General features: G+C 45.4%; 1 protein-coding gene and 8 non-coding genes across 9 annotated transcripts; 8 read left to right on the top strand and 1 right to left on the bottom strand.

Moving 5' to 3' along the window:
- The first annotated feature begins 4,765 nt into the window (after positions 1 to 4,765).
- trnaf-gaa (transfer RNA phenylalanine (anticodon GAA)) lies at positions 4,766 to 4,838 on the top strand. Its single transcript has one exon. It is a non-coding gene; the product is annotated as a tRNA-Phe (tRNA).
- A 7,511-nt stretch (positions 4,839 to 12,349) lies between these two features.
- trnaf-gaa (transfer RNA phenylalanine (anticodon GAA)) lies at positions 12,350 to 12,422 on the top strand. The gene has a single exon. It is a non-coding gene; the product is annotated as a tRNA-Phe (tRNA).
- A 2,848-nt stretch (positions 12,423 to 15,270) lies between these two features.
- On the top strand, positions 15,271 to 15,343 carry trnak-cuu (transfer RNA lysine (anticodon CUU)). Its single transcript has one exon. It is a non-coding gene; the product is annotated as a tRNA-Lys (tRNA).
- A 1,018-nt stretch (positions 15,344 to 16,361) lies between these two features.
- trnaf-gaa (transfer RNA phenylalanine (anticodon GAA)) lies at positions 16,362 to 16,434 on the top strand. Its single transcript has one exon. It is a non-coding gene; the product is annotated as a tRNA-Phe (tRNA).
- A 2,849-nt stretch (positions 16,435 to 19,283) lies between these two features.
- On the top strand, positions 19,284 to 19,356 carry trnak-cuu (transfer RNA lysine (anticodon CUU)). Its single transcript has one exon. It is a non-coding gene; the product is annotated as a tRNA-Lys (tRNA).
- Positions 19,357 to 20,382: 1,026 nt separating this feature from the next.
- Positions 20,383 to 20,455, top strand: trnaf-gaa (transfer RNA phenylalanine (anticodon GAA)). The gene has a single exon. It is a non-coding gene; the product is annotated as a tRNA-Phe (tRNA).
- Positions 20,456 to 28,585: 8,130 nt separating this feature from the next.
- trnaf-gaa (transfer RNA phenylalanine (anticodon GAA)) lies at positions 28,586 to 28,658 on the top strand. Its single transcript has one exon. It is a non-coding gene; the product is annotated as a tRNA-Phe (tRNA).
- A 3,705-nt stretch (positions 28,659 to 32,363) lies between these two features.
- Positions 32,364 to 35,739, top strand: LOC137335976 (zona pellucida sperm-binding protein 4-like). The gene is made up of 9 exons (XM_068001481.1): positions 32,364 to 32,552; positions 33,154 to 33,332; positions 33,402 to 33,499; positions 33,575 to 33,708; positions 33,803 to 33,992; positions 34,188 to 34,335; positions 34,490 to 34,562; positions 35,366 to 35,479; positions 35,554 to 35,739. Exons 1-9 carry the CDS (start codon positions 32,462 to 32,464, stop codon positions 35,733 to 35,735), a joined length of 1,209 nt encoding a protein of 402 aa, XP_067857582.1. The 5' UTR covers positions 32,364 to 32,461; the 3' UTR covers positions 35,736 to 35,739.
- Positions 35,740 to 51,285: 15,546 nt separating this feature from the next.
- trnal-uag (transfer RNA leucine (anticodon UAG)) lies at positions 51,286 to 51,367 on the bottom strand. The gene has a single exon. It is a non-coding gene; the product is annotated as a tRNA-Leu (tRNA).
- Positions 51,368 to 61,034: the final 9,667 nt, after the last annotated feature.

Here is a 61,034-nt window from a genome sequence, read left to right as displayed (position 1 = left end):
ATGAACATAGTTTGACGGCTAACATAAAAGGTAATCCAAATGTTTTCGACAGGCATTTAAATAATGAAAGGTTCATAAGAGGAGGGGTGTGGCCGATTCGGTACCAAAAAGGAGATCTACGCATGGAGGCAGAAAGCGTGACTGAGGCACTAAAAGAGTACTTTGCATCTGTCTCTACCAAGGAAGAAGATGCTGCCAAAGTCACAGTAAAAAGGGAGGTAGTTGAGACACTGGATGGGGTGAAAATTGATGCAGAGGAGGCACTTGAAAGGCTGGCCATGCTTAAAGTTGATAAGTCACCCGGTCCAGATGGGATGCTTTCAAGGTTGCTGAGGGAGTGGAAGGGTGGAAATTTCAGAGGTCCTGGTCATAATCTTCCAATCCTCCTTAGATGCGGGGGTGATGCCAGAGGACTGGATGATTACAAATGTTAGATCCTTGTTCAGAAAGGGTGTAAGGATAAACCCAACAACTACAGGCCAGTAAAATTAAACTCGGTGGTGGGGAAGCTTTTATAAACGATGATCCGGGCCAAAATGAACAGTCACTTGGGCAAATGTGGATTAATAAAAGAAAGCCAGCATGGATTTATTAAAGGCAAATCGTGTTTAACTAACTTGATTAAGTTTTTTGGTGAGGTAATAGAGAGGGTTTATGAGGGCAATGCGTTTGATGACGACGACGACGACAACAAGAAGAACAACAACAACAACTTTATTTCGGGCCTTTAACGGAGTGAAACGACCCAAGGCGACTCACAGGTGAGATTATCAAACAAAATTTCACACTGAGCCACATAAGGAGGTATGAGGACAGATGAACAAAAGCTTGGTTAAAGAGGTAGGTTTTAAGGAGCATCTTAAACGAGGAGAGAGAGGTAAAGAGGTGGAGAGGTTTCGGGAGGGAATTCCAGAGCTTAGGGCCGAGGGAGCTAAAGGCACGGCCGCCAATGGTGGAGCAATTAAAATCGGGGATGCAAAAGAAGGAAGAATTGGAGGAGCGCTAAGATCTCGGAGGGTTGTAGGGCTGGAGGAGTTTACAGAGACAGGGAGGGGCGAGGCCATAGAGGCATTTGAAAAGAAGGATGAGAATTGTAGGGCTGGAGGAGGTTGCAGAGATAGGGACAGGTGAAGAGATGGAGGGATTTGAAAACATGGATGAGCATTTTAAAATCGAGGCTTTCCCGGACTGGGAGCCAATGTAGGTTAGTGATCACAGAGGAGGTGGGAGAACGGAACTTGTTGAGCGTTAGGATACGGGCAGCAGAGTTTTGGATGAGCTCAGTTTTATGGAGGGTGGAAGATGGGAGACGAGCCAGGAGACCATTGGAATAGTCCAGTAATCAGCTTGTCAGCAAAATTGAAGCCAATGGAACAAACAGGGGCAGTGGCAGCATGGATGCGAATTGGCTAACTGGCGGGAAACAGAGCGTAGTGGTAAACGGTTGGAAGGTATACAGTGGTGTTCCCCAGGGGTCGGTACTAGGATGGCTGCTTTTTTTGATATATATTAATGAATTGGACTTGGGTGTGCAGGGCACAATTTCAAATTGCAGATAACACAAAACTTAGAAGCGCAGTAAACAGTGAGGAGGACAGTAATAGACTCCTAGATGACATAGACAGTCTGGTGGAATGGACGGACACACAGCAGATAACATTTAATGCAGAGAAATGCAAAATGATACATTTTGGAAGGAAGAACGAGGAGATGCAAAATAAACTAAGTGGTACAATTCTAAAGGGGGTGCAGGAAAAGCGACCTGATGGTATCTGTGCACAAATCTTTGAAGGTGGCAGGAGAGATTGAGAAAGCGGTTAAAAAGGATACGGAATCTGGGGCTTTATAGATAGAGGCATGGAGCACAAAAGCAAGGAAGTTATATTAAACCTTTATAAAACACTGGTTCAGCTACAACTTGAGCATTATGTCCAATTCGGGGCACCGCAGTTTCGGAAGGATGTGAAGGCCTTAGAGAGGGTGCAGAAAAGATGCAGAAAAGAAGGTGCAGAAATGGTTCCAGGGATGAGGGACTTCAGTTCCGCGAATAGACTGGAGAAGCTCGGGTTGTTCTCCTGAGAACAGAAAAGTTTGAGAGGAGATTTGATGGAAGTGTTCAAAATCATGACGGGTTTAGATAAAGTAAATAGAAAGAAACTGTTCCCATTGGCGGAAGGATCGGGAACCAGAGAGCACAGATTTAAGGTGATTGGCAAAAAACCAAAGGCGACATCAGGAAAAAAAAAAGCAGCGAGAAGTTCTGATCTGGAAGGCACTGCCTGAAAGGATGGCGGAAACAGATTCGATCGTGGCTTTCAAAAGGGAATTGGATAAATAGTAGAAGGGAAGAAAATGCAGGCCTACGGGGAAAGAGAGAGGGAATGGGACTAACTGGATTGCTCTTACAAAGAGACGGCATAGACTCGATGGGCCGAATGGCATCCTTCCAAACTCCAACGATTCTATGATTTGTCAAGCTCAAAGTGCTTGCTACTTCAGTGAGAGGTCCGTCTGTACAAAGAACGAGCACTTCCGCGTTACAGTTCAGCAGTCCTTTCCTTATTGGCTCCGGAATTAATACAAATACGGCCTGTGTTACTTTGTTGTTTAATTCAGAAATGGGGTAAATATCAGATAGAATAAAAAGGCACTGCTGGGAATGGAACCGAGGACCTCTTGTGAAGAAAATGGCAATTTGCCCAGCTTTTGCAAATTGATGATACAAATTAAGCTGCAACGACCCCACCTCCACTTCCTGATATCTACCTCTCACTGTCTGTTAGCGTTTGAGGCAGTTTGTATTTTTCTATTTCTCTTGTCTATTTCGCTGTGTTTCCCGATACTCTGTATCTCTCGCTGTGTTTACCGATACTCTGTATCTCTCGCTGTGTTTACGATACTCTGTATCTCTCGCTGTGTTGACCGATACTCTGTATCTCTCGCTGTGTTGACCGATACTCTGTATCTCTCGCTGTGTTGACCGATACTCTGTATCTCTCGCTGTGTTTACGATACTCTGTATCTCTCGCTGTGTTGACCGATACTCTGTATCTCTCGCTGTGTTTACCGATACTCTGAATCTCTCGCTGTGTTTACCGATACTCTGTATCTCTCGCTGTGTTTACCGATACTCTGTATCTCTCGCTGTGTTTACCGATACTCTGTATCTCTCGCTGTGTTTACCGATACACTGTATCTCGCTGTGTTTACCGATACTCTGTATCTCTCGCTGTGTTTACCGATACTCTGTATCTCTCGCTGTGTTTACCGATACTCTGCATCTCTCGCTGTGTTTACCGATACTCTGTATCTCTCGCTGTGTTTACCGATACTCTGTATCTTTTGCTGTGTTTACCGATACTCTGTATCTCTCGGTGTGTTTATCTCTCTGTGTCAATCGTGGGCTGATTCTGAATAAACAATGAATTAAATGAGGAGTTTTGGACAATTCTCCCTCTGACACTGAGGAACCAATGAGCGAAACTTTATTATAAGATATTGTTTATTGTGAAACAGCAAAGAAAACATTGCATTTTGAACGATTGAGGTTCAGTTCTGTGCAAAAAGAAACTGAGACCACAAGGTGTTTGCAACAAGCCGCCTTTTAAGTTGATCAGGCTCGCTAACATTGCAGCACGAGGTGTAGACACCGCGCTGATGATCTTCATGTGTATCCGGGCCTTTCAGACACTTCGTGTGCCACAGGAGCTTTCCAATCCCCTGGACACCGACACATCCGTCGAAGTAGCAGGACCGACATCTCGCCCCCTTTGCCAGACTTCAGCAAATTTAACGCTGAAAATACAAAACAGGACGTGTAGTGAGAGTGCGCTGTTGTTTTATAAAGTGTGGGAGTCCATATATGAGTGCGATGTTTATATATGAACTGTGTGTGTATATATGAGTGTGATGTTTAAATATGAACAATGGGTGTGTATATATGAGTGTGATATTTATATATGAACTGTGGGTGTGTATATATGAGTGTGATATTTATATATGAACTGTGGGAGTCTATATATGAGTGCGATGTTTATATATGAACTGTGGGTGTGTATATATGAGGGTGATATTTATACATGAACAGTGGGAGTGTATATTTGAGTGCGATGTTTATATATGAACTGTGTGTGAAAATATGAGTGTGATGTTTAAATATGAACAATGGGTGTGTATATATGAGTGTGATATTTATATATGAACTGTGGGTTTGTATATATGAGGGTGATATTTATACATGAACAGTGGGAGTGTATATATGAGTGTGATATTCATATATGAACTGTGGGTGTATATATATGAGGGTGATATTTACACATGAACAGTGGGAGTGTATATGTGAGTGTGATATTTATATATGAACTGTGTGTGTATATATTAGTGCGATGTTTATATATGAACTGTGGGTGTGTATATATGAGCGTGATGTTTGCAAATGAACTATAGGTGTATATATATATGAGTGTGATGTTTGTATATGAATTGTGGGTGTGGAAACATGAGTGCGATGTTTATATATGAACTGTGGGAGTGTATATATGAGTGCGATGTTTATATATGAACTGTGGGTGTGTATATATGAGTGTGATGTTTATATATGAACTGCGGGTGCGTATATATGAGTGCGATGTTTATATACGAACTGCGGGTGTGCACATATGAGTGCGATGTTTTTATTTGAATTGCGGAATAAACAGGAGCTGCAATTCCTCCTGGGGTTATGTTTTCTCCAAGACAATGATGTAAAGGGGCACTTTAGCAAGCGGCCAAAATAGCTCAGTTGGGAGAGCGTTAGACTGAAGATCTAAAGGTCCTTGGTTCAATCTCGAGTTTCGGCGGTTTTTGGTTGTTGAGTTTCTTCATCCTTGCTTCGATTTTCGCATTTCATTGCAGTGACACTTGATACCCGCCACTGAAGGATTGGGGATGAAATAGAGAGGCATCAAGGATGGGAAATATTTTTTCGTCTTGATTTAGTTTTTATTTCTCTGTTACCTTCTGCCTTTTTCTCTTGTTTTTTCTCTCTCGGTGCCGGGGGACAATTTCATTTGATGCATTTGTCCCAAACCGATACCTTTTCCACATCTCGGGGCGGTCAGACCCGCTCTGTCTGTCTGTTGCTGCTAATGATTATTAATGGGGACAGGCCGCGAGTTAAACGTTTCTCTGCAAACCGGAGATAGAAAAATAAAAAAGAAAGACGTGTTTCTCCGGCCCATGGGCAAAGTTGCAATGGATGTTATTCAATAACACTGTCCCCGTGAATTTGTCTGTGGACCTGTTTGTGAGGCTTGCATTTTAAAAGTTACAAAAACCCGAAATAAATAAAGCAAATTAGAAGAATGGAATTCATGATCATGACATTACGGCATCCTCTTTGCAAATGAGCTAACCGGCGGTCCGAACGGCTGTTTAATTAATTGATGTACCTGTATGCTGGTTGGTAGCGATTTCTGCATTGGACCCCGAAATCTCCCTGCTCCTCCACAGTTCCTTTTTTCTCACCATTTAGAAAATAGCCTGATTTATCTTTATTAGATTTAAAGTGGATCACCTCGCTCTCCCCCACATTGAACTCTATTTGCCGCAGTTTTGCCCACTCACTTAATCGATTTATTCCCACTTTTCAACGTCCTGCTTCCATCGACATGACTTATTGCGCCACCAGAAGGCTGCGTGTTCAAAACACGGGATCACCGTTACTTCTCGAGCTGATCGGATTCTGGATCGTTCCGGATTGAATATTTTATCTGCTTTTTCTCAATAAACAGAATCTTGCTCTAAAGTCTGCTTCCCTGGTTCCCAAATTTCAGGAAGGCGTCTCATTCTGCCCTTGACTTTTGATCTTGACCTGCAGTTGAAACTTTTGCAAAGAGGGAAATAAGTCGCCAAATCGCTCCACGTGAATCGGAAACGCTTTGGGAAGAAGTTCAGTTCAAATAATCAGGAATTTAAAGGCACCTCAATGAGCTGCACTTTCATTGAATGAGTTTTGTTCGCCTCTCGGCTTTCATCTCACTGAAGTGAAGAGTGTGACCGCCTTGTATCTGTCAGCGTGTAAGTGACGAGTTTGGGGTGAGCACGGGTCGTCTTTATTTTTGAAATCTCACCAAGCAACAGGGAAAAGAAACTTCGAATCAAACTGTCCCTGTCAGTGATGAATTGAAGTGAATATCGCTCCAAGCAGATCTGGACAATGAGCAGCGCAGCCGCACAGGAGTCCCAAATCCACCCTCTCGCCACTCGGCAATCACAACTTTACTCCGGCCCAGTATCGCCACGCTGAAATCAAGTATTTCTCGAACACCTTTTTTTTAACATCATAGTTACTGGTGTTATAGTGAAGACTACCGTCCGCTTCACTGTAAGTGCAAGAGACAACTTTGTAGACAGCGTGTCGTGTCACAGAGCTGCTCCTTGGACCTGCTCATTTCATCTCATCTCATTTTCAGCAAACCTGAATATTACTGGAATATAGAATGGCGAATCACAGCTCAAAAGGTCAATCCTCTCTACCACGAGGGGACTGAGTCTTCCAACATACGGTGGTTAATGGCAAGGTTGGCTTCATGTGCAGAAATAATACAGCACAGATTTTCACTCATGCAAGCTGCACACCCTTTATTTTGGAAAAGTAAACTGATAGTCAGACAGCTGATATATTAATCGCGGCAAGCTGAAGCTTTAGCTCGGTGAATTAGTCCTTCAGCAACTACAAAGTTGTGTTTCTGTGGCGCAATGGTTGGTTCAAGCTCCACCCGGTGAACGCTGGGTAGTAACTTTCACTTGAACATTCAATGTCTCGCGTTTCCAGCATTCGAATGTGTGTCCTGTCTGAACGAAAATATACAGGTGAGGTGCCTGAGGATTGGAGGGTAGCAAATGTTGTGCCTTTGTTTAAGAAGGGCGGCAGGGAAAAGCCTGGGAACTACAGAACGGTGAGCCTGACATCTGTAGTGGGTAAGTTGTTAGAGGGTATTCTGATCGACAGGCATTTGGAGAGGCAGGGACTGATTAGGAACAGTCAGCATGGTTTTGTGAGTGGAAAATCATGTCTCACGAATTTGATTGAGTTTTTTGAAGGGGTAACCAAGAAGATAGATGAGGGCTGTGCAGTAGACGTGGTCTGCATGGACTTTAGCAAAGCCTTTGACAAGGTACCGCATGGTAGGTTGTGACATAAGGTTAAATCTCATGGGATCCAAGGTGAGGTAGCCAATTGGATACAAAATTGGCTTGACGACAGAAGACAGAGGGTGGTTGTAGAGGGTTGTTTTTCAAACTGGAGGACTGTGTTCAGCGGTGTGACTCAGGGATCGGTGCTGGGTCCACTGTTATTTGTTATTTATATTAATGATTTGGTTGAGAATTTAGGAGGCATGGTTAGTAAGTTTGCAGATAACACCAAGATTGGTGGCATTGTGGACAGTGAAGAAGGTTATCTAGGATTGCAACGGGACCTTCATAAATTGGGCCAGTGGGCCGATGAATAGCAGATGGAGTTTAATTTAGATAAATGTGACGTGATGCATTTTGGTAGATCGAATCGGGCCAGGACCTACTCCGTTAATGGCAGGGCGTTGGGAAGAGTTATAGAGCAAAGAGATCTAGGAGTACAGGTTCATAGCTCCTTGAAAGTGGAGTCACAGGTGGATAGGGTGGTGAAGAAGGCATTCGGCATGCTTGGTTTCATTGGTCAGAACATTGAATACAGGAGTTGGGATGTCTTGTTGAAGTTGTACAAGACATTCGTAAGGCCACACTTGGAAGACTGTGTACAGTTCTGGTCACCCTATTATAGAAAGGATATTATTAAACTAGAAAGAATGCAGAAAAGATTTACTAGGATGCTACCGGGACTTGATGGTTTGACTTATAGGGAGAGGTTGAATAGACTGACACTTTTTTCCCTGGAGAGTAGGAGGTTTGGGGGTGATCTTATAGAAGTCTAGAAAATGATGAGGGGCATAGATAAGGTAGATAGTCAAAATCTTTTCCCAAAGGTAGGGGAGTCTATAACGAGGGGGCATAGATTTAAGGTGAGAGGGGAGAGATACAAAAGGATCCAGAGGGGCAATATTTTCACTCAAAGGGTGGTGAGTGTCTGGAACGAGCTGCCAGAGGCAGTAGTAGAGGCGGGTACAATTTTGTCTTTTAGAAAGCATTTGGACAGTTACATGGGTAAGATGTGTATAGATGGATATGGGCCAAGTGCAAGCAATTGGGACTAGCTTAGTGGTATAAACTGGGCGACATGGACATGTTGGGCCGAAGGCCTGTTTCCATGTTGTAAACTTCTACGATTCTATGATCCTGTACCGTGAAAATTGCCCGCTGAGTGCGTCTAATTTTCCACCATTTAATCTGCTGTCTGAGAAATATTCAAAGAAAACGAGATTGGCTTGAAAGAATTCGGATTACTTCTTGTTTCCACAATGAATGACACTCCCTTTTTTTTGGAAAAGTAAAATGGCATTCACATTCCGACAGGTTTCAGTTGATTTGTGAGAGATCTTCAAAGGATCAATCTCCGGTTAAGGCGGCCTTTTTATCTCTCTCTCTCTCTGTTGGCAGAATCCAAAGTGAAATTGGAGCTGGACTAATCAGACAAGAAATCAGGAATCACTTTAGCAAACAAAATACGGCCGGAAGCTGGAACTCTCTCATCCCAAAGATGTGGATTGAGGCTCAATTCAAATTTTGAAGTCTGATATTGATGGATCTTTTTTCCGGTTCGGTTACCAAGGGATATGAGTCCAAGGCGGGGAAACAGAGATGAATTACTGATCACCTCATGATCTAATTGAATGGGTCAGCAGGCTCGAGGGGCTGAATGGTCTTCTCCTGTACCGATGTTACACACCTGCTCAGTGTGGGGCTGGACGACTGGTAAGAGGCATCAGACTTGACTCCAGAATGAAAATCGGGTGTTCAGATTCTGCCACCTTGGGATTGTCGAACAAACTGAACCCCGACAGCAAAGTCACCACCTGCCTCTCTGCAATAATAGGATGAGAATGAGCCCTGCCGCTGGCCCGGCTAGCTCAGTCGGTAAAGCACGAAATTCCTAATCTCAGGGTCTTGGGTTTAAAGCAAATATTGGGGGTTTTGAGTTATATTTTTCACAGTGGGTGATGAAAGGTTCAAAGTGCAACCTCTTATCTTCAGTTCATGAAATCCTGTTATATGAACAGACACAACACTGAGCTGTGTGAAAGAAAACCGTGAGCGTTGCCAAATATCCAGTCCGTCCCGGTACTATCTTCTCATTACTTCCACATGGGACACGGCAGATACCGTTTCAATCGGTTTCATTTCTGCTGTTATTAAAAATGTTGATAGTTAGGATGTGTAATATTAAGAAGATGCCAACTCTGGATCCATTCGCCTCTCTGATACCTCCTGATACCCACTTACCCTCCTTGATTCTCCCTGATCTCCTCATAAGAACATAAGAACATAAGAAATTGGAGCAGGAGTAGGCCAATCGGCCCCTCGAGCCTGCTCCGCCATTCAATAAGATCATGGCTGATCTGATCCGAACCACAAATCTAAAGAACACAAGAAGTCGGAGCAGGACCCGGCCACATAGCCCCTGGGCCCTCTCCGCCACCCACAGGGCATTGACCGATCCGAACTCAGCTTCATGTCCAATTTCCTGCACGCTCCCCATAACCCCTAATTCCCTTTACTTCTAGGAAACTGTCTATTTCTGTTTTAAATGTATCTAATGATGTAGCTTCCACAGCTTCCTGGGGCAGCAAATTCCACAGACCTACCACCCTCTGAGTGAAGAAGTTTCTCCTCATCTCAGTTTTGAAAGAGCAGCCCCTTATTCTAAGATTATGCCCCCGAGTTCTAGTTTCACCCATCTTTGTGAACATCCTTACTGCATCCACCCGATCAAGACCCTTCACAATCTTATATGTTTCAATAAGATCGCCTCTCATTCTTCTGAACTCCAATGAGTAGAGTCCCAATCTACTCAACCTCTCCTCATATGTCCGCCCCCTCATCCCCGGGATTAACCGAGTGAACCTTCTTTGTACTGCCTCGAGAGCAAGTATGTCTTTTCTTAAGTATGGAGACCAAAACTGTATGCAGTATTCCAGGTGCGGTCTCACCAATACCTTATATAACTGCAGCAATACCTCCTTGTTTTTATATTCTATCCCCCTAGCAATAAAAGCCAACATTCCGTTGGCTTTCTTGATCACCTGCTGCACCTGCATACCAACTTTTTGATTTTCTTGCACGAGGACCCCCAGATCCCTTTGTACTGCAGTACTTTCCAGTCTCTCGCCATTAAGAAAATAACTTGCTCTGTGATTTTTCCTGCCAAAGTGCATAACCTCACATTTTCCAATATTATATTGCATCTGCCAAATCTCCGCCCACTCACCCAGCCTGTCTATATCCCCTTGCAGGTTTTTTATGTCCTCCTCACTCTCTACTTTCCCTCCCATCTTTGTATCATCTGCAAATTTTGATATGTTGCACTCGGTCCCCTCCTCCAAATCGTTAATATAGATTGTAAAGAGTTGGGGACCCAGCACCGACCCCTGTGGAACACCACTGGTTACTGGTTGCCAGTCCGAAAATGAACCATTTATCCCAACTCTCTGCTTCCTGTTCGATAACCAATCCTCCACCCATGCCAGAATATTACCCCTAATCCCGTGATTTTTTATCTTAAGTAATAATCTTTTATGTTGCACCTTGTCGAATGCCTTCTGGAAGTCTAAATACACTATGTCCACTGGTTCCCCTTTATCCACCCTATACGTTATATCCTCGAAGAACTCAAGCAAATTTGTCAGACATGACTTCCCCTTCATAAAGCCATGCTGACTTTGTCCTATTAAATTATGCTTATCTAAATGTTCCGTTACTGTCTCCTTAATAATAGACTCCAAAATTTTACCCACCACAGATGTTAAGCTAACTGGCCTATAATTTCCAGCCTTCTGCCTACTACCCTTCTTAAATAACGGTGTTACATTAGCAGTTTTCCAATCTGCCGGGACCTCTCCTGAGTCCAGGGAATTTTGGAAAACTATCACCAAAGCATCCACAATCCCTACTGCCACTTCCCTCAAGACCCTAGGATGGAAGCCATCAGGTCCAGGGGATTTATCCGCCTTGAGTCCCATTATTTTACTGAGTACCATCTCCTGAGTGATTTTAATCGTATTTAGCTCCTCCCCCCCGAGAGTCCCCTGTTTGTCCAGTGTTGGGATATTCTTAGTGTCCTCTACTGTAAAGACTGAAACAAAATATTTGTTCAGCATTTTTGCCATCTCCATGTTTCCCACCATTAATTTCCCGGTCTCATCCTCTAAGGGACCTATGTTTGCCTTAGCCACCCTTTTTCTTTTTATATAACTATAGAAACTCTTGCTATCTTCTCTGATACCCTCAGAGAGTCCATTATCCTCTTTCAACCTTGTCAGCGCCCTTTGCACTCTCTGATACCCGCAGTCCTCTCACACTGATACGCCCTGAGAGTCCTTACACTCTCTGATACCCGATGGCAGTCCTTCCCCTCTGTGAGATCTCAATATACTCTCTGATACCCTTTGACTGCCTGCTCCCCTCTTTGAGCCCCGTTACACACTCTGATGCCCTCTGATAGTACCTTCCCCTCTCTGAGATGCCCTTGCCCCAATGGATCGCCACTAAGAAGCGATTAGACGCCCTGAGGCCTTCTCAGAACCCATTACCGTCCCTGCTATCAAAGTGCGGTGTAACTTCACAGGTGAATCGACCGGTCTGTGTTCAGGATGAGATCCAGAGTTTGATCGGTCGCTGCTGCTTCCGCCTCTGAGAGCTCTATGGGCGGTCGGTACCGATCTTCCTCCCATAAACTGGGTGTGGATGTATGAGTGCGCTGTTGATTTATAAACTTTGGTAGTTCACGTATGACAACGATGTTTATATATGAACTGTTGGTGTATCTCTATGAGTGTGATGTTTATATATGAACTGTGGGTGTATCTCTATGAGTGCGATGTTTATATATGAACTGTGGGTGTATCTCTATGAGTGTGATATTTATATATGAACTGTGGGTGTATCTCTCTGAGTGTGATGTTTATATATGAACTGTGGGTGTATCTCTATGAGTGTGATGTTTATATATGAACTGTGGGTGTATCTCTATGAGTGTGATGTTTATATATGAACTGTGGGTGTATCTCTATGAGTACGATGTTTATATATGAACTGTGTGTGTATCTCGATGAGTGCGATGTTTGTATATGAACTGTGGAATGAACAGGAGGGGCAATTCCTCCTGGGGTTATATTTTCTTCCACGACAATAACACAAAGTAAAGATTGGGGGTAGAGCCGAGATAGCTCAGTTGGGAGAGCGTTAGACTGAAGATTTGAAGGTCCTTGGTTCAATCCCGAGTTTCGGCAGTTTTTGGTTGTTTACTTTCTTCTTCCTTGCTTCGATTCTCGGATTTATTTGCAGTGAAATTTAATTCCCGCCACTGAAGGATTGGAGATTGAATCGAGAGACATCAAGGATGGGAAATATTTATATCGTTTGTATTTGGCTGTTATTTCTCTGTTACCTTCTGCCTTTTTCTCTTGGTTTTGTCTCTCTCGGTGCCGGGTGACCATTTGATTTGTCGTAAACTGATGCATTTTCCACATTTCGGGGCGGTCAGACCCGCTCTGTCTGTCTGTTGCTGCTGATGATCATTAATGGGAACAGGCCGCGAGTTAAACGTTTATCTGCAAATTGGAGAAAGACAAATAAAAAGAAAGACGTGTTTATCCTGTCCAGGGGCAAAGTTACAACGGATGTAATTCAAACAACGGTCCCCGTGAATTTTTCTGTGGATTTTCTTTTTAAAGCTTCGATTTGAAAAGTTACAAAAACGCGAAATAAATAAAGTAAATTACAAGAATCGAGTCCGTGATCATTATGTTACAGTATACTCTTTGCAAACGAGTTAACCGTCCGTACCAACGGCACATTCGGCTGTTTAATTAATTTTTGTGCCTGCAGCGATTTCTGCACTTGGACCCCTAAATCTCTCTGCTCCTCCACAGCACCGAGTTTCTCACCATTTAGAAAATACTCTGATTTATCTTTCTTAGACTTAAAGTGTATGACCTCGGTCTCCCCCACATTGAACTCTATTTGCCACAGTTTTGTCCATTAACGTAATCTATCAATTCCCACTTTTCAATTTCCTGCTACCATCAGCATTACTTCCTGCGTCACCAGAAGGCTGCGTGTTCAAAACACGGGGTAACCGTTGCCTTTAAAGCTGATAGGATTCTGTATCGTTCCGGAATGAATGTTTCATCTGCTTTTTCTCAATAAACAGAACCTTGCTCTAAATTCTGGTTCTCTGGTTCTCAAATTTCAGCAAATCGTTTCATTTTGCCTGGACTTTTGATCTTGTGCTGCGGATGAAACTTTTGCAAAGAGGGAGAAGAAGTCCCCAAATCGCCCCACGTGTATCTCAAACGCTTTGGGAAGAAGTTCTGTGGAAACAATCAGGAATTTAAAGGCACCTCAATGACCTGCACTTTCATTGAATGACTTTTTTTCGCCATTGGAATCGACGTGAAATCGCTGTCGGCTTTCATCTCACTGAAGTGGAGAATGTGGCCGCCTTGTATCGGTCAAGGTGTTAGTGACGAGTTTGGGTGAAGCACGGGTCGCGTTTTTTTTCTGAAATCTCACCAAGCACCGGGAAAAAGAAACTTAGAATCAAACTGTCCCTGTAAGTGATGAATTGAAGTGAATATCGCTCCAAACAGATCTGGACAATGTGCAGCGCAGCCGCACAGGAGTTACAAATCCACCCTCTCGCCACTCGGCAATCGCATGAACTGAACTTTACTCTGGCCCGTGTCACCGCGCTGAAATCGAGTCTTTCTCGGCCACATTTTTTCTTAACATAATAATTACTGGTTTAAGAGTGAAGATTGTCGTCCACTTCACTGTAAATGCAAGAGACAACTTTGCAGACATCGTGCAGTGTCACAGACCTGCTGGTTTGTCCTGCTCATTTCATCTTATCTCATTTTCCGCAAACCTGAATATTACTGGAACAGAGAATGGCGAATCACAGCTCAAAAATCAACCCTCTCTTCCACGAGCGGACTGAGTCTTTCAACATACAGGTGTTTTATGGCAAGGTGAGTTTAATTTTCAGAAACAATGCAGCACAGATTTTCGCTCCTGCAAGCTGCACACCCTTTATTTTGGAAAAGTAAACTGATTGGAAGAAAGCTGTTACATTGAGCGCGGCAACCTGAAGCTTCAGCTCGATGAATTAGTCCTTGAACATTTGCAAGTTTTGTTTCTGTGGCGCAATTGGTTTGCGCGTTCACCTGCTAACTGAAAAGTTGGTCGTTAGAGGACACGAAGGCAACCTTTTACCTTAACATTCATTGTCTCGCATTTCGTGGGTTCGAATGTGTGTCTTGTCTGCCAGAAAATGTACCGCAAACATTGCCAGCTGAGTGCGTCTGATTTTCCACCATTTATTCTGCGGCCGGATAACAGGCATATGAAAAATATCCAAAAAAACGAGGTTGGCTTGAACGAAGTCGGAATACTTCTTGACAGAGAAGGTTCGAAGGTTGCAAGCGAGCTCCTTCACACTGACATGGATATTTCTGCAGTGAGCGACATCAGACTGTTTCCACAATGAATGTCACTCCCTTTATTTTGGAAAAGTGAAATGGTATTCACATTCCGACTGGTTCCGTTGATTTGTGAGAGATCGCTAAAGGATCAATCTCCGGTGAAGACGGCCTTTTTCTCTCTCTCTGTTGGCCGAATCCAAAATGAAATTGGAGCTGGACGAATCATGCAAGAAATCAGGAATCACTTTAGCAAACAAAATACGGCCGAAAGCTGGAACTCTCTCATCCCAAAGGATGTGGATTGTGGTTCAATTCATAATTTGAAGTCTGATATTGACAGATCGTTTTTCGATTCGGGTACCAAGGAATATGAGTCCAAGACGGAGAAACAGAGATGAATTGCAGATCAACTCATGATCGAATTGAATGGGGCAGCAGGTTCGAGGGGCTGAATGGCCTTCTCTTGTCCCGATGTTCCGATACTGCTCAGCGCGGAGCTGGACGAATGGTAAAAGACATCAGACTAACTCCAGAATGAAAAAACGGGTGTTCAGAAGTCGATACCCTGAGATTGTGGAACGAACTGAACTCCTGCAGCAAAGCCAACAGCTGTCTCTCTGCAATGATAAGATGGGAAGCATTTCAACAGTCGGCCCGGCTAGCTCAGTCGGTAGAGCATGAGACTCTTAATCTCAGGGTCGTGGGTTCGAGCCCCACGTTGGGCGATTTGTGTTCTACTTTTCACACTCGGTGATAAAATTTTTAAAGTGCAACCTCTTGTCTCCAGATTCGAAACAGGCACAACCCTGAGCTGTGTGAAAGGAAACCGTGAGCGTTGCCAAATATCCACTCCCTCCCGATTCTACCTTCTCGTTCCCTCCACATGGGACACGGACAGGTTATCTCTTCAATTGGATTCACTTTTTGTTGTTATTAAAAATGTTGAAGGTCAGAAAATGTAATATTTAGGAGATGCCAACGCTGGAACAATTCGCCTCTCTGATACCTCCTGATCCCCCCTTACCCCATTTGATTCTCCCTGTGCTCCTTATCATCGCTGATACGCTCTGTCTCTTACCTTCTCCGATACCCTCATAGAGTCCATGATTCACTTTGAACCTTGTCAGCGCCATTCACCTGCTCTGATACCTATTGATTGCCCCTGACACAGATGCGCTTTGAGCCGCCTTACACTCTCCCATACTCGGCAGTCCTTCCCCTCTCTCAGATCTTAATACACTCTCTGATGCCATCTGACTTCCCGCTCTCCTCTTTGAGCCCCCTTACACTCTCTGATGCCCTCTGATAGTACCTTCCCCTCTCTGAGATGCCCTTGCCACAATGGATCGCCACAAAGAAGCGATTAGACGCCCTGAGGCCTTCTCAGAAGCAATTACCGTCCCTGCTATCAAAGTGCGGTGTAACTTCACAGGTGGATCGACCGGTCTGTGTTAAGGATGAGATCAAGAGTTTGATCGGTCGCTGCTGCTTCCGCCTCTGAGAGCTCCATCGGCGGTCGGTACCGATCTTCCTCCCACAAACTGGGTGTGGATGTATGAGTACGCTGTTGATTTATAAACTTTGGTAGTTTACGTATGACAACGATGTTTATATATGAACTGTGGGTGTATCTCTACGAGTACGATGTTTATATATGAATTGTGGAATGAACAGGAGGGGCAATTCCTCTTGGGGTTATATTTTCTTCCACGACAATAACACAAAGTAATCGTTGAGTACAGAGCCGAAATAGTTCAGTTGGGAGAGCGTTAGACTGAAGATCTGAAGGTCCTTGGTTCAATCCCGAGTTTCGGCAGTTTTTGTTTGTTTACTTTCTTCTTCCTTGCTTCGATTCTCGGATTTATTTGCAGTGAAATTTAATTCCCGCCACTGAAGGATTGGGGATTGAATAGAGAGACATCAAGGATGGGAATTATTTATATCGTTTGTATTTGGCGGTTATTTCACTGTTACCTTCTGCCTTTTTCTCTTGGTTTTGTCTCTCTCGGTGCCAAGTGACTATTTGATTTGCCCGAAACAGATCCATTTTCCACATCTCGGGGCGGTCAGACCCGCTCTGTCTGTCTGTTGCTGCTGATGATCATTAATGGGAACAGGCCGCGAGTTAAACGTTTATCTGCAAATTGGAGAAAGACAAATCAAAAGAAAGACGTGTTTATCCTGCCCAGGGGCAAAGTTACAACGGATGTAATTCAAAAACGGTCCCCGTGAATTTTTCTGTTGATTTTCTTTTTAAAGCTTCGATTTCAAAAGTTACAAAAACGCGAAATAAATAAAGTAAATTACAAGAATCGAGTCCGTGATCATTATGTTACAGTATACTCTTTGCAAACGAGTTAACCGGCCGGACCAACGGCACATTAGGCTGTTTAATTATTTTTTGTACCTGCAGCGATTTCTGTACTTGGACCCCTAAATCTCTCTGCTCCGCCACAGCACCGAGTTTCTCACCATTTAGAAAATACTCTGATTTATCTTTATTAGATTTAAAGTGTATGACCTCGGTCTCCCCCACATTGAACACTATTTGCCACAGTTTTGTCCACACACTTAATCTATCAATTCCCACTTTTCAATTTCCTGCTACCATCTGCGTTTCTTCCTGCGTCACCAGAAGGCTGCGTGTTCAAAACACGGGGTAGCCGTTGCCTTTAGAGCTGATAGGGTTCTGTATCGTTCCGGAATGAATGTTTCATCTGCTTTTTCTCAATAAACAGAACCTTGCTCTATATTCTGGTTCTCTGGATCTCAAATTTGAGCAAATCGTTTCATTTTGCCCTCCACTTTTGATCTTGTGCTGCGGATTAAACTTTTGCAAAGAGGGAGAAGAAGTCCCCAAATCGCCCCACGTGTATCTCAAACGCGTTGGGAAGAAGTTCTGTGTAAACAATCAGGAAGTTAAAGGCATCTCAATGACCTGCACTTTCATTGAATGACTTTTTTTCGCCATTGGAATCGACGAGAAATCGCTGTCGGCTTTCATCTCACTGAAGTGCAGAGTGTGGCCGCCTTGTATCGGTCAATGTGTCAGTGACGAGTTTGTGTTAAGCACGGGTCGCGTTTATTTCTGAAATCTCACCAAGCACCGGGAAAAAGAAACTTAGAATCAAACTGTCCCTGTAAGTGATGAATTGAAGGGAATATCGCTCCAAACAGATCTGGACAATGTGCAGCGCAGCCGCACAGGAGTTACAAATCCACCCTCTCGCCACTCGGCAATCGCATGAACTGAACTTTACTCTGGCCCGTGTCACCGCGCTGAAATCGAGTCTTTCACGGCCACATTTTTTCTTAACATAATAATTACTGGTTTAAGAGTGAAAATTGTCGTCCACTTCACTGTCTGTGCAAGACTCAACTTTGTAGACACCGTGTAGTGTCACAGACCTGCTGGTTTGTCCTGCTCATTTCATCTCATCTCATTTTCCGCAAACCTGAATATTACTGGAACAGAGAATGGCGAATCACAGCTCAAAAATCAATCCTCTCTTCCACGAGCGGACTGAGTCTTTCAACATACAGGTGTTTTATGGCAAGGTGAGTTTAATTTTCAGAAATAATACAGCACAGATTTTGACTCGTGCAAGCTGCACACATTTTATTTTGGAAAAGTAAACTGATTGGAAGAAAGCTGTTACATTGAGTGCGGCAACCTGAAGCGTCAGCTCGATGAATTAGTCCTTGAACATTTGCAAGTTCTGTTTCTGTGGCGCAATTGGTTAGCGCGTTTCGCTGCGAACTGAAAAGTTGGTCGTTAGAGGACACGAAGACAACCTTTTACCTCAACATTCCTTGTCTCGCAAATTCTTGGGTTCGAATGTGTGTCTTGTCTGCCAGAAAATGTACCGCAAGCATTGCCAGCTGAGTGCGTCTGATTTTCCACCATTTATTCTGCGGTTGGATAACAGGCATATGAAAAATATCCAAAAAAACGAGGTTGGCTTGAACGAAGTCGGAATACTTCTTGACAGAGAAGATTCGAAGGTTGCAAGCGAGCTCCTTCACACTGACATGGATATTTCTGCAGTGAGCGACATCAGACTGTTTCCACAATGAATGTCACTCCCTTTATTTTGGAAAAGTGAAATGGTATTCACATTCCGACTGGTTTCAGTTGATTTGTGAGAGATCGCTAAAGGATCAATCTCCGGTGAAGACGGCCTTTTTCTCTCTCTCTGTTGGCCGAATCCAAAATGAAATTGGAGCTGGACTAATCATGCAAGAAATCAGGAATCACTTTAGCAAACTAAATACGGCCGAAAGCTGGAACTCTCTCATCCCAAAGGATGTGGATTGTGGTTCAATTCATAATTTGAAGTCTGATATTGACAGATCGTTTTTCGATTTGGGTACCAAGGAATATGAGTCCAAGACGGAGAAACAGAGATGAATTGCAGATCAACTCATGATCCAATTGAATGGGGCAGCAGGTTCGAGGGGCTGAATGGCCTTCTCTTGTCCCGATGTTCCGATACTGCTCAGCGCGGTGCTGGACGAATGGTAAAAGACATCAGACGAACTCCAGAATGAAAAAACGGGTGTTCAGAAGTCGATACCCTGAGATTGTGGAACGAACTGAACTCCTGCAGCAAAGCCAACAGCTGTCTCTCTGCAATAATAAGATGGGAAGAATTTCAGCAGTGGGCCCGGCTAGCTCAGTCGGTAGAGCATGAGACTCTTAATCTCAGGGTCGTGGGTTCGAGCCCCACGTTGGGCGATTTGTGTTCCACTTTTCACACTCGGTGATAACATTTTCAAAGTGCAACCTCTTGTCTCCAGATTCGAAACAGGCACAACCCTGAGCTGTGTGAAAGGAAACCGTGAGCGTTGCCAAATATCCACTCCCTATCGATTCTACCTTCTCGTTCCGTCCACATGGGACACGGACAGGTTATCGGTTCAATTGTATTCACTTTTTGTTGTTATTAAAAATGTTGAAGGTCAGAAAATGTAATATTTAGGAGATGCCAACGCTGGAACAATTCGCCTCTCTGATACCTCCTGATCCCCCCTTACCCCATTTGATTCTCCCTGTGCTCCTTCTCATCGCTGATACGCTCTGTCTCTTACCTTCTCCGATACCCTCAGAGAGTCCATGATTCACTTTGAACCGTGTCAGCGCCATTCACCTGCTCTGATACCTATTGATTGCCCCTTACACAGATGCGCCCTGAGCCGCCTTACACTCTCCCATACTCGGCAGTCCTTCCCCTCTCTCAGATCTTAATACACTCTCTGATGCCATCTGACTTCCCGCTCTCCTCTTTGAGCCCCCTTACACTCTCTGATGCCCTCTGATAGTACCTTCCCCTCTCTGAGATGCCCTTGCCACAATGGATCGCCACTAAGAAGCGATTAGACGCCCTGAGGCCTTCTCAGAAGCAATTACCGTCCTTGCTATCAAAGTGTCAAAGTGCGGTGTAACTTCACAGGTGGATCGACCGGTCTGTGTTAAGGATGAGATCAAGAGTTTGATCGGTCGCTGCTGCTTCCGCCTCTGAGAGCTCTATCGGCGGTCGGTACCGAACTTCCTCCCACAAACTGGGTGTGGATGTATGAGTGCGCTGTTGATTTATAAACTTTGGTAGTTTACGTATGAAAACGATGTTGATATATGAACTGTGGGTGTATCTCTATGAGTACGATGTTTATATATGAATTGTGGAATGAACAGGAGGGGCAATTCCTCCTGGGGTTATATTTTCTTCCACGACAATAACACAAAGTAATCGTGGGGTACAGAGCCGAAATAGCTCAGTTGGGAGAGCGTTAGACTGAAGATCTGAAGGTCCTTGGTTCAATCCCGAGTTTCGGCAGCTTTTGTTTGTTTACTTTCTTCTTCCTTGCTTCGATTCTCGGATTTATTTGCAGTGAAATTTAATTCCCGCCACTGAAGGATTGGGGATTGAATAGAGCGACATCAAGGAGGGGAATTATTTATATCGTTTGTATTTGGCTGTTATTTCACTGTTACCTTCTGCCTTTTTCTCTTGGTTTTGTCTCTCTCGGTGCCAGGTGACTATTTGATTTGTCCGAAACTGTTCCATTTTCCACATCTCGGGGCGGTCAGACCCGCTCTGTCTGTCTGTTGCTGCTGGTGATCATTAATGGGAACAGGCCGCGAGTTAAATGTTTATCTGCAAATTGGAGAAAGACAAATCAAAAGAAAGACGTGTTTATCCTGCCCAGGGGCAAAGTTACAACGGATGTAATTCAAAAACGGTCCCCGTGAATTTTTCTGTGGATTTTCTTTTTAAAGCTTCGATTTCAAAAGTTACAAAAACGCGAAATAAATAAAGTAAATTACAAGAATCGAGTCCGTGATCATTATGTTACAGTATACTCTTTGCAAACGAGTTAACCGGTCGTACCAACGGCACATTAGGCTGTTTAATTAATTTTTGTACCTGCAGCGATTTCTGTACTTTGACCCCTAAATCTCTCTGCTCCTCCACAGCACCGAGTTTCTCACCATTTAGAAAATACTCTGATTTATCTTTCTTAGATTTAAAGTGTATGACCTCGGTCTTCCCCACATTGAACTCTATTTGTCACAGTTTTGTCCACACACTTAATCTATCAATTCCCACTTTTCAATTTCCTGCTACCATCTGCATTACTTCCTGTGTCACCAGAAGGCTGCGTGTTCAAAACACGGGTTATCCGTTGCCTTTAGAGCTGAGAGGATTCTGCATCGTTCCGGAATGAATGTTTCATCTGCTTTTTCTCAATGAACAGAACCTTGCTCTAAATTCTGGTTCTCTGGTTCTCAAATTTCAGCAAATCGTTTCATTTTGCCCTCGACTTTTGATCTTGTGCTGCGGATGAAACTTTTGCAAAGAGGGAGAAGAAGTCCCCAAATCGCCCCACGTGTATCTCAAACGCTTTGGGAAGAAGTTCTGTGTAAACAATCAGGAATTTAAAGGCACATCAATGACCTGCACTTTCATTGAATGAGTTTTTTTCGATATTGGAATCGACGTGAAATCGCTGTCGGCTTTCATCTCACTGAAGTGCAGAGTGTGGCCGCCTTGTATCGGTCAACGTGTTAGTGACGAGTTTGGGTTAAGCACGGGTCGCGTTTATTTCTGAAATCTCACCAAGCACCGGGAAAAAGAAACTTAGAATCAAACTGTCCCTGTAAGTGATGAATTGAAGGGAATATCGCTCCAAACAGATCTGGACAATGCGCAGCGCAGCCGCACAGGAGTTCCAAATCCAATCTCTCGCCACTCGGCAATCGCATTAACTGAACTTTGCTCCGGCCCGTGTCACCGCGCTGAAATCGAGTCTTTCTCGGCCACATTTTTTCTGAAAATAATAATTACTGGTTGAAGAGTGAAAATTGTCGTCCACTTCACTGTAAGTGCAAGGGACAACTTTGTAGACACCGTGTAGTGTCACAGACCTGCTGGTTTGTCCTGCTCATTTCATCTCATCTCATCTTCAGCAAACCTGAATATTACTGGAACAGAGAATGGCGAATCACAGCTCAAAAATCAATCCTCTCTTCCACGAGCGGCTGAGTCTTTCAACATCCAAGTGTTTAATGGCAAGGTGAGTTTAATTTTCAGAAATAATACAGCACAGATTTTGACTCGTGCAAGCTGCACACATTTTATTTTGGAAAAGTGAACTGATTGGAAGAAAGCTGTTACATTGAGCGAGGCAACCTGAAGCGTCAGCTCGATGAATTAGTCCTTGAACATTTGCAAGCTCTGTTTCTGTGGCGCAATTGGTTCGCGCGTTCGGCTGCTAACTGAAAAGTTGGTGGTTTGAACCCACCCGGGGACGCTGAAGCGAAATTTTACGTTAACATTCATTGTTTCGCATTTCTTCGGTTCGAATGTGTGTCTCGTCTGCCAGAAAATGTACCCCAAACATTGCCAGCTGTATTGCGTCTGATTTTCCACCATTTATTTTGCGGTTGGATCACAGGCATCGGAAAAATATCCAACAAAAACGAGATTCGCTTCAACGAAGTCGGAATACTTCTTGACAGAGAATGTTCGAAGGTTGCAGGCGAGCTCCTTCAGACTGAATCACACTGACATGGATATTTCTGCAGTGTGCGACATCAGACTGTTTCCACAATGAATGTCACTCCCTTTATTTTGGAAAAGTGAAATGGTATTCACATTCCGACAGTTTTCAGTTGATTTGTTAGAGATCGTTAAAGGATCAATCGCAGGTTAAGGCGGCCTTTTTCTCTCTCTCTCTGTTGGCCGAATCCAAAATAAAATTGGAGCTGGACTAATCAGGCAAGAAATCAGGAATCACTTTAGCAAACAAAATACGGCCGAAAGCTGGAACTCTCTCATCCCAAAGGATATGGATTGAGGCTCAATTCAAATTTTCAAATCTGATATTGATAGATCTTTTTCCGTTTCGGTTACCAAGGGATATGAGTCCAAGGCGGGGAAACATTGATGAATTAATGGTCACCTCATGATCTAATTGAATGAGACAGCAGGTTCGAGGGGCTGAATGGTCTTCTCCTGTCCCGATTTTCCTCTCCTGCTCAACGCGGATCTGGACGACTGGTAAAAGGCATCAGACTGACTCGAGAATGAAAATCGGGTGTTCAGATTCACCCACCTTGGGATTGTCGGACAAACTGAACCCCTACAGCAACGTCACCACCTGCCTCTCTGCAATAATAGGATGAGAAGGAGCCCTGCCGCTGGCCCGGCTAGCTCAGTCGGTAAAGCACGAAATTCCTAATCTCAGGGTCGTGGGTTTAAACCACACATTGGGCGTTTTGTGTTCTTTTTTTCATAATGGGTGATGAAAGGTTCAAAGTGCAACCTCTTATCTCCAGTTCAAGAAATCCAGTTATATCAACAGACACAACACTGAGCTGTGTGAAAGGAAACCGTGAGCGTTGCCAAATATCCAGCCCCTCCCGATACTATCTTCTCATTCCCTCCACATGGGACAAGGCCGATACCGTTTCAATCGGCTTCATTTATGCTGTTATTAAAAATGTTGATGGTTAGGAAGTGTAATATTTAGAAGATGCCAACTCTGGATCCATTCGCCTCTCTGATACCTCCTGAGCCCACGTTACCCTCTTTGATTCTCCCTGAGCTCCTTATCTTCTCTGATACCCTCAGAGAGTCCATTATCCTCTTTGAACCTTGTCAGCGCCCTTTACACTCTCTGATACACGCTGAGTGCCCCTCACCCCCTGATACGCCCTGAGCGTCCTTACACTCTCTGATACCCTCTGGCAGTCTTTCTTCTCTGCGAGATCTCAATAAACTCTCTGACACCCTCTGACTGCCCGCTCCCCTCTCTGAACCCCGTAACACTCTCTGATGCCCTCTGACTGTCTCTTCCCCTCTCTGAGATGCCCTTGCCCAAATGGATCGCCGCCAAGAAGCCATTAGACCCCCTGATGCCTTGTCAGTTCCCATTACCGTCCCTGCTATCAAAGTACGGTGTAACTTCACAGGTGAAACTCCCGGTCTGTGTAAAGGATGAGATCCAGAGTTTGTTCGGTCGCTGTTGCTGCCGCCGCTCCCACCCTGATTGCTCGATTGGCAGTCGGTCCTGATCGACGTCCGTTAAACTGGGTGTGGATCTATTAGTGCGCTATCGATTTATAAACTTTGGGAGTTTATGTATGACAGCGATGCTTGTATATGAACTGTGGGTGTGTATATTTGAGTTCGACATTTATACCTGCACTTTGGGTCAGTATATATGAGTGCGTTGTTAAAATATGAACTGTGGGTGTGCATATATCAGTTCGATGTTTAAAAATGAATTGTGGAATGAACAGGAGGGGCAATTCCTCCTGGGGTTATATTTTCTTCCACGACAATGACACAAAGCAAAGGTTGGATGTGTCGTCGAAATATTTCAGTTAGGAGAGCGTTAGACGAAAGATCTGAAGTTCCTTGGTTCAATCCCGAGTTTCGGCAGTTTATGGTTCTTTAGTTTCTTCTTCCTTGATTCGATTCTCGCACTTATTTACAGCAAAATTTGACACCCGCCACTGAAGAATTGGGGAGGGAATAGAAAGGCATCAAGGATGGGAAATATTCATATCGTCTGTATTTGGCTTTTATTTCTCTGTGACATTCTGCCTTTTTCTCTTGGTTTTTTCTCTCTCGGTGCTGGGTGACTTTTTGATTTGATGCATTTGTTCGAAATTGATGCCTTTTCCACATCTCGGGGCGGTCAGACCCGCTCAGTCTGTCTGTTGCTGCTGATAATCATTAATGGGAAAAGGCTGCGAGTTAAACGTTTATCTGCAAACCGGAGAAAGGCAAAAAAAAAAAGACGTGTTTCTCCGGCCCCGGGGCAAAGTTACAATGGATGTTATTCAAAAAACTGTCCCCTTGAATTTGTCTGTTGTTTTTTGTGTGAAGCTTCCATTTTAAAAGTTACAAAAATCCGAAATAAATAAATTAAATTACAAGAATCGAATCCGTGATCAAGACATTACGGTATACTATATGCAAATGAGCAAACCGGCACGACTAACGGCACATTGGTCTGTTTAATTAATTTTTTACCTGTACGCTGGCTGGTAGCGGTTTCTGTACATGGGTCCCGAAATCTCTCTGCTCCTCCACAGTTTCTGGATTCTCACCATTTAGAAAATACTCTGATTTATCTTTCTCAGATTTAAAGTGGATGACCTCGCCCTCCCACACATTGAACTCTATTTGCCGCAGTTTTGCCCACTCGCTTAATCTATCAATTCCCACTTTTCAACTTCCTGCTTATTGCTACATTACTTATTGCGTCACGAGAAGGCTGCGTGCACAAATCACGGGTAACCATTGCTTTTAGAGCTGATAGGATTCTCGCTCGTTCCGGAATGAATGTTTTATTTGCTTTTTCACAATAAACAGAACCTTGCTGTAAAGTCTGCTTCCCGAGTTCTCAAAATTTCAGGAAGGCGTCTCATTCTGCCCTCGACTTTTGATCTTGACCTGCGGTTGAAACTTTGCAAAGAGGGAAAAGAAGTCCCGAAATCACTCCCCCTGAATCTCAAACGCTTTGGGAAGAAGTTCAGTGCAAACAATCAGGACTTTAAAGGCCCCTCAATGACCTGCACTTTCATTGAATGTGTTTTGTTCGCCATTGCATTCGACCGTGAAATCGCTCTCCGCTTTCATCTCACTGAAGTGAAGAGTGTGACGGCGTTGTATTTGTCAGCGTGTAAGTGACGAGTTTGGGGTAAGCACGGGTCGCGTTTATTTTTGAAATCTCAGCAACCACCGGGGAAAAGAAACTTAGAATCAAACTGTCCCTGTAAGTGATGAATTGAAGGGAATATCGCTCCAAACAGATCTGGACAATGTGCAGCGCAGCCGCACAAGAGTTCCAAATCCACCCTCTCGCCACTCGGCAATCGCATTAACTGAACTTTACTCTGGCCCGTGTCACCGCACTGAAATCGAGTCTTACTCGGCCACATTTTTTCTTAACATAATAATTACTGGTTTAAGAGTGAAAATTGTCGTCCACTTCACTGTAAGTGCAAGAGACAACTTTGTAGACACCGTGTAGTGTCACAGACCTGCTGGTTTGTCCTGCTCATTTCATCTCATCTCATTTTCAGCAAACCTGAATATTACTGGAACAGAGAATGGCGAATCACAGCTCAAAAATCAATCCTCTCTTCCACGAGCGGACTGAGTCTTTCAACAGACAGGTGTTTAATGGCAAGGTGAGTTTAATTTTCAGAAACAATACAGCACAGATTTTCACTCGTGCAAGCTGCACACCCTTTATTTTGGAAAAGTAAACTGATTGGAAGAAAGCTGTTACATTGAGTGCGGCAACCTGAAGCTTTAGCTCGATGAATTAGTCCTTGAACATTTGCAAGCTCTGTTTCTGTGGCGCAATTGGTTCGCGCGTTCTGCTGCTAACTGAAAAGTTGGTGGTTTGAACCCACTGGAGGACGCAAAAGCAACCTTTTACCTTCACATTCATTGTCTCGCATTTCTTGGGTTCGAATGTGTGTCTTGTCTGCCAGAAAATGTACCGCAAACATTGCCAGCTGAGTGCGTCTGATTTTCCACCATTTATTCTGCGGTTGGATAACAGGCATCTGAAAAATATCCAAAAAAAACGAGATTGGCTTGAACGAAGTCGGAATACTTCTTGACAGAGAAGGTTCGAAGGTTGCAGGCGAGCTCCTTCAGTCTGAATCACACTGACATGGATATTTCTGCAGTGAGCGACATCAGACTGTTTCCACAATGAATGTCACTCCCTTTATTTTGGAAAAGTGAAATGGTATTCGCATTCCGACTGGTTTCAGTTGATTTGTGAGAGATCTTTAAAGGATCAATCTCCGGTTAAGACGGCCTTTTTCTCTCTCTCTGTTGGCCGAATCCAAAATGAAATTGGAGCTGGAATAATCATGCAAGAAATCAGGAATCACTTTCGCATACAAAATACGGCCGAAAGCTGGAACTCTCTCATCCCAATGGCTGTGGATTGTGGCTCAATTCATAATTTGAAGTCTGATATTGATAGATCGTTTTTCGGTTCGGGTACCAAGGAATATGATTCCAAGGCGGAGAAACAGAGATGAATTGCAGATCAACTCATGATCTAATTGAATGGGGCAGCAGGTTCGAGGGGCTGAAAGGCCTTCCCTTGTCCTGATATTCCTATACTGCTCAGCGCGGGGCTGCACGAATGTTAAAAGACATCAGACTAACTCCAGAATGAAAAAAACGGGTGTTCAGAAGTAGATACCCTGAGATTGTGGAACGAACTGAACTCCTGCAGCAAAGCCAACAGCTGTCTCTCTGCAATAATAGGATGGGAAGAATTTTGGCAATCGGTCCGGCTCGCTCAGTCTGGAACGCATGATATTCTTCATCTCAGGGTCGTGGGCTCGAGCCCCACGTTGGGCGATTTGTGTTCTACTTTTCACACTCGGTGATAAAAGTTTCAAAGTGCAACCTCTTATCTCCAGATTCCAACCAGACACAACCCTGAGCTGTGTGAAAAGAAACCGTGAGGGTTGCCAATTTTCCACTCCCTCCCGATTCTACCTTCTCGTTCCCTCCACATGGGACACGGACAGGTTATCGGTTCAATCTGATTCATTTTTTGCTGTTATTAAAAATGTTGAAGGTCAGAAAATGTAATATTTAGGAGATGCCAACTCTGGAACAATTCGCCTCTGATACCTCCTGATCCCCCCTTACCCTATTTGATTCTCCATGTGCTCCTTTTCATCGCTGATACGCTCTGTCTCTTACCTTCTCCGATACCCTCAGAGAGTCCATGATCCACTTTGAACCTTGTCAGCGCCATTCACCTGCTCTGATACCCACTGAGTGCCCCTTACACAGATGCGCTCTGAGCCCCCTTACACTCTCCTATACTCGGCAGTCCTTCCCCTCTCTCAGATCTTAATACACTCTCTGATGGCATCTGAATGTCCCTTCCTCTCTCTGAGCCCCCTTACACTCTCTGATGCCCTCTGATATTACCTTCCCCTCTCTGAGATGCCCTTGCCCCAATGGATCGCCACTCAGAAGCGATTAGACGCCCTGAGGCCTTCTCAGAACACATTACCGTCGCTGCTATCAAAGTGCGGTGTAACTTCACAGGTGGATCTACCGGTCTGTGTTCGGTATGAGATCCAGAGTTTGATCGGTCGCTGCTGCTTTCGCCTCTGAGAGCTCTATCGGCGGTCGGTACCGATCTTCCTCCTGTAAACTGGGTGTGGATGTATGAGTGCGCTGCTGATTTATAAACTTTGGTCGTTTACGTATGACAGCGATGTATATATATAAACTGTGGGTGTATCTCTATGAGTGCGATGTTTATATATGAACTGTGGGTGTATCTCTATGAGTGTGATATTTATATATGAATTGTGGAATGAACTGTAGGGGCAATTCCTCCTGGGGTAAAATTTTCTTCCACGACAATAACACAAAGTAACAGCTGTGTGTAAAGCCGAAATTGCTCAGTTGGGAGAGCGTTAGACTGAAGATCTGTAGGTCCTTGGTTCGATCCCGAGTTTCGGCAGTTTTTGTTTGTTTACTTTCTTCTTCCTTGCTTCGATTCTCGGATTTATTTACAGTGAAATTTAATTCCCGGCACTGAAGGATTGGGGATTGAATAGAGAGACATCAAGGATGGGAAATATTGATATCGTTTGTATTTGGCTGTTATTTCTCTGTCACCTTCTGCCTTTTTCTCTTGGTTTTGTCTCTCTCGGTGCCAGGTGACTATTTGATTTGTCCGAAACTGATCCATTTTCCACATCTCGGGGCGGTCAGACCCGCTCTGTCTGTCTGTTGCTGCTGATGATCATTAATGGGAACAGGCCGCGAGTTCAACGTTTATCTGCAAATTGGAGAAAGACAAATCAAAAGAAAGACGTGTTTATCCTGCCCAGGGGCAAAGTTACAACGGATGTAATTCAAAAAACAGTCCCCGTGAATTTTTCTGTGGATTTTCTTTGTAAAGCTTCGATTTCAAAAGTTACAAAAACGCGAAATAAATAAAGTAAATTCCTAGAATCCAGTCCGTGATCATTATGTTACAGTATACTCTTTCCAAACGAGTTGACCGGCCGTACCAACGGCACATTCGGCTGTTTAATTAATTTTTGTACCTGCAGCGATTTCTGTACTTGGACCCCTAAATCTCTCTGCTCCTCCACAGCACCGAGTTTCTCACCATTTAGAACATACTCTGATTTATCTTTCTTAGATTTAAAGTGTATGACCTCGGTCTCCCCTACATTGAACTCTATTTGCCTCTGTTTTGTCCACACACTTAATCTATCAATTCCCACTTTTCAATTTCCTGCTACCATCTGCATTACTTCCTGCGTCACCAGAAGGCTGCGTGTTCAAAACACAGGGTAACTGTTGCCTTTAGAGCTGATTGGATTCTGTATCATTCCGGAATGAATGTTTCATCTGCTTTTTCTCAATAAACAGAACCTTGCTCGAAAGTTTGGTTTCTTTTTTCCCCGGTTTCAGGGAGGTGTCTCATTCTGCACTCGACTTTTGATCTTGAACTGCGGTTGAAAATTTCGCGAAGAGGGAGAAGTCCCCAAATCGCTCGACCTGAATCGCCAACGCTTTGGGAAGAAGTTCAGTGCAAACAATCAGGAATTTAAAGGCACATCAATGAGCTGCACTTTCTTTGGGTGAGTTTTCTTCGCCATTACATTCAACCATGAAATCGGCCTCGGCTTTCATCTCACTGAAGTGAAGAGTGTGACCGCCTCATATCTGTCAGCGTGTAAGGGACGAATTTGGGGTTGGTCTGGGTTGCGTTCAATTTTGAAATCTCACCAAGCACCAGAAAAAAGAAACTTAGAATCAAACTGTCCCTGTAAGTGATGAATTGAAGTGAATATCGCTCCAAGCAGATCTGGACAATGCGCAGTGCAGCCTCACGGGAATTCCAAATCCACCCACTCACCACTCGGCAATCAGAGAAACTTAACTTTACTCTGGCCCAGTGTCACCGCTCTGAAATCAAGTCTTTCTCGGCCACATATTTTCCTAACATCATAATTACTGGTTTACGAGTGAAAACTGCCGTCCGCTTCACTGTAAGTGCAAGAGACAACTTTGTCGATACCGTGTAGTGTTCCAGACCTGTTCCATGGACCTACTCATTTCATCTCATCTCATTTCCTGCAAACCGAAACATGACTGGAATGGAGAATGGTGAATCACAGCTCGAAAAATCAACCCTCTCTACTCCTGGGTGACCGAATCTTCCAACATACAGGCATTTAGGGACAAGGGGAGTTTGATGTTCAGAAATAAGACAGCACCGATTTTCACTCGTGAAAGCTGCACACCCTTCATAAAAGCAAACTGATGGTCAGACAGCTGTTACATTGATCGTTGTAAGCTGAAGCGTTAGCTCGGTGAATTAGTGGTTCAAAAACCCAAACGTCGTGCCTCTGTGGCGCAATTGGTAAGCGCGTTCGGCTGTTAACTAAAAATGTTGGTGGTTCGAGCCCACCCGGGGATGACAGGGAGTTTTTACCTTAACATTCGTTGTTTCGCATTTCCAGGTTTCGAATGTGTGTTCTGTTTGTATGAAAATGTACCGTAAACATTGCTCGCTGACGCGCGGTTAATCTTCCACCATTGCATCTGCGGCCGGTTAACAGGCATCTGAGGCCCAGTTTTGAGCTTCGACGATCTGTTCACAGAACACGTTGGATGGTGTCCTCAGTGCGAAAACGGGAGTTCGTCTCTCCGAGGACTGTGCGGTGGTCACTCCTCCGAATTCTGTCATGTGCAGATGCATTTCAGACAGATAGATTTGTGAGGACGAGGTCAAGTAAATTTTTCCCCTCATGTTGGTTTGCTCACCATCTGCTGCAGGCCCAGTCTGGCAGCTATGTCCTTCAGGACTCAGCCAGTATTGGTGCTACCTGAGCCACTCTTGGTGATGGACATTGAAGTCCCCCACCCAGAGTCCCTTGCTACCCTCAGTGCTTCCTCCAAGTGGTGCTCAACATGGAGGAGGACTGATTCACCAGCTGAGGGAGGGCGGTTGGTGGTAATCAGCAGGAGGTTTCCTTGCTCATGTTTGACCTGATGCCATGAGATTTGCATTTGGTCCAGAGTCAATGTTGAGGACTGCCCGGATCATTCCCTCCTGACTGTATATCACTGTACCGCCACCTCTGGTTGGTCTGTCCTGCCGGTGGGACAGGACATACCCAGGGATTGTGATGGAAGAGTCACGGACCTCTGTTGAAAGGTATGATTGTGTGAGTATGGCTATATCAGGCTGTTGTTTGCCAGCTCTCCCAATTTTGGCACAAGTCCCCAGATTTTAGTGAGGAGGACTTTGCAGGGTCAACTGCGCTTGTTCTGCCTTTGTCATGTTCAGTGCCTAGAGGTCCGTCCGGTTTTATTCTTAATATGACTTTTTTTAAGCGAGTTTTTACAACTGAATGGCTTGCTAGGCCATTTCAGAATCAACCACATCGCTGTGGGTCTGGAGTCACATTATAGGCCAGACCAGGTAAGGACGGCAGGTTTCCTTCTCTAAAGGACATTAGTGAACCAGATGTGTTTTATTTATGACAATCCGGTCGTTTCATGGCCACCATTACTGATACTAGTATTTTAATTCCAGATTTTAATTAATTGAATTTAAATTCCCCAGCTGCTGTGGCAGGATTTGAACTTATGACTCGCAGATTATTCGTCCAGACCTGGCTAGATTAACAGTCTAGTAACATAACCGCTATGCTACCGTATCTGGACAATAACATATTGATTTGACTCTTTTTATCAATTAGTATTAAAAAAAACCGCACTCCCACGGGTCACACCGAGATGGGGCCTATTTTTAATAAACTATTAAAGGTGACGTTGGGTCTAAAAAATAAACGTGACTAAACAAAGCAAAAAATAAAGAAATAATGTGATTTGGTTCCAGTTTTTCCCTTTTTTTCGTTTAATTTTGTGATGAAGAAATAAAGGTGTCAAGGGGGGAAAAAAGCAACAATTTCAATGCAACCATTAAGAACAGGCCCATCTCCGTGTGAGCCGTGCGAATGCGGGTTGATGTTCCGGAGCCCGTGGGCCTCGGACTCTGCCTCAGGCTGATTGGGACATTCATTTACTGCCAATTAACAGCGCTGCGATAAAAAGGGGGAGTCGACTCTATACTCTCACTTACCTGGGAGAGTTCGCTTGTTATAATGGAGGGGTTGGGGATGTGTGGTTTATTATTTGTTGTAATCTGTTCAGCTCAGCCGCCCTCTCTTCTTTTCCCCGCCGATAAATGTTGGCTGTCTCCCAAAAACCGCAAAGACTGCGGCTTTCCGGGAATTGATGCCCAGTGAGTGTGTGCGGAGAGGTTGCTGCTTCGATGCGGGGAACCGGGATGCGCCGCCGTGTTTCTATTCATTGGACAACCTGCCAGGTGGGTGTATTCTCAGTCCGTCTATATTCTGGGCCAGGACTTTCCAGGGTCACCCGCAATCCAGCTGCACTCGGTTTCCCTAAACAGTTTCATCTCTCTCCTTCCTGTCCTACAACGTCAGTTAGAATTTCAATCATTTCCAGTCCGAAGAGTGGAACCGGTGGTGGATTGAGAGCCTCTAATCCCGTAGAGTGTAGTTGATGGTGGGATTGGGAGCTGTTAATCAGATACAGAAAGGACAATAGTTAATCGGCCTTTGACCCAGTATCTGTAGTTCGAACCATTCCACCGTTGCTCGGTGACTTGGGACTCACTAGTTGAATTCTGCCTGGTGTAATTGCCCAGGTAGTGGGGTGGGGGCTGAGTGAATGAGCCCCGGCCTCTGTTGCCACTGACCATTTGGATTTGATGTTTTACTTCTAGCAGAGCTGCTGGCAATTTAAATCCAACCAGCGTGGTTATTAGTTGTTGGTCGACTGGTCTCCATTAGACAGATAATGGACGGGATGGAAATATGTATGGCGTTTGTCCCCCTCCGAGTAACGGTTCCCATGACCCTCCCCGCGGGGTAACTAACCGCCTTTCATTGACTCTCTTGCAGTCTGCACCAAAGATGGGCGGGTCCTCATCGCTATCTCCAAGGATTTGACGCTGCCTCCTGTGAACCTGACAACCCTCCATCTGAAGAATGGAGACGGAGCTGAATGCAGTCCGACCGTGGCCTCTGCAGACACTGTGCTCTTTCAGTTCGCAGTCACTGAATGTGGCACTACTCAGCGGGTAGGTATTGCGGGCTGGGAGTCCCATCAATGGCTCAGATCGGGACTGATGGTTTTCTGTCTCTTGTAGCTGGACGGCGTGAACATCCTTTATGAAACGGATGTGTTGGGTGAGTTTGAGATCTTGGATGGCGCTTTGGGATCGGTGACCCGGGACAGCCCTTTCAGGTGAGAATAGGAGCACATTCAGCGGGTAGAGACAGTGAGGAGCTGAATTCTGCAGCCGTGTCCGTTCTCTTGCAGGCTCCATGTCCAGTGCAGTTACAAGGGAAGCCAGGAGTCTGATCTGCAAGTGAAGCCCAGAGTTTTCACCCTTTTTCCGCCACTGCCAGCCACTGAGGCCGGGATCCTGCTTCTGGAGCTGAGAATAGCGAGAGGTGAAGAGTGCTCGCTGATAGTAGTGTCCAACTTCAGGCTCTCTCTCTCTCTCTCTCCCCAAATAGTGCCTGCCCTTCATCTTTCTCTTTCCAGATGGTGGCTACCGGAGCTGGTACGTGGCCAGTGACTACCCGATCCTGAGTGTGCTCCGGGACCCCGTGTTTGTGGAGGTTCGTGTTCTGAACCGGAACGATCCGTCCCTTGTGCTGCAGCTCAATGACTGCTGGGCGACCCCCACCCCAGAGCCGTATTCGGGGCTCCGATGGGACCTCCTGGTGGAGAGGTAAGGGAGTGAGGGGGCTTGAGGCAGATTGGGGAGGGGGCGACATGGGCTGGGATTAATACAGAAATCGTTACTGGAGTCCGAGTTGATGACGGGGGGAAATAGTCCTTCGAAGTTGATATTGTATTCCAGACTCTGGTATAATTGGTTTGATGTAAACCTATAACCGTGTGTCTCCCTCTGTCTCTGTTCCAGGTGCCCCTTTGCTGGTGATAACTACAAAACCCGCCTCCTCCCGGTAAACGCTGCTTCCGATTTACGGTTCCCAACTCACCATAATCGTTTTGTCGTCAGCACGTTCGCTTTCTGGGACCGAGTTTCGGGCCGGGCTCTGACCGGGGAGGTGAGTTTCCTTCAGAGCTTCTTTCCCGGTCACTTGGTATCACTTGCTCCCTGTGTCTTAAGTGAGCAGGCCCCTGTTGGTCGGTTGACTGTAGAAGCATTAATCTCCTGACTGGTAACTGTGGGATTGACCATACCGCACTGTCCCTTTGCAGGTTTATTTCCACTGCAGTGCTGAGGTTTGCTACCCTTCCACCCGAGAGAACTGCACGGCTCCCTGCAGCCCCAGTAAGTACCTGTGATCTGACTACAAACTAAACCCTGATGGAGGGGTGGGTGTGGGACATCTGGACATGGGGCTCCCTCAGCAAGGGGCCGAACACTGGGCACAGGAGGAGTGTCCCGAATCCGGAGCTCTGGGAACTTGTCCATTTCCTTTCGGTGCAGGTTTCCATTTGAATAGCAATCTAGGGCAGCTGGTCTGAGCACATCTTGCACCAGGTCAGTAATTGTGAAGGATGCTCTGATCCTTGAGCTGGGATGAATGAGGTATTTTTGTTTCCTTGCTACTTGATCGGATGCTGAGCTGCCCTACTTGCCGACCCCTGAGGAGCAGAATCCTCCAATTGTTGGCACGGGTGTGTTCCGCATCCGGTTCGGAATAGTGCACCCTTGGCCTTGGAGAACATTAAACCAGCATCTAACTATCATCATTCTGACACTGGGAATTCAGGGTGGAACCGAACGGATGTCCCGGGGCCGGACACCTGGCCAATTGTGAGTGTCTCATAAAACTGCGTGTCAAAGCAGTGCATCAAACAGTGTCTCCTTCACCAGGAGACCAGACTGGCCATTGTGGCAGCAGAAATTGCGAACTCTGCTCAGTTTGCACGTCCTTCTGAGAATCGGTTTGGTGTGAACCGGATGGAATTACAGCCGGAACTGCAATCTCCAAACTCTGTCCGGTACCCAGGGCCCTGATGTGTTTTGCATGAGGCCATCAGATTCCGGATTTCCAGAGATGAAGATTTAATCATTCACCATGAACTCTTGTCTGTTTCTCTCTCTCCCCCCCCCCCCCCCCCCCCCAGAGAGGCGAAGAAGCGCCGATGACCAGTCTGGAATATTGGTGACCGCTGATGGACCCATCCTTTTCCTGGAAGGTGAGGTGCGATTGGCTGCTCTGGTCCACCAGGACGAGAAAGGTAAAGCAGGGAGCTCCACCTGTGTCTAGTGATGGAGTAACTGGTGCCCATCTAACCCTGGCTTCTCCCCACAGATACTGCTGTTGATTCTCCCTTCCTTGTTCCTGGATTAGCGGTTGGGGTAGCGCTGCTCTCTGTGGCCCTGTTGGTCGGGACTGTTGCTATATGGAAAATGGAGAAGGGCCGCAGGGTGGGCTCCGAGTGCAGCTCCATGGAACTGTCGATGTGTCTGTTGGATAATAAACTCCTGTTATAGATGATTGCTGGTCTCGTGTTATCTTCCAAATGCTCGCTGGGTTGTACTCTTTGCAGTGAGTTAACTTGGTGTCTGGTTTGAGAATTGTTTTTGCTGCAGTCAACAATTGCAATCTCCCCAATTCGGAATGAGATCCGGGGCAAAGCTGTGGTGGGTTTGTTGTAAAATGGTGTCGGGCAGGAATGACAAGTTCACTTGCCTCTAACTCTGATCCTGTGGGTTGGTCCTGGGCCCATATCTCTGGAATTTCCTCTTCCCTGAGGGCATGGATTGACCAGTTTGCCAAGCCGGGAGAATGTTAGGCTCTCTCCTTGCATGGCTGCTGGTCTCGCCGGCTACAGGAACAGCAGAATAGACCAGATGAATGCGTGGCAGGAGGGATTTAAATTCCTGGGACTTAGGGACCGGTTCTGCAGAAGTTGGGACGGGTTACACCAGAGCCGGACCAGGACCGATGTCCTCATGGTGGTGTTTGCTAGTGCTGTTGGGGAAGGTTAAAACTAGAATGGCAGGGGGCTGGGAACCTGAGCAGGGAGACGGAGGAGGGGGAAACCAGGATAGAAACAAGACAGAACAGGAAGAAGCAATCGTGGCAGGCAGAGAAAACAACGGCGATAAACAAATTGGGCCATCGTGCAATAAGGTCGATGGATTAACAGCGCAGATAGATATTAACGGGTATGATATAGTTGCGATTGCAGAGACATGGCTGCAGGGTGACCAAGGATGGGAACTGAACATCCAGGGATATTCAATATTTAGGAAGGACAGGCATAAATGAAAAGGAGGTCGGGTAGCGTTGTTCGTTAAGGAGGAAATCAATGCAATAGTGAGTAAGGATAATCATGGCTCGGAAAATCACGATGTCGAATCTGTATGGGTGGAATTAAGAGACACCAAGGGGCAGCAAACGTTGGTTGGGGTTGTCTATTTGCCCCAAAGAGTAGTGGAGATGTTGTAGGGGGGGGGGGGGGGCATTAAACAAGCAACTAGAGACACATGCAAGAAAGGTACAACCATAAGCAGACTTAAATTTACATACAGCTTGGTCAAACCAAATTAGCAATAATACTGTGGGGGAGGAATTCCTGGAGTGTACATGATTTATTTCTAGACGAATACATTGAAGAACCAACTAGAGAACAGGTGATCCTAGATTGGGTGTTGTGCGATGAGAAAGGATTGATAAACAATCTTGTGCGGGCTCCCTTAGGGAATAGCGACCATAACATGATTGAATTCCTCATTAAGATGGAGAGTGAAGTAATTGAATCCGAAACTAGGGTGCTGAATCTAAATGAAGGCAATTACGAAAGTGAGTTGGCTAGGATAGATTGGAGAACTTGACAAAAAGGGACGATGGTGGAAAGGTAATGGCTAATATATAAAGAACATGTGGAGAAATTATAACTATTATTAATTCCTGTCTGGCACAAAAATAAAAATGGAAAGGTGGCTCAATCGTGGCTTACAAAAGAAATTAGTTATTAGTTCCAAAGAGGAGACATATAAAATTGCCAGAAAAAGCTGCAGGCCTCAGGGTTGGGAGCAGTTTAGAATTCAGCAAAGGAGGACTAAGAGGTGGAAAGTAGAATGAGTAAACTAGCTGGGAACATAAAAACTGATTGTAAAAGTTTCTATGAATGTTAAGAGAAAAAAATTAGTGAAGACAAATGTAGGTCCCTTATAGTCAAATGCAGAACAAAGAAATGGAGAACAATTAAACAAATACTTTGGTTCTGTCTTCAAAGGATGACACAAACAACCTTCCAGAAATGTTAGGGAAGTAAGGCTCTACTGAGGGAGAAACTGAAGGCAACCATTATTAGTTATAAAGAAAAAGTGCTCGGGAAATTAATGGGGCTAAAGGCTGACAAATCCCCAGGGCCTGCTGATCTACATCCCAGAGTACTAAACGAAGTGGCCCTGGAAATAGTGATGCATTGGTGGTGATCTTCCAAAATTCTACAGACTCTAACAGTTCCTACAGATTGGAGGGTGTCAAATGTAACCCTACTAGTTAAAAAACGAGGAAGAAAAAACTGGGCATTAAAGACCAGTTAGCCTAACATCAGTCGTGGGGAAAATGCTCGAGTCTATTTTAAAAGATGCGATAACAGAACACTTGCAAGGCATTAATGGGATTGGACGAAGTCCGCATAAGTTTATGAAAGGGAAATCATGCTTAACAAATCTACTGGAGTATTTTGAGGTAACTTGAAGAATAGATAGGGGCGAACCAGTGGATGTGGTGTACTTGGATTTTCAGAAGTCTTTTGATAAGGTCCCACACAAGAGGTTAGTGTGCAAAATTAAAGCACATGGGATTGGGCTAAGAGACTGGCATGGATTGAGAATTGGTTGACAGACAGGAAAGAGTACGAATAAATGAGTCTTTTCCCGGGTGGCAGGCAGTGACCAGAGGGGTACCGCAGGGATCAGTACTTGGGCCCCAGCTATTCACAATATATATCAATGATTTTGGATGAGGGAACGGAATGTAACATTTCCAAGTTTGCAGATGACACAAAGCTGGGGTGGAATGTGAGCTGTGAAGAGGATGCAAAAAGGCTCCAATGTGATTTAGACAAGTTGGGTGAGTGGGCAAGAACATAGCAGATGCAGTATAACGTGTATAAATGAGGTTGTCCACTTTGGTTGTAAAAACAGAAATGCAGATTATTATCTGAATGCTGATAGATTGGGAAAATGGGGAGGTGCAACGAGACCTGGGTGTCCTTGTGCACCAGTCGCTGAAAGCAGCAAGCAGTTAGGAAGGCGAATGGTATGTTGGCGTTCATTGCAAGAGGATTTGAGTACAGGAATAGGGATGTCTTACTGCAGTTGTACAGGGCCTTGGTGAGACCACATCTGGAGTATTGTGCGCAGTTTTGGTCTCCTTATCTGAGGAAGGATGTCCTTGCCATGGAGGGAGTGCAACGAAGGTTTACCAGACTGGTTCCTGGGATGGCAGGATGATGTATGACTAGGCCTATATTCACTAGAGTTTAGAAGAATGAGGGGTGATCTTATCGAAACATATAAAATTCCAACAGGACTAGACAGACAAGATGCAGGGAGGATGTTCCCGTTGGTTGGGGAGTCCAGAACCAGGGGTCACAGTCTCAGGATAGGGGGTATGTCATTTAGAACCGAGTTGAGGAGAAATTTCTTCACTGAGGTTGATGAACCTGTGAAATTCTGTACCATGGAAGACAGTGGAGGCCAAGTCATTAGATGTATTCAAGAAGGAGATAGATATATTTCTTAATGCTCAAGGGATCTGGGGGAAAAGCGGGAACAGGGTACTGAGTTAGACGATCAGCCATGATCATTTTGAATGGCGGAGCAGGCCCCAAGGGCCGAATGATCTACTCTTGCTCTTATTTTCTCTGTTTCTATGAAATTGATAAAGATAAAACAGTCTCGACCCCCAACAGAATATGACGTGTAGCATAGATATTAATGAGAGGGAGTGAGAAGCGTTCCTGTGGATTGGCTCCGTGGCTCAGTTGGTTAAAGAACTCCGGTCCTAGATTCAACTCCCCGTGGTGCTTTTGTGGAATTTATGATGTGTCGTGAATTTGACCAGCAAAAACTTCGTGCGGTGTTTGTACTTTGTTCAGGGTCCAATATGGAACTTCTCAGAATATCTCTTTAAAATGCCCTTTTATTTTACAGACTGACCTCTCATAGAATGTGAGCGTAACATCTTAATATAAGGACACGTTCTTGTTTCTGGGCTCGTTGAAGTCGGGGTATAATTTACGATTCGAGGTTCATATTCCGGAGAATCCCCAATTTAGCCTTAGAATTTTTATCTTGAGCTGCGGTTCAGACTTTTACAAAGAGGGAAAAGAAGTCCCCAAATCACTCCACCTCTATCTCAAACGCTTTCGGAAGAAGTTCAGTTCAAACAATCACTACCTTTCAAGGCACGTCAATAACCTACACTTTCATTGAACGAGCTTTGCTTTCAATTGCATTCGACCTTGCAACCGCTCTGGGCTTTCATCTCACTGAAGCAGAGTCTGGCCGCTTTGTATCTGTGAGCATGTCACTGACCAGGTTTGCATTGATATTGGTCTCTTTCAATTTTAATAATTTCACCAAGCCTCAGGGAAAAGAAACCGAGAATCGAATTGTCCCTGCAAGTGAAGAATTGAAGGGATTGGTGCGCCAAGCAGATCTGGAAAATGCACAGTGCGGTCGCTCAGGAATTTCAAATCCACCCTCTCTCCACTCAGCGATCATATTAACTGACCTTTACTCTGTCCTTGTGTCACCGCGCTGAAATCGAGTATTTCTCCGGCACGTTTCTCTTAACTTCACAGTTGCTGGTTTAAGAGTGAAGACCAGCTCGTTGGATTTTCACTCCTGCAAGCTTCACGCATTCATTTTGGAGAAGTAAACTAACAGTAGACAGCTGTTTTATTGGTGGTTGCAATCATAAAGTTTAGCTCAGTAAATTATTGGTTTAGCAGGTGATCTCTTCGTCTGTTTCGGTGGTGCTATCACTTAGCGAGAAAGTTTGATGGTTCGAACCCTTATTTCATTTTCCCGAAGGATGCATCGCCTCAAAGTTCCAGGGTTTCAATGTGTGTTTGGTCTGCAAGAAAATGTATCGTGATCAAAGCCGGCTGAGCAGGGCTGATATTCCACCATTTACCCTGTGGTCGGAAATCAGGCACATGAAACATATAAAGGAATGGAACATTGGCTTCACGGAAATCACAATTCAGAACCCATTTCTTTTAATCGGGTTTATTTTAAATCAGTTAACGCCTGCCTTAAATAGTAGACTCAGGACTGTCTCACAAACAGGTTAAATCTTCATAGAATAATTACCACAGTCATTTTTAGACTGGACGCCGCACGGCGACTTTGCTGTCAGTGAAGAGAGACGGGAAAGACCAAAGTGCCGTTTGCCCCTCTCACTGTGGCCGTGAAGGACTGTGTTCAGGCAGAAGATCTGTTCCCACCGGACGATCCTCCCCCCAGATTATCCTTTCTGAGCTCTCGCCAGGTGATGCTAAACACTCAGGTGGAAAAAACAAAATCTACAACAAGGTGTTTAAAACAAAGCTGATTTATTTAACAGATATCCAGAATATTAAACTCCAGCTCAGTTATAGGGGTTATTAATATCAGCAGTCCTGCATGCGATTAACAGCAGAATCCAAGCCTTGCAATCAGATGTGAACTCGCTGGTGTCTCAGCACGTCTGATGATTGAGCGAATCCCTCCACACACGGATCACAGAATGATAGAAAGTTACAGAACAGAAGGAAGCCATTCAGCCCATCGTGTCTGTACCGACCGAAAAAGAGCTATCCAACATAATCACACTTTCCAACACTTGGTCCATAGCCCTGTAGATTACGGCACTTCAGATGCACATCCAAGTACTTTTTAAATGAGTTGAGGTTTTCTGCCTCGACCACCCTTTCAGACAGTGAGTTCCAGACCCCTAACACTCTCTCCGCTTCTGTGTATCCTGTTACTTTTTCACTGCTGTCCGGAAGTCTATGAACAACTCCCACCAAACTCTTGCATTCTATTCTGTTGCTAATTTCTACGCAAAGCCTTGCTACTGCGTGCTCACCTTTACTGATATGTCTTCTTTCTAATGCAGTAATAGTATCACTCCTCAATATCGCTGCTCCACCGCCATTTGCAATGTCCCTATCCTTTCTAAACGGCATATAACTTGAAATATTTATCTGCCAGTCATGCCACGTTTGTAGTCAGGTCTCAGTGATGAGCACTACGTCATGCACTATAAGCTGAATTTACGCTTCCAATTCACTTGTTTTATTTCTTATGCTACGTACATTAATGCATAGAACATTTAATTGGACAATAGAACTTGTAATACCCTTATGCCCTGATGCTGTGTTTAACACACTTGGTAAATAATGTTGGTGAGCTGCAGACACAAGTGGTAACATCGGATTATGTTATAGTGTCAGTAATGGAGACCTGGCTCAAACAAGCGGAGGAATGGCCACTTAAATATTCCTGGCTACAACGTATTCAGGAAAGGCAGGGAAAAAAATGGGGGGAGGTGGTAGAGGGGAGCAGCCACTATTGATCAAAAATACTGTTACAGCGGTGGAAAGGGTCGCCATGCTTAAGGGTTCAAAGGCAGAATCTTTTTGGTTAGAATTAAGGAACAATTGAGCAGCTATTACGCTGCTGGATGCATTCTACAGGCGACCAAATAGTGGGAAGGAGATAGAGGAGCAAATTGGCAGGTAAATTGCAGAAAGATGCAATAATTTTAGAGTAGTGATAAAAGGGAACTTCATTTATCCGAATATAGACTGGGATATAGCAGTGTAAAAGTCAAAGAGGGCGAGCAATTCCTGAAATGTGTACAAGAGAAATTTCTTAATCCGTATGTTTTCAGCCCAACGAGGAAGGAAGCAGTGTTGGATTTATTTAGGGGAAAGAAATGGGGCAAGTGGAGCATGATTCAGTGGTGGAACATTTGCAGCAGGTTTAGTGTAGTTATGGAGTTATGGACAATGCAAGGAAAAATCAAGTATGAAAATACTCAACTGGGAAGAGCGAATTTCAGCGAGTTGAAAAGAGATCGGGTCCAGGTCGATTGGAATCAAAGATTGGCAGGTAAAACAGTAAATGAGCAATGGGAGGCTTTGAGTGAGGAGATAGTTCGGGTACAGACTGGACACATTATTACTCGGGGAAAGGTTGGGCACGCAAAACTAGAGCTCCCTGGATGACAACAGAGTATTTGCGACAACATTTTGTACATTCTGAATACCAATATCCGGACAGGTGTGCCCACGGTTATCAACCACAACCTCGTCACTTCCACGCTGACAGATAAAAAGCGGCCACATTCTGCTTGAGTGAGATTAAATCCGAGAGCGGTTTCAAGGTCAATTGCAATTGCGAGCAGAATGCATTCAGAAGACGTGAGATCATTGAGATACCTCCAAACACCTTGCCAGTTTGAATAGCAGCTCAAGATCACAGGTCGGGGGGAAAAATGAGGGCTCGTCCGGGATCTCTCACATATTTCAAACAACACACCCGAAGCGAGAATCATACCCCTCGACCAACCAGCCCGCTGGAATAAAAAACGCAACAAGCAGTAGTTTCTGAGTATCAGCGGCCACTTTCCCCACATATCCCTTGAAGCACCGTAAATAAAAATGTGTCCGTACATTAGTGAAGAATCATAAAGCCAATTTCTGCTCTGTTGGGTTTTGTTTCGGGCTCCTGACGCTGATAAAGATGATTGGGGACAGTTGATGAGTTAATGGTTGTAAGGGCGCAGATCCTCCGGTGTGAGGGTGCAGATCCTCCGGTGTGAGGGTGCAGATCCTCCGGTGTGAGGGTGCAGATACTCCGGTGTAAGGGTGCAGATACTCGGATTTAAGGTTGCAGACACTCGGGTGCAGGGATTTGTTGCCACGACTGAAATGCGGCTTAGAACTGTTGTTATTATCCAAGGCAGCGCTGCAGGATCCTTTCATGATCTCTCATAAATCAACTGAAACCCATCGGAATATGAATACAATTTTACGTTTCCAAAATAAAAGGGAGTGACATTCATTGTGGAAACAGTCTGGTGTCGCTCACTGCAGAAATATCCATGTCAGAGTGAAGCGGCTCTCCTGCAACCTTCGGACCTTGTCTGTCAGGAAGAATTCAGATTTCCGCGAAGCCAATCAGAGGTTAAATGGTGGAAGATCGGCCGTGCTCAGCTGGCCATCGAAACCGGGCATTTGTTTTGCAGCCAAAACAAACATCAAAAACCAGGAAATGCGAGACCATGAAGATAAAAAATACCCTACCGTCCCTGGGTGGGCTCGAACCACCAACCTTTCGGTTAAACAGCCGAACGCGCTAACCGATTGCGCCACAGAGACAGCACACATTTGATTCTGAACCACTGATTCAACGAGCTAAAAATTCAGGTTGCAGCGATCACTCTGACCTCTCTCTTCGATCAGTTTCCTTTTCCAAAATGAAGTGTGTGAAGTTTGCACGAGTGAAAATCTGCGCTCTATCATTCCTGAACATTTAACTAACTTTGCCATTGAACACTGTATGTTGGAGGACTCAGTCCCCTCGTGGTCGAGAGGATTGATTGATTGAGCTGTGATTCGCCATTCTCAATTCCAGTAATATTCAGGTTTGCTGAAAATGAGATGAGATGAAATGAGCAGGTCCGACGAGCAGGTCTGTGACACGACTCGGTGTCTACAAACTTGTCCCGTGCACTTACAGTGAAGCGGACGGCAGTTTTCACTCTCAAACAAGTAACTATGATGTTAAGAAAAAGTGTCGATAGTAGCATGATGTGGAGATGCCGGTGATGGACTGGGGTTGACAATTGTAAACAATTTTACAACACCAAGTTATGTTCCAACAATTTTATTTTAAAATTCACAAGCTTTCGGAGGCTTCCTCCTTCCTCAGGTGAATGTCAAGAAATCCTCGAACCTCTCGCATTTATAAATCACAGAACAATACCTGGTGATTACAGACAGTCTTCTCAACTGCCCGTTGCCAAGGCATCCAAAGTGTTCAGACAGATAGGTGTTACCAACAAGGCCACCGAATATACAAACGGCCAGAACAAAAAAAAAACAGAGAGAGAGAGGCCGAAACATCCGGAAGGAAAATACAGCAATTGACCCGTTATATTAAAAATAGATAACTTTTGTTCACTGGTGGGGCTACGTGTAGCGTGACATGAACCCAAGATCCCGGTTGAGGCCGTCCTCATGGGTGCGGAACTTGGCTATCAATTTCTGCTCGATGATTTTGCGTTGTCGTGTGTCTCGAAGGCCGCCTTGGAGTCCGCTTACCCGAAGGTCGGTGGATGAATGTCCATGATTGCTGAAGTGTTCCCCGACTGGGAGGGAACTCTCCTGTCTGGCGATTGTTGCGCGGTATCCGTTCATCCGTTGTCGCAGCGTCTGCATGGTCTCGCCAATGTACCATGCTTTGGGGCATCCTTTCCTGCAACGTATGAGGTAGACAACGTTGGCCGAGTCACAGGAGTATAAACCATGCACCTGGTGGGTGCTGTCCTCTGGTGTGATGGTGGTATCTGTGTCGATGATCTGACATGTCTTGCAGAGGTTACCGTGGTAGGGTTGTGTGCTGTCGTGGACGCTGCTCTCCTGAAAGCTGGGTAATTTGTTGCGAACTATGGTCTGTTTGAGGTTGGGTGGCTGTTTAAAGGCGAGTAGTGGAGGTGTGGGGATGGCCATAGCGAGGTGCTCGTCGTCATTGATGACATGTTGCAGGCTGCGGAGAACATGGCGTAGTTTCTCCGCTCCGGGGAAGTACTGGAAGACGAAGGGTACTCTGTTGGTTGCGTCCCGTGTTAGTCTTCTGAGGAGGTCTATGCGATTTTTCGCTGTGGCCCGTCGGAAGTGTCGATCGATGAGTCGAGCGTCATATCCCGTTCTTACTAGGGCGTCTTTCAGCGTCTGTAGATGTCCTTCGCGTTCCTCCTCGTCTGAGCAGACCCTGTGTACTCGCAGGGCCTGTCCATAGGGGATGGCCTCTTTGACGTGGTTAGGGTGGAAGCTGGAAAAGTGGAGCATCGTGAGGTTGTCCGTGGGCTTGCGGTAGAGTGAGATGCTGAGGTGTCCGTCTTTGATGGAGATTCGTGTGTCCAAGAAAGAAACTGATTCCGAGGAGTAGTCCATGGTGAGCTTGATGGTGGGATGGAACTTTTTAATATTATTGTGTAGTCTCTTTAGTGATTCTTCGCCGTGGGTCCATAGAAAGAAAATGTCGTCGATGTATCTGGTGTATAGTGTTGGTTGGAGGTCTTGTGCAGTGAAGAAGTCCTGCTCGAACTTGTGCATGAAAATCTTGACGTATTGGGGTGCAAATTTGGTCCCCATGGCTGTTCCGTGTGTTTGGGTAAAGAACTGGTTATCGAAGGTGAAGACATTGTTATCCAGGATGAAGTGGATGAGTTGTAGGATGCCGTCTGGCGATTGGCTGTTGTTGGTGTTGAGTATTGATGCTGTCGCAGCGATGCCGTCATCGTGGGGGATACTGGTGTATAGTGCCGAGACGTCCATCGTGGTGAGAAGTGTTCCTGGTTCAACTGGTCCGTGGGTGCTGAGTTTTTGTAGGAAGTCTGTACTGTCGCGACAGAAGCTGGGGGTTCCCTGTACGATGGGTTTCAGGATTCCCTCGATGTATCCAGAGAGGTTCTCACACAGGGTTCCGTTGCCTGATACGACAGGACGTCCGGGTGTGTTGGCTTTGTGTATCTTTCGGAGGCAGCAGAAGTCTCCCACGCGGGGAGAACGTGCGATGAGAGCGCGTAGGATGCTTTGAAGGTCTGGATCGAAGGTCTTGATCAGTTTGTTGAGCTGGTGTGTGTGTTCTTTGGTCGGATCTGCGGGTAACCGTCTGTAGTGTTCCTGGTTGAACAGCTGTCGGTATGCTTCTTTGCAATAGTCCGTTTTGTTCTCTATGACGGTGGCTCCTCCTTTGTCCGCTGGTTTGATGACGATGTTGCGGTTGGTCTTGAGAGCGTTGATGGCGTTGCGTTGTGCTCGGGTGACATTCTGGACTGTCTTCTGAGTGCGGCTGATGAATCTGTCATTGACGCATTTCCTGACAGCTTGAGCATACATGTCAAGCTGAGGGCAGCGATCTTCCGGAGTCGTCCAGTTTGACTCTTTCCTCTGCTGTTCCGGATCGTTGATTGTCTCATTGGGTTCGCTGCTGAAATCTTGTGGTTTGTAGAAGTATTCCCGGAGCCTCATTCTCCTGATGAATTCCTCTGTGTCCGGCGCGAGACTAGTGGGGTCGATTTTGGTGGTGGGGCAGAAATTGAGCCCTCGGCTGAGAACTTCGATTTCGTCTGGTTGAAGGGTGTGGTCGGACAAATTGACGATAGCCTTCCCTGTGGTTGCAACCGTGGTACCAGGGGAAGCTTGGTCGATGCTGGTGGTGATGCCGAGTTTCTCAAGCTTCCTGCTCTTGGTTTGCATGCAGGAAGCGTAGTTCTGTTGCCTTGTCTGTTTGGCAGTGTCTCGTCGCTGGTCTGCTGTGTCCTGAGCACAGCTTGACAGTATGGACTCTATCTTGGTTTCGAGGTTGCGGCGTCTGTTGTTGAGCTGGTGTATGAGATGGTTGCGGAGTGTGCGAGAGGTACGAAGGCAGAGTCTCTCAGCGTAGTCTGTGTTGTATATCGACTTGAGTGGGTTCGTGATCTGTAGTCCTTTCGGGATCTTGTCTGCTTTCTTTCAGCTCTGTAGAAACTTGATGTCTGTGTCGATATGCGCGATCTTCTTGGAGATTCTCTCCACTTTTAGCCGGCAGTTTGTGGTGTCGATAGTGGCCACGATGTGGAAATGCCGGTGATGGACTGGGGTGGACAAATGTGAGGAGATGCACAACACCCGGTTATAGTCCAACAAAGAAAGTCAAGGCTAAACCTTTACCAATTACTCGTTAGGCCTCAGCTGGAGTAGGTTGTTCAATTCTAGGCACCACCATTGAGGACAGATCAAATTGCTTTGGAGACGGTACAAAGGCAGTTTACCAGGATGATACCCGGGATGAGGGACTTCAGTTCAGTGGAGAGATCGGAGAAGCTGTGATTGTTCTCCTTAGAGCAGAGAAGGTTAAGTGGAGACCTAATAGAGGCATTCAATATCATGATGGGTTTTGATGGAGCAAGGAGGGCGAGACTGTTTCCTCTGGCAAGCGGGCAGGTAACCAGAGGTCTTAGATTGAAAATAGTTGTCAAAAGGGGAATTGAGGAGAATTTCTTTCCACACAGAGGGTTCTTAAGAGATGGAATGCACTACCTGATAGGGTGGTGGAAGCAGATTGCACATGATCTTTCAAACGGGAATTGAACATTTATGTGCAGAGGACTAAATTGCAGAGCTATCGGGGTAAAGTGGGACTAAATTGGACTGAACTTTCGAAGAGCCAGCACAGGCACGACGTGCCGAATGGCCTCCTTCCGTGCTGTAAAATTCTAAGATTCTATGGTTCCACAAACCTAAAACTTCTCTCATCTAGAAGATGTCACCAGGCGGTGGCTATATTTTTCGTGTTTCTGTCCTTCTGAAGTGTGATCGAACCGTACCAGAAGTTTCCTTCAATGAGTAAGGAAGGAAGGTATCTGCGTAAATATCAGATATACACGTGGATGGTACCGTGGGAACCAGATACACTGCTCATTCCAGTTACTTGTTTAGCAGGAAACAGCGATCATTCTCTTCATCTGTACTTGCCTGAAGGAAAAGGAAACAAACTGAACTGCTCAGTTCTTTGTTATCGCTTCTTCTCCTGGTTTACGTCCACTCACCGAGAATGTGACGGAGAGATTGAGAGATTGCATTGGCTTTTTACTTTGTAATCTATTATCCTTTGTAATTATTGTAAGAGACGGGTCCAACCCAACTGTCATGTGCCTGACATTCTCATTGCTACTAAGATGTGCTATAAATGAGTTTCTCCGAATTGCACATTGCGGACAAAAGCTGACCACCGAAACTTGCTCTCATACCAGCTTCGCATCGCATCTTTGAGTGGGAGGTGGGTTGCTGTTTGAAAGTAAAGATGCTTGTAAAATCAGCCGTCCAGAGCAGTAACCGCGAAATGTATTCAGGACACTTTCTGTGAGAGGCCTGTCTGCAGAACGAAAGAGGACTTCCGCACTGCAATTCTGAAATCCTTTCCTTTTTGGCTTCTCAACCGATACAAATACTGACCAGTGATATTTTGTTGCTTAAATTCACAAAGTGCTAAATATCACTAAGGAAACAAAAAGACACCGCTTGGAGTCGAACGCAGCATCGCATGGTTATGAAACAAACGCTTTGACCAGCTGAACCACGGCGCAGAACCACGTTGCAAAACAAACACATCTTCGGACTGATTACCTGTGAGCTGCCGAAGAGCAGAGACGGTTAATTTGAGGAATGCGGGGCCATTTTGAAGTCATCCATTTCTTTTGTCGATTTTTCTGTGTTTCCCGATACTGTCTGTGTCTCTCGCTGTGTTTTTCTTTGTGAGTCCATCTGTGAGTTGATTCTGATTTATTGCCTGTGTTTGTGTTTGTGTTTGTTTAGAATCATAGAATCATAGAAGTTTACAACATGGAAACAGGCCCTTCGGCCCAACATGTCCATGTCGCCCAGTTTATACCACTAAGCTAGTCCCAATTGCCTGCACTTGGCCCATATCCCTCTATACCCATCTTACCCATGTAACTGTCCAAATGCTTTTTAAAAGACAAAATTGTACCCGCCTCTACTACTGCCTCTGGCAGCTCGTTCCAGACACTCACCACCCTTTGAGTGAAAAAATTGCCCCTCTGGACCCTTTTGTATCTCTCCCCTCTCACGTGAAATGAATGAGGAGATCAGACAGTGCTCCCTTTGACACTGAGGAACAAAGGAACCAAACTTAATCGCAAGATATTGTTTGTTTTGATGCAGTGAATAAAATATGCCACTTTGAATGATTTCGGTTCAGTTATGTGCAAAAAGAAAATGTGGCCCAAAGATATTTACAACACGTCGCCTTGTAAGTTGTTGTCAGACACGTTACGTTTGCACATCAAGGTGTGTTTAATTTCGACAGGGAATGTTTCGCTAGTTTCGTATTATTTAATTTGCGTTAAATGAATGAAATCGGAAATAATCGCAGCGACCATTACAACAGTCTAAACCATTCTAATATTAAAGGTAACAGAAGATGTTGAGAACAGTATCGAATATTCTGCAGGATAATGAATATAAACAGAAGGAATAGTCGCCAATAATTCCAATAGGGAATTCAACAGAAACCTCTTTACCCAGAGAGTGGTTAGAATGTGGGACGTGCTAAGAAAAGGAATAGATGAAGAAAATAATATAGATGCATTGAAGAGGAAGCCAGATAAGCCCATGAGGGAGACAGGAATAGAAGGGTATCCTGATATGTTTAGATGAAGTAGGGAGGGAGGAGGCTCGTGTGGAGCATAAACGCCGGCAGACACCAGTTGGGCCGAATGGCCTGCTTCTGTGTTCTTGTTTCGATGAAACTCGATGAATATTTTTTGGTGTTCTGCTCCCACGTGACGCTGAGAGCCACAGTCTCGACTTCCTTCCCGCCGACTGCGGAAATATTGGGCGGGAGGTTAGGCCGTTGGACTCGACACTCACTGCGGTTTTCCTCGCTCAGGTTGTCGCCTTGATTGCAGAGCATTCTCTCAACAATCTAAGTTTCTGCTTTGAATTTGAATCCTCTCCCTGTGAAGAACAGGATTCAAAAAACGGCTAGAATTCGTTCGGCTGCGTTTGGTTAAAAAAATCCCGTTTATATTTTGATGCACAAGCTTGTTGCAGTTAATTGGAAACATGAATAATATTTCAGCGTAAATCGGATTTCGTGGCAGTTATTAATTAGAAATATTTCTGTCTTCTTCAATGTTTTTTTATGAATTGGAGATTTTTGATTAAAACTGTCCGCTTTATGCGGGACTTGGACACTGGGCTTCTCGTATTTCAATCAGTGCAAGTCCCTATGCTGGCGACTCATGCAACTTTATTAGAATCATTAAATTGTTGGGATTGGAACCCACGCCGACAGGGAAGATTGCGACATGAACTCAGCACCTTACACCCTGTAGGACATTCTGACCCCTGGAGCTGTTACACTGAAGCCCAGAGAACACGCAAAAAGGAGCCTCATCATCTGCTTCACACAAAATTCAATCTGCTGGACGTCCAGCTCTGCCAGACTGCATGTTCTTTCATACAGGTTTCCAACTGGACAAAACACTCTTCTGCCGTGCGAGCATTGGTGCTACAGAGGTACTATTGTTGCTTATAGTAATTCTATTCTTGTAACAGTAGATCCTGAAGTGCAGGGTGGAAAGTATCGTGTCTGAGTCGTCTAAGGCGCTGTTTTAAAGCTCCAGATAAATCCCACATTTTGTAGATGGATCAAAATCATAGCCTATGGCTCCAAAACCACAGCCTCCCTCCTGTAAACAAGTAATGCTGAAGCGCTGCTTTTAACCTCTCATCTGCTATTGGAACACGATAGGCCGGAGGAACCACATGGCAACACCAATAAGGAGATATCGTTGGAAGAAGACCAATTGTACCTTCAACTCCGTTCGAATTGTTCACAAGCAAAACGATTGTTTGTTCCAAGTGGGAATTGAGCTCACAATCTCGGCATTCCCCGAACCTTTACTGACATACAAACACCGCGTATTGACATGTCCCACTCTGCTGGAAAAGATGCGGACATGAGCCGCACTTACATATGAAAACGTGTCTTGTCCCCTTGATGAAACGAATCCTGGATTAGAGCTAAAGTCTCTCTGGGTACATGATATAGAATCGCAACGCTGCAAAAGTTTGAAAGCGGCACGGACACGATGGGCCGAATGGTCCACCTTTGTGCTGCAACTGTCCATGATTCTCATTGCTGCACTTTTCGCTTCGATTGCATTCTCCGCTGCACCACACTCCACCATGATTTTCTGTGAATACGTCAAAACAAACATTGCTACTAACCCTGACAGCAGTGGGATTCGAACCCACGTCCCCGCAGAGACTGGAGCCTAAATCCAGCGCTTTAGACCGCTCGGCCATGCTGCCACAAACAAATCTCATCATTACTGAAACATGAGGCTAGTGATTGAAATCCGGCTTTCTTGCTCTTTATCATCTGGGTCCAGTGCTTTTGAATTGTGCAGGAAGGAAATTAAAGGGCTTTCTGAGCCCTTCCTGCATTTAACACTTGATCAAAAAACTTGTCATCGAGCTCCACGTTGATAAACATAGAAAATTGAGGACAGGAGAAGACTATTCAGCCCCTCGAACCTGCTGCGCTATTTAATTCGATCAGGGGTGATCTGTGCATCAACTCTATTTACCCGACTGTGACACATATCCCTTGATACACTTTCGGGGAAAAATCCATCGATGTCAGTCTTCAATATGTGAATTGACCCAACATCTTCAGCCTTTTGTTGAAAAGAGTTCCAGATTTCTAAGACACTTTCTGTGATAAAGTGTCTCCTGATTTATCAGATGAATGGTTTTGCTCTACGTTTCAGATTAAGCCCCCTCATTCTGGATTCTCCCAACAGAGAGAGCTGCCGAAACCCGAGATTGAACAATAAAACTGTAAATCTTCTGAGAAGGTATCAGGGAGTTTAATGGCTTCTTCGTGGTGATCCGGTAGGGCAAAGGGATTTGAGATAGGGGGAACGGATTGTCAGAGGGTGTCAGAGAATGTAAGGGGTCTCCGGGCATATCAATGCGTAAGTGGGACTCAGTGTATCAGAGAACGTAAAGGGCGCTGACAAGGTATCAAAGAGGATCATTGACTCTCTGTGGTGATCGGAGAAGGGAAGAGACAGAGCGTATCAGAGAAGGCAATGAGCTCAGGGAGAATTAAAGAGGGAGAGGCGCGTTCAGGAGGTATCAGAGAGGCTCATGGATCCAGAGTTGTCATCTTCTAAACATTACATTTCTTAATATTTAATAACAGCAAGAAATGAATCCGAATTGAACAGATAATCTGCCGTGTCTCACGTGCAGGGAATGAAAAGATAGAATCGGGACGGGACTGGATGTTTGCCAGTGCTCACGGTTTTCTTTCACACAGCTCATTGTTGTTCCGTTAATATAACTGGATTTTATTAATTGAAGATAAGAGGTTGCACCTGGAACACTTTGTGAGAAATAAAATGTAAACCACCCAACGTGGGGCTCGAACCCACGACCCTGAAATTAAGAGTCTCATGCGCGAACGACGAGAGTTCGCCGGGCCCACTGGCAACATTTGTTGCCTCTTCTGGCAGGAAGGGAGCAATTGGTTTTGCTTCATTGGGTCAATTTTTCAAACAATCCGAGGAGAGTTCCTTCTGAAGACCCGATTTTTCAATCTGGAGTCTGTCTGTATTTTGTTACTTGTCATACAGCCCCGCGTTGAGCAATATGGGAACTTCGGGACAGGAGAAGACCATTCAGCCCCTCCAACCTGCTGCGCCATTCAATTTGATCTTGGGTGATCTGTACCTCAACTCCGCCCTGTGATATTGTGTTGGTTAAATTCACAAAGTACCAAATATCACGAAGGAAACAAAAAGGCACCGCTGGAAATCGACCCCAAGATCTACCTATTTACTAGATAGTGTAGATAGTGTGCTTTGAAGAGCTAAACCAAGGCGCCAAATCACAATACTAAAATACCACATCTCACTGATATCTGTCAGCTTCGTTTGAGCAGAGAAGGTGAGTTTGAGGAGTGTGGGGCCATTTTGTACTCATCCATTTCTTGTGTCTGTTTCTCTGTGTTTCCCGATACTGTCTGTGTCTCTCGCTGTGTTTTTCTTTGTTTGTCCATCTGGGAGTTGATTCTGATTTAATGCATGTCCTTGTGTATGTGTTTGTTTCTTACATGAAATAAATAAGGAAATCAGACAATTCTCCCTTTGACACTGGGGAACTAAGCAGCCAAACTTAATGGCAAGATATTGTTTATTTTTAAGCATTATAAAGCTGCCATCTTGAATGATTTAGGTTCAGTTCTGTTCAAAAAGAAACTGTGACCACAACGTGTTTCAAACACATCGTTTTATAAGTTGTTGCCAGAGACGTTCCGATTGCACCTCAAGGTGTGTCTCGGCAGGAAATGATTCGCTAGTTTAGTATTATTCAATTTGCATGAAATTAATGAATCGGAAATAATCGCTGCGACCATTACAATAGTATAAACCCTCCAACATTAACGGTAAAAGAATGACTCTGGTAATTATTTTATGAAGATTTAACCAGTTTGTGTGAGAGTCTTGAGTCTACCATTTAAGGCAGGCGTTAACTCATTTAAAGAAATGGGTTATGAATTGTGATATCCGTGGAGCCAATGTTCCATATGCCTGATTTCCGACCGTAGGTTAAGTGGTGGAATAGCAGCCCTGCTCAGCCGGCAATGATCACGGTTCATTTTCTTGCAGACCAAACACACATTGAAACACTAGAACTTTGAGGCGATGAATCTTTAGAGAAAAATGAAATAAGGGTTCGAACCATCAAACTTTCTGGCTAAATGATAACACCACCGAAACATGCGAAGAGGTCACCTACTAAACCAGCAATTCACTGAGCTAAATTTTGAGATTGCAGCCACCCATATAACAGTTGCCGACTGTCAGTTTACTTCTCCAAAATGATTGGTTGAAGCTTGCAGGAGTAAAAATCTAACGAGCTGGTCTTCACTCTTAAACCAGCAACTGTGAAGTTAAGAGAAACGTCCTCGATTACAGCGCGGTGACAAGGCCAGTGTAAAGCTCAGTTAATATTATCGCCGAGTGTCCAGAGGTTGGATTTGAATGCCTGAGCGCCCGTACTGCGCATTTTCCAGATCTGCTTGGAGCACCAATCCCTTCAATTCTTCACTTGCAGGAACAGTTCGATTCTCGGTTTCTTTTCCCTGAGGCTTGGTGAAATTTCAAAAATTGATAGAGACCAATATCAAAGCTAACCTTGTCACCGACATGCTCACAGATGCAAAGCGGACACACTCTGCTTCAGTGAGATGAAAACCCAGAGCGGTTTCAAGGTCGAATGCAATTGCAAGCAAAGCTCGTTCAATGAATGTGGAAGTCATTGAGGTGCCTTTAAGGTCCTGATTGTTTGAACTGAACTTCTTCCGAAAGCGTTTGAGATTCAGGTGGATTCAGATTTAGGGACTTCTTTTCCCTCTTTGCAGAAGTCAACCGCAACTAAAGATAAAAAGTCAAGGGCTAAATTGGGGATTCTACCGGATATGGACCTCGAATCGAGAATTGTACCCCAACCTCAACGAGCCCAGAAACAAGAACGTGTCCTTACATTAATGTGTGACGCTCACATTCTATGAGAGGTCTGTCTGTAAAATAAAAGGGCATTGTGAAGAGATATTCTGAGCAGTTCCGTATTGGACCCTGAACAAAGTACAAACACCGCACGATGTTTTTGCTGGTCAAATTCACGACACATCATAAATCCCACAAAAGCACCACCGGGAGCTGAATCTAGGACCGGAGTTCTTTAACCAACGAAGCCAATTCACGGGAACGCTTCTCACTTCCTCTCATTAATATTTGTGCTACACATTCTGTTAGGGGTGCAGACGGTTTTATCTTTGTCAATTTCATCGAAAATAAGTGCAAGAGTAGATCATTCTGCTCTGCCATTCAAAATGATCATGGCTGATCGTCTAATTCAGTACCCTGTTCCCACTTATTCCCCATATCCCTTTAACATTAAGAAATATATCTATCTGCTTCTTGAATACGTCTAATGAATTGGCCTCCACTGCCTTCTGTGGTCGAGAATTCCACACGTTCACCAGCCTCTGAGTGAAGAAATCTCTCATCTCGGTTCTAAATGACATACCTGTATCCTGAGACTGTGACCCATGGTTCTGGACTCCCCCGCTATCGGGGACATCCTCCCTGCATCTAGTCTGTCTCGTCCTGTTAGAATTTTATATGTTTCGATGAGATCACCCCTCATTCTTCTAAACTCGAGCGAATATAGGCCTGGTCGACCCAATCTCTCCTCATCCGTCAGTGCTGCCATCCTCGGAACCAGTCTGCAAAACCTTCGTTGCACTCCCTCCATGGCAATGACATCTTTCCTCAGATAAGGAGACCAAAACTGCACACAATACTCCAGATGTGGTCTCACCAAGGCCCCGTACAACTGCAGTAAGACATTCCCTGTTCCTGTACTCAAATCCTCTTGCATTGAACGCCAAGATACCATTCGCCTTCCTAACTGCTTGCTGCATCTGAATGCTCGCTTTCAGCGAATGGTGTACAAGGACACTCAGGTCTCGTTGCACCTCCCCATTTTCCTAATCTATCACCATTCAGATAATAATCTGCCTTTCTGTTTTGACAAAAAAAGTAGATAACCTCACATTTATCCACGTTATACTGCATCTGCCATGTTCTTGCCCACTCACCCAACTTGTCGAAATAACATTGGACCCACTTTGCATCCTCCTCACAGCTCGCATTCCACCCCAGCTTTGTGTCGTCTGCAAACTTGGAAATGTTACATTCCGTTCCCTCATCCAAATCATTGACATATATTGTGAATAGCTAGGGCACAAGCACTGATCCCGGCGGCACCCCACTGGTCACTGCCTGCCACCCGGGAAAAGACCCGTTTATTCCTGCTCTTTCCTGTCTGTCAACCAATTCTCAATCCAGGCCAGTCTATTCCCCGAATCCCATGTGCTTTAATATTGCACACGGTCCTCTTGTGTGGGACCTTATCAAAAGCCTTCTGAAAATCCACGTAGACCACATCCATTGGTTCTCACCTATCTATTCTACTAGTTACCTCCTCAAAAAACTCCAGTAGATTTGTTAAGCATGATTTCCCTTTCATAAACCTATGCTGACTTTATCAAATCCCATTAATGCCTTCTAATTGTTCTGTTATCACATCTTTTAAAATAGACTCGAGCATTTTCCCCACGACTGATGAGGCTAACTGGTCTTCAATTCCCTGATTTTTCTCCCCCTCCTTATAAAAAAAAAGTGCAGTTACATTTGCAACCCTCCAATCTGTAGGAACTGTTCCAGAGTATGGATGTTCAGTTCCCATCCTTGGTCACCCTGCAGCCATGTCTCCATAATCGTAACTTTTTCATACCCATTAATATCTGTGCTGTTAATTCATCGACCTTATTGCGAATGCTCCACACATTAAGACAATGCCTTCAGACTGGTCTTGAAGATTGCTAGTTATCTAGTATTTTTTTTTTGCACTATGGTCCTATTTGTTTTTTTGCTCTTGTTGTCTCTGCCTGCCACTATTGCTTCCTCCCTTTGTCTTGTTTCTATCCTTGTTTTCCCCTCCTGTCTCCCTGCTCAGGTTCCCATCCCCCTGCCATTCTAGTTTAAACCTTCCCCAACAGCACGAGCAAACTCCCCTGCGAGGACATCAGTCCTGGTCCGGCTCCGGTGTAACCCGTCCCACTTGTACAGGTCCCACCTTCTGCAGAACGGTCCCAATGTCCCATGAATTTAAATCCCTCCCTCCGACACCATCCCTGCAGCCACACATTCATCTGGTCTATTCTCCTGTTCCGATAGTCGGAGAGACAAGCAGCCAGTGGTCATGCGAGGAGAGCCCAACACTCGCCAGGCTTGGCAAATTGGTCAATCGATGCCGTCAGGGAAGAGCCAATTCCGGAGACATGTGCCCAGGACCAGTGTTAGAGGCAAGTGAACCAGTCATTCCTGACCGACACCATTTTGCTACAAACCCACCACAGCTTTGCCCTGGATCTCAGCAGTCATTGAGCAGCAGCACAAGGGACGGATCGTTCCTGTTCAGAACACGAACCTCCACAAACACGGGGTCCCGGAGCACACTCAGGATCGGGTAGTCACTGGCCACATACCAGCTCCGGTAGCCACCATCTGAAAAGCGAAACATGAAGGGTGGGCACTATTTGGAGAGAGCCTAAAGTTGGACACTACTATCAGCGAGCACTCGTTACCTCTCGCTATTCTCAGCTCCAGAAGCAGGATCCCGGCCTCAGTGGCAGGCAGTGGTGGAGAAAGGGTGTAAACTCTGGGCTTCACCTGCAGATCAGACTCCTGGCTTCCCTTATAACTGCACCGGACATGGAGCCTGCAAGAGAACGGACACGGCTGGAGAATTCAGCTGCTCACTGTCTCTACCCGCTGAATGTGCTCCTATTCTCACCTGAAAGGGCTGTCCCGGGTCACCGATCCCAAAGCGCCATCCAAGATCTCAAACTCACCCAACACATCCGTTTCATACAGGACGTTCACGCCATCCAGCTACAAGAGACAGAAGACCATCAGTCCCGATCTGAGACATTGATGGGACTCCGAGCCCGCAATACCTACCCGCTGAGTAGCGCCACATTCAGTGACTGCGAACTGAAAGAGCACAGTGTCTGCAGAGGCCACGGTTGGACTGCACTCAGCTCCGTCTCCATCCTTCAGATGGAGGGTTGTTAGGTTTACAGGCGGCAGCGTCAAATCCTTGGAGATCGCGATCAGGACCCGCCCATCCTTGGTGCAGACTGCAAGAGAGGCAATGCAAGGCGGTTAGTTGCCCCACGGGGAGGGTCAAGGGAACCGTTACCGGGAGGGGGACAAACCCCATCCATGTTTCAGTTTCTATCCCACCCCATTATCTGTCTAATGGAAACCAGTGGACCAACTACAGCTCATCACCGCGCTGCTTGGATTTAAATTGCCCGCATCTCCGATAGAAATTAAATATCAAATCCAAATGGTCAGTGGCAGCAGGGGCCGGAGCTCGTTCACTCTGCCCTTCCAGTGTGATTCCCAAGTCATCGAGCAACAGTAGAATGATTCGAACTCCAGATATTGGGTCAAAGGGCGATTAACTATTGCCCTTTCTGTATCTGATTAACAGCCCCCCAATCCCACCATCAAATCTACTCTGCGGGATTGGAAGCTCCGAATCCCACCACCGGTTCTACTCTCCGGACTGGAAACGTTTGAATTCCCAACTGGCGTTGTAGGACAAGGAGAGAGATGAAACTGTCCAGGGAAACCGCGTGCAGCTGGATTGCGGGTGACCCTGGGAAGTCCTGGCCCAGAATATAGACGGACCAAGAATACACCCACCTGGCAAATTGTCCAGTGAATAGAAACACGGCGGCGCATCCTGATTCCCCGCATCGAAGCAGCAGCCTCTCTGCACACACTCACTAGCTTTAATGCCCGGAAATCCGCAGTCTTTGCGGTTTTTAGGAGACAACCAACATTTATCGGCGGGGAAAAGAAGAGAGGGCGGCTGAGCTGAACAGATTACAACAAATAACAAAACAAGAATCCCCAACCCCTCCATTATAACAAGCGAACTCTCCTAAGTAAGTGATGATGGAAAACCGACTTCCCCTTTTTATAGCAGCGCTGTTTAACCCGCAGTAACGGAATGTCCCAATCAGCCTGAGGCAGAGTCCGTGGCCCACGAGCTCCCGAACATCAACCCGCATTCGCACGGCTCACACGGATGGGCCTGTTTTAAATGGCAGAATAAAGGTGAGACTGGGTGCAACGACAACTTTGTTTCTTCATCACAACCAAACTGGAACCAAATCGCATTATTTTTTTTTCTTGCTTTTTTAGTCACCTTTATTTTTTAGACCGAACGTCACCTATAATAGTTTATTAAAAATAGGCCCCATCTCCGTGTGACCGGTGGGAATGCGGGTTTTTTAATACTAATTAATAAACAGAGTGAAATCAATATGTTGTTGTCCAGATACGGTACGGAAGCAGAGTGGTTGTGCGACTGAAACAGTAATCGAGCAGGCCTGGCTGAATAATCTCCAAGTCATAAGTTAAAATCCCGCCACGGCAGCTGAGGAATTTAATTTCAATTAATTAAATAAAATCTGGAATTAAAATATTGGTATCAGTAATGGGTTGCTATGAAACTACCGGATTGTCGTGAAAACACATCTGGTTCACGAATATCCTTCAAAGAAGGAAACCTGCCGACCTGACCCGGTCTGGCCGACATGTGACTCCAGACCCACAGCAATGTGATTGATTCGTAATTGCCCTCTGAAATGGCCGAGCAAGCAACTCAGCTGTGCAAATCTCGCTTTAAAAAAAGTCCAAATAAGAATAAAACCGGACGGACCACTCGGCACGGGACACGACAAAGGTCAAAACAAACCCAGTTGACCCCGCAAAGTCCTCCTCACGAACATCTGGAGACTTGTGCCAAAATTGGGGGAGCTGTCCCACAGACGAGTTAAGCAACAGCCTGACAGAGCCATGCTCACAGAATCATGCTTTTCAGCCAACGTCCCAGACTCTTCCATCACCATCACTGGGGATGTCCTGTCCCACCGGCAGGACAGATCCGACCAGAGGTGGCGGTACAGTGATATACAGTCAGGAGGGAGTGGCCCTGGGTGGTCATCAACATTGAATCTGGACCCCATGAAAACTCATGGCATAAGGTCAAACATGGGCAAGGAAACCTCCTGCTGATTACCAGCTACCGTCCTCCCTCAGCTGATGATATCAGTCTTCCTCCATGTTGAGCACCACTTGGAGGAAGCACTGAGGATAGCAAGGGCACAGAATGTACTCTGGGTGGGAGACTTCAATGTCCACTACTGACCGAGCTGGTCGAGTCCTGAAGAATATAGCTGCGAGACTGGGCCTGCATTAGGTGTTGAGCGAACCAACACGAGGGATAAACTGACTTGACCTCGTCCTCACCAATCTACCTGTCGCAAATGCATCTGTTCCATGACACCACTGCACAGTCCTCATGGAGACGAAGTCCCGTCTTCGCACTGAGGATACCATCCAACGTGTTGTGTGACACTGCCATTGTGCTAAATGGGGAAGATGCAGAACAGATCGAGCAGCTCAAAACTGGGCATCCATGAGTTGCTGTGGGCCATCAGCAGCAGCACAATCTGTTATCTCATGGATCAGCATATCCCTCACTCTACCATTACCAACAAGCCAGTGGATCAACCCTGGTTCAATGAGGAGGGTAGAAGAGCATGCCAGGAGCAACACCAGGCGTCCAAATAATGAGGTGTGAACCTGGTGAAGCTACAACTCAGGACGACATGCATGCTAAACAGCGGAAGCAACATGCTATAGACAGAGCTAAGCGATTCCACAACCAACGGATCAGATCAAAGCTCTGCAATCCTGCCACATCCAGTCGTGAATGGTGGTGGATAATTAAACAAGTCATGGGAGGAGGAGGCCCTGTAAACCTCCCGATCCTCAATGATGGCAGAGCCCAGCACGTGAGTGCAAAAGACAAGGCTGAAGCGGTTGCAACCATCTTCGGCCAGAAGTGCCGTGTTGATGATCCATCTGGGCCTCCTTCCGATATCCCCAAAATCACAGAAGCCAATCTTCAGCCAACTCGATTCACTCCACGTGATATCAAGGAATGGCTGGAGTGCACTGGATACAGCAAAGGCGATGGGCCCGGACAACATCCCGGCTGTCGTGCTGAAGTCTTGTGCTCCATAACGAGCCGCCCCTCTCGCCAAGCTGTTCCAGTACAGCTACAAGACTGGCATCAACCCGACAATGTGGAAAATTGCCCAGGTATGTCCTATCCAAAAAAGCAGGACAAATCCAATCCGGCCAATTACCGCCCCATTAGTCTACTCTCGATCATCAGCAAAGTGTTGGAAGGTGTCGTCGACAATGCTATCAAGCGGCACTTACTCACCAATAAACTGCTCACCGATGCTCGT

Source organism: Heptranchias perlo, chromosome 20 (genome assembly GCF_035084215.1).
Source record: "Heptranchias perlo isolate sHepPer1 chromosome 20, sHepPer1.hap1, whole genome shotgun sequence".
NCBI classification, from domain to species: Eukaryota; Metazoa; Chordata; class Chondrichthyes; order Hexanchiformes; family Hexanchidae; genus Heptranchias; species Heptranchias perlo.
The sequence above is the reverse complement of the archived record's forward strand: the minus strand, read 5'-3'. Positions and strand labels throughout refer to the sequence as shown.

Excerpts from the sequence above, each read along its gene's own strand:
- LOC137335976 (XM_068001481.1), top strand. The coding sequence starts at position 32,462 with ATGCCCAGTGAGTGTGTGCGGAGAGGTTGCTGCTTCGATGCGGGGAAC. Across the intron at positions 33,333-33,401 it reads AATGTGGCACTACTCAGCGG|CTGGACGGCGTGAACATCCT; the intron begins GTAGGTATTGCG and ends TGTCTCTTGTAG. Across the intron at positions 35,480-35,553 it reads GGTCCACCAGGACGAGAAAG|ATACTGCTGTTGATTCTCCC; the intron begins GTAAAGCAGGGA and ends TTCTCCCCACAG.